This window comes from Pantherophis guttatus, chromosome 7 (genome assembly GCF_059756535.1).
Source record: "Pantherophis guttatus breed Tessera chromosome 7, ASM5975653v1, whole genome shotgun sequence".
Taxonomy (NCBI): domain Eukaryota; kingdom Metazoa; phylum Chordata; class Lepidosauria; order Squamata; family Colubridae; genus Pantherophis; species Pantherophis guttatus.
In genome coordinates, this window is record NC_142069.1 from 65,690,506 (window position 1) to 65,762,594 (window position 72,089).

At 38.4% G+C, this 72,089-nt stretch overlaps 1 protein-coding gene across 2 annotated transcripts; it reads left to right on the forward strand.

The window, feature by feature from the left end:
- The first annotated feature begins 2,464 nt into the window (after positions 1–2,464).
- TES (testin LIM domain protein) lies at positions 2,465–34,730 on the forward strand. 2 transcript variants are annotated; one of them, XM_034431020.3, is made up of 7 exons: positions 2,465–3,052; positions 18,811–18,896; positions 20,312–20,564; positions 21,695–22,027; positions 25,246–25,461; positions 27,467–27,625; positions 30,889–34,730. In XM_034431020.3, the coding sequence occupies exons 1-7, from the start codon at positions 3,026–3,028 to the stop codon at positions 31,078–31,080; spliced, it is 1,266 nt and encodes a 421-aa protein (XP_034286911.1). In that variant the 5' UTR covers positions 2,465–3,025; the 3' UTR covers positions 31,081–34,730. The 2 variants fall into 2 exon arrangements, with proteins under 2 accessions (XP_034286911.1, XP_034286912.1); XM_034431021.3 differs by lacking the exon at positions 2,465–3,052 and adding an exon at positions 11,685–12,170.
- Positions 34,731–72,089: the final 37,359 nt, after the last annotated feature.

The window sequence follows — 72,089 nt, forward strand, 5'->3', positions numbered from 1 at the left end:
CAGATCATTATTAATGGAAGTCTGACAACAGAGTTTAAAATTGAAAAAGGAACAAGACAGGGATGTCCGTTGTCCCCACTTTTATTTATTTTAACACTAGAAGTCTTGCTAAATACAATACGGGACTCTAATATCTTGAAAGGTATAAAGATTAGGCAAGAGGATTACAGAATAAAGGCATTTGCAGATGATCTGGTTGTTACCCTATCACAACCAATGGAATCAATAATCTTGATGAAGGACATTATACAAGACTATGGTAAAGTTTCAGGTTTTAGACTGAATCCAAAAAAGACTAAAATGATAGCTAAAAACATGACACAAGATCGTAAACATGAGCTTGAAAGGAGGGCAAGTTTTGAGACTGTACCTAAGGTAAAATATCTAGGAGTTCAGGTTGCAGAATCAAACATGAAATTGTTTCAAAATAACTATGAGGTGTTGTGGCGAGAGGTGCAGAAAGATATGGAGACTTGGAAAAAACTGCAGCTGTCTCTACTTGGAAGAATAGCAGCAGTTAAGATGAATATTTTGCCAAAATTTCTTTTTTTGTTTCAAATGATTCCGGTGCTTAAAAGTGATAAACAATTGAAAGTTTGGCAAACTAGAGTGAATAAGTTCGTCTGGAACGAGAAGAAGCCGAGAGTGAAATTGAAAATTATGCAAGATGTTCCAGAAAGAGGAGGTCTTAAACTTCCAAACCTACAGCTATATTATGATGCAGCAGCTTTAACTTTAACAAGTGATTGGTTTGGAAGTAAAAAGGTTGGAATATTGAATGCAGAAAGTTTTGATCTCGAATTTGGATGGCATGCTTACTTATTTTATGATGACAAAGTTGATAAAGTATTTAAAAGTCATATACTTAGAGACTCTTTGATGAGAGTTTGGAAGAAGCACCGACTCAAATGGGATTATAAAATACCGTTATGGCTGGATCTTGGTCATACTTTGTGGAATACAAATATAATGTCACTCGGGGGTTTTTTATACAAAGAGGTTCTTTTTACAGATGCGGGCAGATGGCAGCTGAAGACATTGCAGACACTGTTGGCCGAAGGGATTAATTTAACTTGGTTACAATATAATCAATTACAATTGAGATGGAAAGAGGACCAAAAAACTGGTATTATGTTGCACGAGGAAGAATTGGTTAGACATATAAGAGAGAAAGGTCCAATGCATATCAAGAGGCTTTATAATGTTTTGCTAGAAAGGGACTCAGAAACTGAATTAGTTAAAGATTGTATGATTAAGTGGGCACAAAATTTTGAAGAACCAGTGATGTTGGAAACATGGGAAAAAATTTGGGTTCAGAATGTTAAATTTACACAGTCGCAGAACCTGAGGGAAAATTTCTATAAAATGTTTTATAAATGGCATTTAGATCCCAAAAAGTTGTCATGCATGTACCCTAATGTTCAGCCAAAATGTTGGAGATGTGAATGTTTGGATGCTACGTATTATCATGTTTGGTGGACCTGTAGGAAAGTTAAGGCTTTTTGGATAAAAATTTGGTGGGTCATGCAGAATGTTTTGAAGAAAAAAATTCAATTCTCTCCACAATTGTTTTTATTGGGTATAGTTAAGGGTTTTACATTGGGTGAAACAAAATTGATATTGTATATGATAACAGCAGCAAGATTGTTGATAGGTAAATACTGGAAGAATGAAGCTTTGCCCACTATCGAGGAATGGACTTTGAAGATGGCCAGTTTTGCAGAGATGGCGAAGATTTCAGCATACTTAAAAGATTGTTCACAAGAGACTTATGAATGGGAATGGAAAAGGTGGATAGAATATGTTCAGAACAAATATCAAACTAGAAAGTATCAAATAGCTTTTATTTGAAAATAATGTATTAGAAATATTTTAATGTAATGAGGTAAAGAGAAAAATTATACAGGGGAGGGAGGGGTTCAAGTTTATATATAAGTGTTATATTAAGGGTTTTTTATGAGTATGAGTATATTATAGGGAAGTCTGGGGGGAGGGGAGGGTTAGGGAGGGTTAGGGAGGTTGGGAAGTCTGGGGGGGGAGGTGGGGGGAGAAAAGGGGTGAAAATGTAATTGTAAAACTTTTGCAATAAAAAAAAAAAACAAAACAAAAGTATAGGATATAAAATGAGAAGGAAAATATGTCCTTCAACGGAACTCTACTCCTGATGATGCCATATGCATGTCCATACATTTTTTCCATTGTCTTCTTTTGATATTTTTCATTTTCTACAGCCTTTGGAACTCTAATACTCTACTAACAGTGTACCATGCTTAGCTTTTGTAGATCTGGCAAGCAATGCCATCTAGCTAAGTCCAAAACTCAAGAGAGAGGGGAGAAAGATTCATTAATTACCCAAACGTGGGGAAGTAGTTTTTGAAAAGGAGGGATAACGAGATTATCTCGTTAAGAGCAGCCAGTCCCTCAATCCAATCCAATAATAAACGGTTCTTGCCTTTCCTTCGTCCCAGATGAGAAAGAAAACACAGGAAAATGCACCAGCAGCAATTGGCTGAGCTGGGCGGCTGCGTCAGCAAATACCTTTGCCATGACCTTTTCTGACACCCCATTCATTGACTGACTCAGAAACCCTGCAAAAAGTCCCGCTTTAAGCCTAGACGTCCCATTTTGTCGGCTCAAACCGCTGCCAAGGCTCCGACTTGCGTTCACTCAACGCCCGCAATTAAGCGCGAATTGCCCCCAAGCAAAAGCCAACCCGCCTGCAGAGCAAAGGTATTCGGAAGGCCCGCCATTGGCTACCAGACTTGCAAGCTGCTGGGCTTTGATTGGCTGCAGGGCTTCCTTTGTTCCTTTCCCCGTTGCCGCAGAAGACGGAAGTTTGACTCTACTCCGCAGCAGCTGGAGAGATGCAAAAAGAGTCCAGGAGTGAGCGGTGTGGAGCAATCTCGCGAAACACATTTCCTTTCTAACCACATCCTTCTGTCAGTAAGGGTGGAGGAGGAAGGAAAAAGGCGTCTCTGTTGCAGTTCGTCCCGGAATCTCGTGTTGTCTTGCTGAGGATCCCGACATGGATTTGGAGGGCAAAATCAAGAAGGTAAGAGAACAGTGAATCAGGAAACTGGGTAGTTGGTCAGAAGTTACCTGTCTGCGCTAGGCAATGTGGGAATCCCTCGAAATCTTGTCTTGCCCTTTGACGTAGTCTCAAATTTTGCAACCCACCATTTCAGTCCTTCTTCACCGAAGCCAGAAAATAGTGTTTTGGAAAGGGAAATTGATTGTTTTCTTTATTGTAGCGAATAATTATTTGGTTGGATGGTTGGTGGACTGGCTGTTGATTAGATTAAGGGTGAGAGACTATATGCAAATACTACAATAATACTACAAAAATAATATAATAATACTACAAAAATAATACAATACTATCGTAATTAAATTTACTCAGAAGTAAATCATGTTCACTCCTGTAAATAAAAGTTACATGGAATTATCTACTCCCTCCAACTGAATACAAAATATAAATGGTTGGGGGGGGAGGGCTTAATAATGTACAATGATTTCAGTTAGTAATGTTGAAATTAAGTACAGATAGTCTTCGACTTGCAACCACAATTAAGGCCAAAATTTATGTTGGAAAGCAAGACATTTTTAAAGTGAGTTTTGCCCCCTTTCTTGCCAGAGTTGTTAAGTGAATCACTGTAGTTATCAAGTTAGTAACGCTGTTAAATGAATCTGGCTTCCCCCTTAACTTTGCTCCTCAGAAGGTCACAAAAGGGGATCACATGACCCCGGGACATTGCAACTGTCATAAATATGAGTTAAGCCAAGCATTCATATGCTAAGCATCTGAATTTTGATACATGACCATGGAGATGCTGTAACAGTCATAAGTGTGACATTTTTCAGTGCCGTTGTAACTTTGAACAGTCACTAAATGAACTGTTATAAGTCGAGGACTGCCTGTATTTGGCATAAAATTGCATACTTACATATTATCCAAAATGCTATCTGAACAAAGTTGCTCAGGTAAACCCCCAACAAACATAAAAAGAAATCTATCTTCATTTCTTCTGCCTATCTATCCAGGAAGATTTCAGAAACATAAGTTCTTTGGGTGCAAAGACGTTAAGACATATGTTTCTATAATAAATAGACTAATAAATAGACTAGAAATCAACATTTTCTGTAATTTTTGCATTTGATTCTGGCTTTGGTGACTTTAGATGAGCTGTTCTTGTATACCTATTGTAGTTCCAAGACATTAGGTTAAAAACACTGAAATGGTTAAAACTTGTCATCCCTTATTCCAATTGATGACTTTAATTTTGGCTGTATCAGATTGTTACCTGGAGGTGAATCTTCCCAAAGCCAAGATCTTGGAGAATATTACAATTGAGTGAAACTTCTTCCTCTGATGGCAGATAAAAGCTTTGCTCTATTTAGATAGGCGGGGTGAGAAGAGATCGTATGTCCTGCAGAATTCTTTACAAACTATTGTTTACTGCTATTGTTTCTGTAGTGGTTGAAATTGTCAATGGTCCTCAATACAAAGTCTTTTGAAAGGCCTCAGTACTTGGGCCCTTCAACAGAAAAGAATATGAAACTAGGATATGATATGAAAAGATGATATATATAAATCTCAGGCATGTAAACAGCATAAACATTAGATCTATTATATGATTAGACGTCTGGAAAAGCATCTGAACAATGGACTTTGCTACATCAGTTTGCTGCATAAGCTTTTTTTTAATTATATACCTGTGAAATATGATTTTTTAAAAACAGAATTTTTTTATAGAGCACACTAAATGTTAAAAATTTGCAGAGAAAGCTGTTTATTATTATGGCTTGTCAGATATTCCATTTTTATCAACTGTTTCTGGTTATAATAACTAAAGAAAAGATGAGGAATACAATTCCTCATCTCTCTTGAAAATGGTGCAGAAGTCAAATTGAATGTAGAAGAATTAAGTCCTGGGACGATTGGAGTCTTTATATCTCCCCACCCACCCACCCGTTTTTCCTGAAAGAGAGTTTTAAAAAATAATGTATGGGAAACCTATATAGGACCAAAAGCTTGTGTCAGAGGTTAAGAACAGCTCTAATGCTGTTGAGCTATACATGTTAGTAATCTTATCAGCCCTGCTATAGTGGATGATGCTGGGAGTTGTAGTTCCAAAACATTTCGTCATTTATAGATAGTTCACATTAATTATGTAGCCTGTTCCCATATAGAAAAATTTGTAGCCCAAGAGCTGGACACCTATGCAGTAATATTCTCCCCACCATAAAATGGTGCTCAGCAACTGACTGAGATTCAGATACGATGCTAAGACATTATATTTAAAATCAGAGTTTGTTGAATAACTTTTTTAAATGCAAGACTAAGCAGCAATGGGTGGGCTTGCACTTAATTCAAGTGAGATCAAACCAGTTACATTATGATGTAATATTGCTTGTGAACCTCATCACTTTCTCCAATAGCCATCATAGTTAAAGGCATCTATAGTCTAATCCTCCATGAATTTAAAACTACCCAAGTTGTTTACCATTGTTTCATCTTGAGACAGTAGATTTTATTGTTTTAAAATGTGCTTTCTGGAGGAGTATTTTAATCTATCTTGGCTGGATTTCTGTATTCCTTTGAATGTTTTTATTTTTGGTCAGGTCATTCTATTTTGCCTTTTCTCTGTCCAAGTATCCAGAAATTAGATTCATCTTTGCTGTATAGAGCAGTGTTTCCCAGTCTTGCCTATGTTAAATCTCACCAATCTTCTATGAGAGTGAGTCCCGTCCAGCTAGAAACCACAGTTTGTATGCATAATGCATTCAAGGACATATTTTGTTATTAAATGTATCAATTATGGTAATTTTTAGCAATATAACAATACTGTGGAAAATATTTTTATCAAATAGCTGTAAAAATAATGAGTGAGGATTATTTGCTGTTTTAAAAGCTATTTTAAAAGCAGTCTTTCGCTTTTTTAAAAGCAGTCTTCTTTTGAGTGCTAATCAAATATATTTCAAATAATGAAAGAAAACTTATGCAATAACATTTTATTTTAGATGGCTATGGTGGGATTCAGCCAGTTCGCACCACTTCAGGAGAACAGGCTGTTAACTTTCTGAGCAGTTTGGCAAACTGGTTGTTGGAATAAATCATTAGGGCAGAGAACCGGTTGTTAAATTACTTGAATCCCACCATTGGCTATAATGTACTGGTAGGTTTGTAACTATACTGACCACTGCTATGTCAGAAAAATAAGCATAATCATACCTAGTTAATACTTGGGTGGAAAACCTCCAGAAGATTCCAAAGTTGTAGACTAGACTGTAAAATCAAAAATACATACTGCATTAAGGAAATGATAGATTGCCTCTGTTTTGTTATTGAAATGCCTACATTAATATGTCTGTAAAGTCATCAAGGTCAGGCTTAAAGAGACTTGCCTTTATTTATCATCTACCCAGAAAAGGGATGAAAGTAAGCTGAAGGACTGCAAAGAGCAGTGCAGAAAAAGGGGGCTGGTAGAAATCTCTATTTTTCATATAGTGATTTCCCCATGGCAGCCATTTTACAAGAGGAGCTACAATGTGTTCTCAAATCCTGAATGTTCCTATCATCTTCAACATACTTCTTAACCTTTCATCAGTAAATGTCATAGAGTTACATTGTTTAAAATGCCTTGCCTATTACCTGTGAAAAAAATCTATAGACTCACATTGTCGTATTTCATCTAATAGTATGTAATGCAGTGAAGTCATTTTAGATGTATGGAAAGTTTGACAAAAATAAGACATAAATATGACATCAATTTACTGATGTAATCTCAGGGAGATTGTTGATTTTCAACAATAAACTTGAATCATCCCACTCAGGAAAAAATGGGTGGGTCCTGAGCAATAGATGGTTTGGAAGAATAGAGACTAAATATCAATAAGTTTTAAAGGTCAGTAATTAATAAACCCAGTAATAAACCCATTTCTATGGATGTTTTAAAATGCCAGGAATGTCTTTAAAATTAGTCAGATCTATTCCACAAATAAAAGTTTATTTCCATTATCCCAGATTTTATCCCAGAGCTATAATTGAACTCAACAATGAACTAAAGGGCCACCATCAGTGACCTGTTGGACAGCATTATTTGGTCTATTGTGTGGATGTTTGTATGGTTTAGGGTTGGGGAATTTGTGGTGGGTGGGAGTGTTTTTGGGGATTGTTATGTGTGTTGGACCTGGTCTTTGGGTGTTAAGTGAATTTCGTTGTATGGGTATACTGTGTATACACGTACAATGACAATAAAGTTGTTGTTGTTGTTGTTGTTGTTGTTGTTATTATTATACAGTATATAATTAAAAAGCTGTGTCTGTGTTTGTATATAGTATGTTTATACAAATGTGTGAATTTGTGTGTGTATGCACATAGACATTTTATATATACCCAGCATATATTACATCACATTCATCATAAATCAGCCAAGATCAATCCAGTTCATCCTTTATTAAATGCTTCCTGGATCAGCTTTTGTTCCAGGCTGGAGTCTATGTTGCCATCTGTAACATTGGTGACTTCTGTAATATTTGCATGGGAAGCTTACGTAGTTTATATCAGGAAAGAAGAAACTGGCACAGTCATGCGTGTTCAATACATCTGTCCCCCTCTTTTTGGAAAATAAATATTTCTATTCAGATGATAAATCTTTTGACTTGAGGTATATTCTTGGATGTTTGAAAAATTAAAATAGAGTCAAAAATGCAAGCTGGTTTAATCATATAGTACAAGTGCTAGTTAACATATAAGAATAAAGTTGTGACTCCCATTTACTGCAAAGTGCTAGTTGTTCATTGTTTTCACAGAGCTATTCTTAATTCTTCTTGCTTTGTGGCTGCTACCATGGAAACAAGGAAACATGAAAAATCACTATTTTAATTACTCTGAAGTTGGGTTCAGTGCCATCATTGGGTTGAAGTTGAATTCAGTGCAGCTTGTCTGAAGTGAAGCCAAATGAAAACCTATTCTTCTTAACAGACTTACAATTGCTTTAGTACTTTTTCCAGGCAATTGTATAGAAGTGGCATTATCACAAGAAAACCTTGAATTTATTTCTATACTTGGACTTCTATCAGAGCAGAACTAAGCAAGAACTGTGTGGTGATGCTTACAGGCAAGGGATCTGTCTAATAAAATAACTTAAGAGCATAAAATAATAACATGAAAGGGTAAGTTTTAAAAAACCAAATGTTCATCCCCAAAACCAAGGTAATAAATTGTTTTCATCCATTTAAAACCTTATTGAACCAAAGAAGGGCTCTATAGTGTTTATATTCAAATAGCAAAATCTCTTTCAGTGTTTTTATATATGTTCGCTATGTACTTTCACTTCTGGACCTTGGCCACATTTAGCTGTCTGAGCACCAACTCTCTGAATTCTGAATAGTGGCTCAATAATGATCCTGGTGAAAAAGATGCCAGGATAGGATAGAGTTTGCATATAGAAATGCACTTTCCAGAGAGCCCGGCACATCTTCAGTTGGACAACCAAATTATTTCCTTTGCCTAGATTTAGAAATTAGCCTACATTTGTCTAGGTTCCCTCTCAAGTTTTCAAAAATGTGAAGAAGGCAATAACTTTTCTTGCATATATTGCAATAAGGAAAAGGGAATATATCCCATATGTGCATTATTTTTACAAATAATGGGCGTGCAGACACAAACACACAATGTATATGCATGTGTTTATATGAGTGTTGTGTGTATGTATGTGTGTGGGCATGTGTATATATCTATATACATAGTGTTTGTGTTTGTATATGTATATGGTGTATCTAGTTTGCAAATTGCATTTTAAACTACAAACTGTTGATTTTTTAAAATTATAACCTTGTTTCAAAAATACAAAATTTGAATGCAGACTAAACTCACTCTGGACTCCAAATGGCCAGGGTGTAGCTTGATATATGGAGAATTATCTAGGCATATTATCTGAGGAAATGATTTTCTGCAGATAATATCTAATTATAATATCTAATAATAACATCTGCAGGGTGACCTTGGCTATCTGTAGGCTATTTGTAAGCTGGTTCCTCAGCCCTGGTTCCTTTGGGTGGCGGGAGGAAGGGATTTCCTGCAACCAAGAAATTATTAACACTTGCCTATGAGAGAGGAAAATGCCTGTGGTTTTGAAAGAGGCCATGGTGCAATGGTGCATCCCCTCCTTAAGAGGCCTAGGTCCATCCATGTTAGATAACACCATTCAATCTCTAACCTTCTTTTGTTCGAACATAGACAGAATTCATAGATGGAATACATTGTTTGGATCCATTAATCAGGATTCAGGCCTGGGTATGAGACCAAGATTGCATTGTTCACTCTAATAAATGACCTTTTTTTATGACTGCCTGCAGGCCAGACACTCTTTAGCAGATTGTACCAATCATAGAAGAGAGATCTGCTCCCTATGGATTAATGCAGAGGTCCATCCTCTCCGCTCTGCTTTCTACGTGAAGCTGTTGGGAAAGCTCATCTGGCAGTTTGTAGTTTTAGTATCATATTTGCCAATGATGCCCAGCTTTATATCACAACCTCAGGCCATACTGAGGATGCTGCTGAAGTTCAATTAAGATTAAGAAGACCAAGTTGGAACTGAACCCAAGCAAGACAGAATTGCTCTTTGTGCACTGGGGTTCTCTCTCAGGCCCAGTGATTACTTTGGACAGGGAGGAACAGATCCGTGATTTGGGAGTCCTTTGGGATTCACACTAAAGCAGTAGATAGGAACTATCGGTGGGACTCATTGCAGTTTCAGTTGCAGATTTTCCTGGGATAAGAGGTCTGTGTGACAGTGACTCCTGCCCTCATCACCACACATCTAGATTAGTGCAATGCAGCCTATATTAGTCTGCCTTTAAAAACCATTGAAAAGCTTCTTATTTATTTTGGCATAGAAGGCCAACATGCTAGGCACAATGCAGTCTAACAGCCTAGATTACTAGTTCATTCTCTTCAGCATTTGTATGCCAATCCTTGGTGCATCATGGGGGGCAAACTAGCTTTACACCAATTAGTTAGCACCGTTTGGGTTGCTGGCTCTTTCAGGCTCCTCTGCCAATCTTTTGCAATGCCTTGTGTCTGGCCAGGTCCAGCAGTGGTTTCTTCTCTCCATACATGTGAACGCAGCTAGGTGTTTCCCACCACAGTGATACCCATTTATCTACTTGCAATATTGCATGCTTTCAGACTGCTGGGAGGCAGGTGCTAGAGATCAAGTGTAGGGAGCTCACAGAGCCAGGCTTGAACTGCCAGAGTGCAGATCATTTCTGGCCAACAGTTCCAGCATCATTAAGCCACTTCCCCATGTTCCCTCAAGAAGCTTCAGTAGATACAGAATACAGTCACCTAGGAGATGAAAACCAAGCTATTCCAGGCAGAATTTGATTGAAATGCCTCTCTTTGGCATTGCCTGTTTTCTGGTTTTTATAGTTCAGTATTCTTTCCATTTTTATTTTACTGTATGCGTAAACCATCAAGAGTCTGTTGAACTGCAGTGGGGTAACCATTGGATGATTCAGATCAATTAATTTTGCCCTCATTCCCATTTGATCCAAAGTATTCCTAGGATCAGAAAAAAATCCTTTCATTTTTCACAATATGGAAGATACAACAGAAAAAGAGAAAAATGAAATTTCATGCATTTCATTCTTAAATTGACAGCTTGATCCAGTTCTGCAAAAAACCTGAAAGAGTTTTTTCTCATCTTATATTCCATTATTGGAAATCATGCTCACTGGCTGACGGGGCTGGATACCGTGTTTCCTCCAAAATACGACCTACTCAGAAAGTAAGTCCTAGCTTGATTTTTACATGTGCACCCAATATAAGCCCTACCCCCCAGAAATAAGCCCTCATCAAAACCCTGCCCAATCCAGGATGCACAGGTAAAAATTAAGCTAGGGTAGGGATGATGGGTGGTGGAGCTGCCCTACTACTTACCTTTGGACAGTTGCAGCCAGGCCTCGCACACCGCGGCTCATTTCTTCTGCAGCCGGTAAGGCTTCCCTGAAGGCCTCTGTAGCCGATAACAGTGCTCTGGATTGATCCGGAGCGCTGTTATCGGCTGCAGAGGCCTTCAGGAAAGCCTTGTTAGCCTTGTCAGATAGAGAAGTTCCTGAAGGCCTCTAATAGTGAAAAAGAGGCCAAAGGTGATGCGCGCAAGTGAGGTGAGTCAATGGATGACATCCCTCCCCCCCCAAAAAAAATAAGACCTGGTGTCTTTTTTGGTGGCAAAAAAACATAGAGTCTTATTTTCAGGGAAACATGGTAGTATTTTCTTATTCTGCAGGGCAGAAGGAAATACAGGTAGTTCCTGGGTTACGAGCATCCCTTAGTGAACATTCGAAGTTATGCGATATGTGTCCCCTAATATTTATGAACAAGCCCCGAAATTATGAATATTGCAGCACTACAGCAATCATTCCCTCTTATGAATGACTGCGGAGGCTCTGCAACATTTGCCCCGCCTATTCCCCCCCCCCCCAAGCTGGGTCTTCACAGGCACTTTGCCTGTGGAGACTCACTTACCTTGCGAAGAACTCTGTTGCAGTTTCTTTGCCTACTTCTTTGCTTCAGGCTTTTGGTACATTCACAGAGAACAGAGGCCTAACATACCGTGAGATCATGTGAGATCAGTAGCGCGAGATCTCGGGCTACTGATCTCGCACTTTAGGCCTCTATTCTCTTATGAATTGAGGCCTGGAGGTTAGCAAACGGAGGGAAAGCCTCAGGCCTTCCCTCCGTTTGCCGTTTCCTTGCTGAAGCCTGCAGGGAGATTGCGTCCCTGTATGTTTTGGCAGCCCTTTGCAAAAAGCCTTTGTCAGCAACAGCAGAGCTTGGGAGGGGAGGACGCATCCCTCCAAAGCTCTGTTCCTATTGGCAAAGGCTTTTTGAAAAGGGCTGCCGAACCCTAAAGGGATGCAATCCTCAAGCACTTTGCTGATGAGAAAGGAGGCCCGGAAGGCCGCACACAGCCTTCCGGTCCTTCTTTCTTGCCGGAGAACCGCTTAATGAGGCCTCTGGTGATGAAAAAGGAGACCCAGAAGGCCATGCGCAGTCACCGGGCCCCCTTTTTTGTCACCGGAGGCCTCGTCAAGCTCTTTGCTGATGAGAAAGGAGGAAGCAGGCAAAGAAATAGGCTGGAGAAGAGATAGGTCTTCATAAGGTAAGTTACCCGGTGCGGCAGGATGGGGAGGAAGCAATTGTGGGGATCCCAGGGGAGGGAGAATGGGGTATCTGTGGGTCGGGGAAGGCCTTTGGTGGTTTGAAGTAGGTGGCCTGTTCCATCATTAGGCCTCCCCATGGCCTTCCCCACCTGATACACCTTATATGCACTTAACGAACTGCATGCGTGGGCGAAAGGGTGTGAGATTCACTCCCACGAATCCTTGGGTTACGAATGGAATGGGCAGTCTCCATTACATTCGTAACTCGAGGACTACCGGTAATGGGCATCAGCTTATATATTCCTAACTCTCTGAAGTTATGAGAGTCCTGCAGATGGTTTGCTCTAAGATGTTCAAATGGGATGTGTGGAGCTTTGATGTATCTATCATTTCTGTAGTCTTTCATGGCAGGATACTGGCTGTGATCTGGGATTTGCAACAAATTGACAATCCTGCCCTCCCTTGTGGAAAGGCTGGCAAGATTGAAGCTGTAAGGATAGGAAAATAAAGGAATGGACGGATTCAATTTCTTGTTAGTATGTAGACTGTAAAGCAGATGTGTAGTCTGGGCTTGTGCAAGTTACAGCCATCCAACTGAGGACAGGATGCCGGTTAGGATGCTTTTCCTCTTAAAGCACTTTAAGTTCCTCTTAGCACCTCCTGTTAAAACTAGCCTAGTCTAGAGTAACTGGGACCCCCAAATTCTATCTTCGCAGAGATCAAGGGTTGCTTCCTGACGAGACCATGCTTTCAGGATGTTACTCTAATTTCCTTGAGGCTCCCAGGAAGCAACATGTAGGGCAATCTGTTGGGAGGACTGATTTTGGGGCTGAGGTAAAACTAGCCATGTTAACTAGGAATACCTAGTTTAACATGGCAGCATATTTCCCATGCAAAAGTCAAGGTGAGAGTCATTTGAATGAGGCCAGATGCAGACTGAAGACAATGCAGTTTAATGTAGAAGTCAGCCAGTGCTGAAACACCCCCCCACCCCCCCCCTGAGCATTCCAAACTGATTAAAGCAAGCCCTTTGTTTCTTCAAACATTAGGCTGCCTGTAACCATTTACAACACTTGGCTCTGAAGTAATATTTTAGTCATGAAGACACTGTGAAGCAGATGATTTCAATCAGTCTGCTTATAATGCCTTTCATATGCCAATGGGTTTAAAATCGGAATAGACATGTTTAAAATGCCAGATGTTTTTAGAATTTTTAGCAACTGACATACAGAAATCTCTTCTGGCAACATTTCAAATGACCTATGTATCTTAGTTTCTTCCATGATTCCATTTATGGAGAAATTGATTCCATCCTCTGTTAGGCTGTTGTATGGGCCAATTTGTTATAATTTTGGATATGTTGGAAAGTTAGTTTTAGTGTTCAGAAATAATTCCATGTCAGTCCAATGTATAGTTTATAGCAATTATAACACATCTTCTGAGGTAAATAATCACAATGATGACAAATGTAGCCATGCTTGAGATCTGCTTTTTCTGAAGCTTTTTAAAAGGCATTAAAGTTCAATACAGTTAAGTTGGAATAAATCAATTTTCTGACTGTAGTAGCATATATTGTTTGTTTCCAGAAAAAAAGTCAATTTTTTGCCCCCCAAATCTGCTTGCTCAAGCACTGTTATAGAACATGAATTGTGCATAGGTTTTAAATTATATTAGTGTGTAAAAATATTTTACTCAAGCATTTGCACACATTTTATGCTGAGGAAGGATTAATCATTGCCACTGCAAAGGAAATTGGCTGAATTAAGGAAAATAGTAGACTGTAATCACTGCTGCTTTTCTGTTTTGGTTAAAATCTATTGACTAAAAACTAGTATATAAATATAGCAATTATTATAATAAATCAATTTAAAACAATATAGCATCTAAACAGTTCATTTTATATTATTATGCTATAATTTTTTATAACAATCTGTGCTATAAACTGTTTAATATACAGTTCAATTCACATTATTATGCTATAAATATATTGCTGAATAAATACCATATTTTCCGGCATATAAGATGACTTTTTAACACAGGAAAATCATCTCAAAAGTCGGGGGTCGCCTTATACGCCGGGTACCCGAATCTGAGTTGCTGGCACTGACCGATGACACTACGGGAGCGCCGACAACATTGAGGGGAAGTTGTACTCCGAATTAGTTCCAACCTACAAGAGGTGCCAGGCAGTGCGTGGCCCCCGAGAAAGGAACGCGTCCCCACTCTACCCCGGAATTCGGGTCACCTTCCTTCCTTTCCCAGCGGTCCACGGTGAAAGCGGCGCCGCGGTCGACCTGGGCCAGTGCCTTGCACACCTGGCTCTGCGTCTCCATGATGAGAAGCTCCATGCAACTTCGCATGTCTCCGCGCCGGTCGCGCAGCTCTCACAATCCGCTCACCGGAGGAGCCATGAAGCTCTCGCACAGCCTTGCCAGATCTTCCTCGTCCTCCTTTCCCCACGGCTTTTCTGGTTGTAATTGCTGCTGCTGCTGCTGCTGCCACCGAAGCTGCTCCTTCATCTCCGCCCGCCACACCAGACCCAGCCTGGCCAGCACCGCTGTGGCTCCCGCAGTCCAAGCGAGCGCCGATCGCTGCCACCCACCATCGCCCCAACGGGAAGAACAGCCCGGCAGCAATTCCAAGGAGCCCGAAGCGAACATCCTGGAGCAGTGCGGGCCAGCCCAGAGGCTTAAACCCCAGGCACCCAGATGCCGAACCCCGCACAGCAGAAAAGACATGACAGCCGGTGCCAGTTCCTTCTTCAGCCGTCCGGATCGGCGCCAAGCCAGGAAAGTGCGCTGCGCACTCCCACCCTTCGCCTGCGAGCCCAGAAGAGGTGGGGAAATGCAGAGCAATACCTTGTGGGGAAGGAGTACAGTTTCATTGGCAATCCTGCCCATCCCTAACATTGCATTTAGAGTACAACTCCCAGCAGCGCCTGTGGGAGAAAAGGGACGTAGAAGCAAGAAGGGGCACAACTTCCCCTCAATGTTGTCGGTGCTCCCGTCGCGTCATCAGTCAGCGCCAGCAACTCAGATTCGGGAAGCTGTGCCGATCTAGTCAAGGCTGCATGCTGCTGATGAACCCCCACTGATGGCGAGCCCCACCAGCATTCAGCAGCATGCAGCCTTGACTAGATCGGCACAGCTTCCTGTCAATGTTGTCGGCGCTCCCATAGCATCATCAGTCAGCGCCAGCAACTCAGATTCATGAAGCTGTGCCGATCTCAACAAGGCTGCATGGGTGAAGGAAAAAAACCTGGTACAAAATAGCCCTCTTGCCACTACACGTAGCGTAGCCCATTACCTTGACAGGCAGATGTACAGCCTGGCTCATAGGTATCTCTACAGTACAGCAACAATACATACAGTACAGCAACAGTACATACAGTACAGTATACAAATAGCTAACAGTCAAGACCCCATCATGGCTTCACCAGCAAGAAGAAAGAAATATGAAGCCAGTTTTAAACTTAAAGTTGTAAACTTTGCCATGGAACATAATAACTGTGCTGCTGCAAGACAATATGGAGTAAGAGAAAAGATGGTTTGGGACTGGAAAGCAAATGTAAAAGCATTAAAGAGTATGCCAAGGGGTAAGTGTGCATTAAGAAGTGGCACCCCACATTGGCCAGAACTCGAAAAACATGTAGCAGACATGGTGAATGAGCATTGCCAAAACGGTTATGTAGTGACATGAAATAAAATACATTTGTTTGCACTTCAGTGGGCCAAATCTAATCCAGATCACAGCAACAGATTTAAGGCCACTGTATCCTGGTGTACTAGATTCTTGGAAAGGCATAATTTGGTACTGAGGCAAAAGACAAAAATTGCCCAAAAATTACCTGCAGATCTTGATGCCAAAGTAAATAGTTTCCATCGATATGTAATAAAACAGCGCAATAAACATGGCTATGCGTTAAGTAGTATCGGAAATATGGATGAAACGCCAATGAATTTTGATATGATTGGAAATAAAACTGTCCATCCAAAAGGTGAAAAAACAACAGGACATGAGAAGTCCAGTTTTACAGTGGTACTAGCATGCACAGCTGATGGCTCCAAACTGAGACCAATGATTATTTTTAAAAGAAAAACAATGCCGAAACTAAAGTTCCCTGTTGGTTGTTTTGTACACGTGAATGAAAAAGGCTGGATGGATGAAGAAGGGGTAAAGCTATGGCTTGATAATGGCTTTGAGTAAGGTGGACTTACTCAAAAACGTAGTCTACTGGTGTGGGATATGTTCAGGGCTCATTTAACTCCCAGCACCAAGCAAAGGCTTGCAAGAATAAACACAGATGCGGCAGTTATTCCTGCAGGATTGACATCGTTGGTACAGCCACTGGATGTGTGCCTAAACAAGCCATTTAAAGATCACATTCGAGAACAGTGGAATGAGTGGATGGTTAGCGGTGAAAAGTCATTCACAAAAGGAGGAAACATGCGTGCTCCACAGTTGGATGTTTTGTGCAAATTTGTTATAAAAGCCTGGAATGATATTGATGCAGAAAGAGTAATCAAGTCTTTCAAGAAGTGTGGCATATCAAATTCATTAGATGGTATGGAGGACAACTACTTGTGGCAAGATGAAGAGGAAGCCGAAGCTGAGACCACACCATCTGATACGGAATTATAACCATATGATGACTGCCTTACAAATGTATCACAAGATGTCATTGTTGTACTTATGATATCAGATGACGAACAGGAGGATTTTGAAGGCTTTTAAAGGGAAACTGTCACGCCATCAAAACCTGTAAAAATAGCTTGCAGTTATGATGGGCGTTGCTGACTCGCCAGGGACTTGCCCGGCACTGGCTCTCTATTGTTTGTTTACATGTTTGATGTTTACATGTTTGATGACAAATAGCCTTATGTTTATAAGTGACAGTTTTCCTGCTAAGTACCTGCATGTCATAAGCATTTGAATTAAAATTACCATATTGAAATCAAATCTGATGTTTTTTAATTTTTATTTGGTGTGCATTGGAAGAGAGGTAGTCTTATATGGCGAGTATAGCCCAAACCCTATATTTTAACAGGAAAAGTAAGGGGTCGTCTTATACACCCGTCTTATACACCGGAAAATACGGTAACTGTGGTTTTTTGAAACCATGGCAGAGTGGTATCTCTGCTTTTTAGTATGCTGTCTAGATTTGCCATAGCTTTACTCCCAGGAGCAAGCATCTTTTAATTTCTTGGCTGTAGTCCCCATCTGCGGTGATTTTGGAGCCCAGGAAAATAAAATCTGTCACTACCTCCATTTCTTCCCCATCTACTTGCCAGGAATTGAGAGGGACAGATGCCATGATCTTAGTTTTCTTAATGTTGAGTTTCAAGCCAACTTTTGCATTCTCCTTCACCCGCATCAAGAGGCTCTTTAGTTCCTTTTCACTTTCTGCCATTAAAGTGTTTCATCTGCATATCTGAGGTTGTTGATATTTCTCCCAGCAATCTTAATTCCAATTTTTGATTCATCTAGCCCCGCCTTTCTAATGATGTGCTCTGCATATAAATTAAATAGGCAGGTCGAAAGAGGCAATGTGAGGCAGAGGGACATGCATGGAGAGTGCTGATCCATAGAGTGGCCGAGGGTGGGACACAGGGTGGATAAAAATCAATGTTTTTTTAAAAAAAAATCAAAAAAATCAGATTTTTTTTATTTAAATTGGATTTTTTTGATTTTTATCGAATTTATTTTAATAAAAAACTTTTGGGGTAAAAATCTATCATAAGATAGTTTTCTATTTAAGATACATAAATAATTTAGTTTATTCAGCATGAAATAGAGCTTAGTTATGTAGCATGAGGCTGTATATTCTGCAACACTGGGACTCTCAGTGAGTCAACAGCAGGTCAAAGGAGTAGCAGAGATGACAGTTGCCCTTTAAAAATTATGATTTAAATCGAGTTGATTTAAATCAAGCCTTTTTACTAGTGATTTAAATCATGATTTAAATTGTGATTTAAATCAACTTGATTTAAATTGTGATTTAAATCAACTCGATTTAAATTGTGATTTAAATCAACTCGATTTAAATTGTGATTTAAATCAACTCGATTTAAATCAAATCCACCCTGGTGGGACACAACTGAATGGCTGACATCAATGACTATGTAACAAGATATTGTTCAAAACTCTTTTACCACTATTTCAAGGATACATCGTTATATTCAAATTCCTATTTTTAATCCAGTTTGTACTACAGATTATACTCTGCTTTGACTCTTTCAGGTATTGAGTATCAGATTAGTTATACATTAAAAAAATTGAACATGGTATGCTTAAATGTGCAGGCAGACCATTAATAGATATTCATTCTTCTGAAATCTAGCCTTTAATGGAAAAGTGTCAGTTGCATATGTACATACCAGCATCCGCTATCAGAAAAATGTGTTGCATATTTTTTTCTCAATTTTAACTTCTTTATCATGATTATAATCTTTTACGCATACCCAAATAAAGCACCACAGCATGATTTATTTCATTGCAGTGCCAAAGTCGCAAGTTTTTTATTTTATTTTGGAAGTATGCCACTTTTTGCCCCATCAGTAAAAGCCTTACAATAATACCGCTATTATGCTAATATTATTCTAAAACTGTTTTTCCTTTTCCCTGCTTCTCTCACTGTAGATGGGCTTGGGACATGAAGAAGGATTTGGAGCCCAATGTTTAAAATGTAAAGATAAATGTGAAGGATTTGAACTACACTTCTGGAGGTAAAATTATATATAGAAACGTGGAGAGAGGGGGGGAGAGAGGGAGAAGGGAGGGAGAGGGGAGGACGGGGGGCGCAACACATATGCACAGACACACACACGCTTTAAAACCTACAGTTTAATATTTTTCCACTAGGTGGGAGTATAACACTTGTTACAGTAAAGAAATTTTCCTATGAATACCGAGAAAAACAGAATTCTCCATTTACTTATAAGGAAAATTCCTAACATACCAGTTGAGGAATTTAAATTACTGCTATGTGTCCAATAATGTAAAAGGTCTTAACTCTGCATAATTGTGATAATTAAATTTCTTTTAGGATAAGGTGTCCAATTTAGTATTCCAGGACCATATATGGCCTGGAATTATACTTCAGTGCTTTCAGATTTTGGGATCTTGGTTGTGGCTCACATCGTAGAAAGAAGAATGTGAATAAAACCTTTATATTCTTGAGCATTTTCAGAAATCTGGGGAGATTTGTGTTGTGCAGAAGAGACTCCAAATTGCTGTTAATAATAAAAACATAAAAATATAGCTGCTGGATCAGATTGGTTACATTGATCGAGCAGAACTTTGTGGAGTGACCAGAAGCAGAAAGTAGAGGCAGATCCATATTCCACTGTTGTGTGCCCATTGTTATTGAAAGGGATGTTGTTTAAATTAATGATAACAATCTAATCTCAGAATTAGTAGTTTTGAATAGTTCTGTTTGTCTTTGCCTTGGAAGGTACTGACCTAAATTAAAATTATTATCAACACAGTTCATTTTAAATTTTTCTGAAATGTAACCATTACTTTCCTAATGGTTTGGATGTAAATTGGGAAACAGTGTATATACTCTTGTATTTAGATATAATTTAGAAGGAAAACCTATAGTTTAAAAATTATAAATTGAGACAAAAATCAGTTAAGTATATTATAAAAACTAAAGATAGTGAAAATACAATAAAATTGGTAGTTTTAAATCATAGAACTACAAACATCAAATGCTGTTTCATTCATTATAACTTTATTTATTTAACAGGTTTATATAACCGTTCAATTCACAAATTTAAAATCCAGTTTAACTCCCTGACCCCCTCCTCTTTGCTATTTATTAACAACAGAACAAGTAAACTCATGCTACATCCCATAAAGGCAAGTTCTGAAATGTGGATGCTATTTAAAAGTCCTTCTCAAGACTCATTAGATGCCCATAGAAGAAAGATCTTTAATTCAGGGTTGAACTATGAAGTCCTGAGTGCTCTCTGAGCTTGATTGTTTTCTTGCAGACATTTCATTATCCAACTAGATAAAATCTTCAGTGTTAGAATTAAAGTAAATTGGGATTCTGCTGGGCTGAATAAGTTCTACAAAACCAATTCTATTTCCATGTATCTATGTTGCCTAAATTATGCTTCTCTTTTGAACCTAGAAAAATATGTCGAAATTGCAAGTGTGGGCAAGAGGAACATGATATTCCCACCAGTAATGAAGATGACCGCAAAGTGGGGAAGCTCTTTGAGGATACAAAGTATACAACTCTAATTGCAAAGCTGAAATCAGATGGTATCCCCATGTATAAGCGTAATGTAATGATACTGACTAATCCTGTGACAGCCAAGAAGAATGTGTCCATCAATACAGTAACTTACGAATGGGCACCTCCTGTTCAGAATCAAACCTTGGTGAGATATCAGTTTATGATCATAAAGACTCATATGTTAGTGAGGAATAATTATCCTTTCTGCTTATGGTAGAGTTGGGAGGAGACAAGCAAGTCAGGAATAGTCTCTTGGCGGGCAGCAAGTATATATAAGGAATGTAATATGCAAATGACATAATTGTCTCAGCTATAATTCATGATTGAATATGCAGATAAGACGAAATTGGTTTTCTGATTTTCCTGTGCAAGTTTCTCTTCAAGCAGCCAAATGCAATTGGTTTGCAGCATGGATATAAGAAAAATAATGGTGTTTGAATGAGACTAAGAAGGAAGGGGACACGAGTTTGTGTTCATAGTTAGGAGTATTACATTGAAGGCATCCCAGCCACTTAAGATGATTTATGAATCCCCCAAATGAACCATTTTAAAATGACATCCTGAAATGGGACACCACACTGGAAAAAAAAAACCCATGAACCTATGTCATCACTTAAAGGCTAAGGAATAGCACTCAAGCATGCACATTTCTGTTACTGTATATGGTCAGACTAAATTCAGTATTGTCAACCAAAAGAAAAAGCTCCCTCTGGTTTATTAAACTATTCTTCTAGATGAGGTAGTTGGATAGCCTTGTTGGGATTTTTCTTTTTTCCTTTTAGTGCTTCAATCCTAAGTTTATATAATGTCATGCTGGGTGATCTAAAACAGAAGCACTTGTAAACATTAAAGGGCTAGGTTTTAGGGATTATTTAAGAAACACTGTGAAGATATTTGTCAGATTTGTTATATTTTGCCATTAGGAAAAATAATCCCTTTTCTGTTGAGAGAAAATAATCCTTCTGTTGTCAGGAGACCAACAGCAAATCATAGTTAGGGTAAAAGCTAACTAATAGCTAAAAGTATTCAGTGTTAGCTGAATACTAGCGCTGAGTGGCAGTGGAGGAAAGCCACACTTTTATAACTTAAAATCTAAATTCTGGCTCCTTGTTCCAGGTGACTCAGCAGCTCCATCTCCCCCATGCACACCTTGCTATCCATTTCCCCTGAAGATGAGCAATTTCTACAGAGCACTTCTAATCTCCTTTCCTTTTTTGTTTAGAAAGCTGGAATCCCATGGACCATTAATTCTAGCCCTCTCTCCTCACTCTTTAGGCGAGGCACTATATGCAGATGCTTCCAAAGGAGAAACAGCCTGTAGCTGGCTCGGAAGGGGCTCAGTACCGCAAGAAACAGTTGGCCAAGCAGCTCCCTGCTCATGATCAGGACCCTTCCAAATGCCACGAGCTGACACCTAATGAGGTGAAGCAGATGGAGCAGTTTGTGAAGAAATACAAGACCGAAGCGCTGGGCGTGGGTGATGTCAAGCTCCCCAGTGAAGTGGAAGGGAAAGCCGGGGAGAAGGATATCCTGAGTAATGGCGAAAAGGGAACGTCCACTACCGTAGGAGCCATGGAAGACCAGGCTGGTCAGAAAGGAACTCAATATGTAAGTGGGTGATGCATGTGTAAGTGAGTGTGCGTGTTCAAACAGAAGATCAAAGAAAATAAATTAGTTGGAGGTTTATTCTCTCATAATGTGCTTCCTGTGTTTGCAACTTAATGTATTATAACTTTGTCTCTTTAAAAAAAAAGAAATGAGAGTTTTTGCTTGCATAAAATCTTATCCCTTTAGATGCTATTATTTTAAGGGGTTTTTCTGCAAACTAAAATTGGTAGAACAAAAATAAAAGCCTATGGTGACCAGTATTGGTGGTGGGAAAGGGATCCATAGAATCTGAAAATTTCTACTGCTGATTATACTAATGGAAAAATGACCTTGGAGATCATCTAGGCCAGCCCCATGCTCAGTGCAAGAATCTTTCTTTTAGCAAGTAACTGAGATGTAGCAGTGCAGGATTTGCTTAAATATTTTTAGGGGCTGTCACCATATATTAGACAGCCGCAATTAAAAAAAAATTCAAAAGCTGAGCCAAAATATCCACTTCATAATTAGAATATCTTCTGGGCAGCAACAGAAAGCAATTCAACCATGCAGAGCTCTTACAATATTAATTTAACATGCCTAACTGAAGATCTGCATAGAGATCAATATTTTATCTTTTGCTGGTGAGCGAACTATATTTAGATGACAGCCATTAGTTCCCCAAAGTAGTGTGCTGTATTATTTCTTTTTAAATGTTTTTCAAGAGGAAAAATAATAATCCTGCAGGAAAACAAATCTCCCTAGAGGTGGAGAGAGGAAACTGACCATTGAATGGGAACCAACAAAAGAAAGCCGATCTTATTTCCTCTTTTCCCACTTAATTTAAAAAGAAGGTGCTTTAGTTCCACTTTAAAATTGAATTTACAACTTCCTCATTGTTTCTTTCAATCAATGAGTCAGAAAAACAGATACTCTGGAAAGCCAGTGTGCTATACAGACACAGATGCAAGTCTCCCCTCTGTTTATCGATGCTCATGGGGAGACTTTCTGGCTGAGGTGGGAGAAAATATGACGAAACTTTGGTAACCTGAGATTTGGACACTTTTCTCTTTCTCCAGAGTGGCCACAAAAGGCAGACTTCAAATATCTGCTGCCTAACTTAAATATATTATCATTTTCTGAAATTCAGACTGAGTGGATTTAGTTAAAGTCACACTGTTAAAGTCATGAATGATTGACACACTCAGGAACAGAAATAACTATTTAACTCTGTACCCTTTTAAATAATTTGGGGTTATCACTATGATGCTTGTGGCCCCAGCTTATTTATTGACACCTTCTTTGCATGCCCTCCAAAGTTCTTATCCCATCTTTTTAAATGACACTGGTATGTTGCCTCCAAGCATTTTTATTTTCAATAATGCTTTAGGATCCCATGTAAATGTCATAAGCCTTCTTAAAAAATAAAAAATGGGAAATGGTTGTAGTCTAGTATAATGTTTCTCAGCCTTGGCAACTTTAAGATATGTGGACTTCAACTCCAGAATTCTCTAACCAGCAAAGGTTGAGAAAGACTGGTTTTAGGGCCTTTGTTTGAAAGTGTGCTCTACTTTAGGGGACAATAGGAAATTTCCTGGAAGGCAGTGAACAACCTCAACTGTTTCAGGGACATATTTCCATAATTTCCCAAAGGTAGGAAATTCATGAAACATACCAGTTTATGGTCCATAGTATGTTCTTGTCATATATAAAGAAAAACAGGACTTCCATTTTTTTAAAAATGGTTGTGTTCTAACTTTTTTTTGCAACCATACCAGGAAATATATTTCAATAATATTTTTGTCTGTTACTGGTAAATATTTTCTAATGTTTGAGAAACTGTTACAAACTGTAACAAAACTTGTAAATCTCAGGCTGATTCACAATTTTATTTAAAAGATCTGTTTAAATAAAATACAAGCTAGACTAGAGCATAGATTAAAAAGAATATTGCAGTTTCATTAGATTACATGTATTGTTTCTAGGGCATTTGGAAAGATTGCCCCTGCTACTAGTTCTTTGTGCTCCCACAATAACTGTGAGATATGTCAGTTGACTTTCTCACATGTTTCATTAATCTAATCTGATAAATACAATCTGAAAAAGAGGAATAGTAAAGAATTAATACTCCACACATATTCAGCTACGATTCCTAGATTGGTCTGTTAGAGGTTGGAATTTAGATCACAAGAATAGCATAACATTTCCATCCCATGCTAAATCATGAACTATTCAGTAACCTAAGGTTCATCACATAACCAGCCATTCACCTTTAAGGCTGATTGGAGACTAGCATATTTTCCAAATCTCTTACATAAACATCAACCAAAATACCAAGTAGTTCAAGAAGAAAAAACAGGAGTCATCTACAACATAGAGTGTAAAGACTCTAACAGCCACTGTGTAAGTCAGACAAGCAGAAGAGTGCATCCATGAATACTAAGTAGCAGTCAGAAAACACGATGAAAATTCCTTAATTTCACAACACATGAACAATCTCAAGCATAATTTCAACTGGAAAACTCAGAGATTCTAGACCAAACTAAATCTAAGAACATTAGGGAATTCTGGAAGCTTGGTCCTCAGACAAATCTGCCATCAATGGGCACATGGAGATAAATCACATTTATACATCATTCAAAAGAGTCTAAAAGAGACCCAAGAGTTTAAAAAGGGAACAAAAAAGACAAGCAATTAACACCCAGATAGGCAAGAGATTTACACCAGGATTAATACAAGACAAAAAAGCAGTAAGCAATACCCTAATCAAGAAACTATCAACTCAGATAAACAATCAAGCAATAAACAATAACCTAATCAAAGAACTGCCAAGGAGAAAAGAACTCCTTACTAACTCAGACAGAGCAAGCTATTGTATATAAACAAACCCCATTCTTTTCTAGCACAGAAGATGTTACTTTGCCAGTTAATGAAACATCTGCAAAAAAACAACCCAACTCAGAGAGCACAAACGACTCCATAGTTTATTTAGCTGTTACTATATCTATTATCTCCCAATTTGAACATCTTTTCCTTTTCATGTTTTGCTTGTTGTACTGACCTTTTGTGCTTTTAATCTACTTACCGCCCAAAGCTTTCTGAATGGGTTGCCTACAAAATTAATTAAAATATACATACATACATACATACATACATACATACATACATACATACATACATACATACTAGTTCAGTTCTCCAGTTAAGCAGATTCCAGTATGATTTTTGTGGTTTCCTTGCAGTTCTGTTTCCGGTGCAATCAAAATATGAAAGAAGGTGACCCAGCTGTGTATGCTGAGAGGGCTGGATATGACAAACTCTGGCATCCTGCTTGCTTTGTCTGCTGCACCTGCAGTGAACTCCTGGTAGATATGATTTATTTCTGGAAAAATGGAAAACTCTATTGTGGCCGACACTACTGTGACAGTGAAAAACCTCGCTGTGCTGGATGTGATGAGGTGAGCAAGAGTCTTCCTGGTTGTTCTTTAGTGCCTAGAAGAACTAATGACTGATGAGGCAAGAATCCCTTTTGCTCAGTTTTCTATCTGCCAAGATTGGCCACCGATGCCAAGCATTTGTAAAGAATACTCTGGTCAGAATCTGAGTGTGATGGATCTAATAGCAATTTTAGCTTTTAACCTTGTTAAATCTTTTTTTTGTACAGACAGAAAAAAGTTAAAGATCTCCATGCAACTTTGAATTCCAGTGGCAAATTATTTCCTTTAACTCCTGAAATAATTTAATTAGTTGACCTTAGCTGCCATGTGTGCACTCATGTTCCTGAGTTCAGAGGCATTCTTTCGGTACTACCAGTCAGTCACTACTGAATAAAGTAGAAGACGAGGCATAGAAGCCATCATACAGAAGCTTGGATTCACTTGAATTTTGGATAATGGGGGTGGACTATTTTGCGTAGGAGATGCTTTAGGGACATTATTAATAGAATAGTCCTCATGGATCAGGCCAAGGCTCATTTTATTGCAGCATTTTTGCTTTCACAGTGGTCAGAGTACACTGCCCCAGTTGTTCCATTGTGAGTGGTGTTTAAAAACAGATAAAGCCCTTCATATATCTATTCTCCATGAATTTATCCCCTCTCTTTTGAAAGACATCCAAATTAATGGCCATTATCATGTCCTCTGGTAATGAATTGCACAGGTTAATTATGCACTTTGTGAAAATGTGCTTTCTTTTATCTAAATCTTATTCCATTCAGCTTAACTGAAAAACCCTAGTCCTGCAGTTTGAAGAGAAGTACTTCTCTGTACTTTATATTATTTTATGCATCTCAATCAGATTCCGTTCAGTCAAAAAATCCCAAATAATCAATCCATTTCTCATAAGAAAATGTTAAAATCCCAATAGTGTTGCTAGTCATCATCTGCATTTTTGCTATTTCTATTATGTCCTTTTTTAAAAAATGGGACCAGAAATTGCATGATATTTCAGTTGCAAATATGTAATAACTTTCTTTATTGCCATTACAACATTCTCATTTTTATTTTTGCCTGCTTTTCCAAAGGATCCTAGTATGGAATTATATTTTTCTCCAGATTGCTATATTTTGAGTTGACATTTTTCTTTAAATATCCCAAGAAATATTGGGATATTGGTTCTGAGTGTGAAGTTATGATTTTTGCCCTAATGTGCATTCCTTTGTGCTTACTTAAACTGAACCAATGGATAAATTGTCAACATGTCTATTATAATATAATGGTTTAAACCAATGTTATATAAAGTTAACTATGAATTCTTATCATCTTATCCAAAATAAAAGTAAACAGTTTTCTAAGACTATTTACTTAGACATATTAGGCTTCATAGATAAATTCCACAACTATGATGCATTCATTGTGAACAGTGGCCTTAAAAAGTCCCTGGATTCCTTTTCTGAGCTTATCTCCATATAATACTATTTTTAATTGAGAACTACTTGAAGTTGTAGTCAATCAGAAAACTATTAAATAGATTTTGTCCTAGTTATAACACTTAGTCCAGGTGTTTGTCAGTTCAGACTGATGTGTGCCTCTCTCTTACTTCTGTTACATACTGTTTTGCCATATAGATGGTATGGCTCATGAATTAATTATCCTAGCATACCAGTTCAGTGAGAATTCTGTAAAATCAATTCAATGCATTAGTTGCACATGACAATTCAATTGCCACATAACAATTCCCAGAAATCTTTAGCATTAATCACAGTTATAGTTTTGTACAGCTCTATAAAAATAATTTTTTGTTAACTGAAATTGAAATGAGGAGGGTGGCAGTTCTTCATTTTCACTGTTTTTTTTTTAAAAGGAACCCTAGAAAGTTTTATTTAAAAATCCTGTCTATTAAATAGAACAAACTAATAACACACCAAGGCATGCAAGAGGCATGTCTTAGTTCATGTGCTGTGGTAGAAGAAAACAATTGTGCAACTAGATTAATGTGAGCCTGGTAACTTTGTCTTTCCTGTAGCTTATTTTCAACAATGAGTACACACAAGCTGAAGGTCAAAACTGGCATCTGAAGCATTTCTGCTGCTTTGATTGTGACTGTGTCTTGGCTGGAGAAATCTACGTCATGGTTAATGAAAAGCCCATCTGCAAACCCTGTTATGTGAAGAATCATGCTGTGGTAAGAAAGTCTAGCTTTGCCTGGAATATATAATTACTGTGTAAAGTTGCATACTTAAGTGGACTTTCACAAACCTTGTTTCATGAGTAGTTCCTTGAAAGACCATTCTCCAGGAGAAAAATAAGAGACAATACAATCTTACACATCATAAATCTTTATGGCATACTGTAAGTAAGATGATACAATAATACAGTATGTAACAATTACTAGCTGATTCCCAATCTTCCTTTTTAGATTTTTGAGAAAGTGATGGTGCTTGTAAAAGTTATCAGGGTCCTTTTCATTCAGGATTCAGAATGGGAATTCTGGGCATGGAGCAGAAATTGCACTGATCACTCTAATGGTTTGTCTATATCAAGTGTTTGATATAGGAGGGCTCTCCTTCTGGTCCTTTTAGATCTTTTGATAGCCTTGAGTACTGTCATTCATCCAAGATTGCCTGCAGCTATTGAGAGTCAGCATCTGCAAGGTTTGATGAAAGGCATTCTTTTAAAATATTTCAATTCCTTCCTATTCAACTCTATATGAAGATGTTGGATAAATTCATATTTCAATTCAGCTTACAGGATCTTCTCTAATGACACTCAATTATACATCACCATTCTAGGTTAGGTAGGAATTCAGTGGAAATGCTGGCATAATGCCCAGACACTGTAAGGGTGTGGATGAGAAAAAAACAAGACTTAGTCCTGCAGCATACAAGATTGGACTATTATAAAATGGAGTACGTGCTCTAACACCAGCAATATGATTATTAATTTCTGTCTGTCCTTGTATGGTGTTCTGAGCACAACTTTGAAATCAGGAGGGCTATGGTTCAGTAGTAAGGCATGTGTTTTGCACTTGTATAGTCCCAATTTCAATTTCAAGTTCTAGGTAGAGTTGGAAAAACTCCTGCCTGAAATCCATGAGAGCTGTTAATTGACAAATATTGATGATTTTGGACCATTGGTCTGACACAGCATGAGTTGTTGCATCGTAGTTAAGGGATTGGTCTAGGATCAGGAAGACTGGATCCTAAGGTGGCCTTCAGCTATGAAAGCACCTTGGAGAGTTTATTTTCTTAGTACAGCCTACTCTCACAGACTTGCCATTATGAAAATAAAAATGAAGTAAGACCCCCACGTAAGACCCCATAAATTCCTGGAGGAAAGATGGCATATAAATCAAGAGAACCTCTTGTATTCTATATGGGAACAAATGCCTATAAATAAATATTACAAAAATGCAAAACAGGATAAACAAGTTGAACTCCAAAGGTCTTGTGTGACCACTAAAACTCTCTCTGAATACAGTTCCTGAAAATCAGCAACACAGTTTTTCAGATAGGAAATGAGAGAAAATTGTAGCATAATCCTTCAAATGAGATTAATATAAAGTGGGAAGCCAAATCTCCAGCCCCAAGCCAAGAAACCCCCATGCTCTTAACACACTGTTGCTCACTTTACATCATTATTGCATATCCTTTTGCACAAGCAAAAATTTCTTTGAAGAACTGAGCAAAGCAGCTATTTCAATAAGCAAAAAATCTGCTCTATATACAAAGTAATCTTGAATAGAATTTATCTCAGTGAGACAAATCAAGCTATTGCTACATTTAGAATTGCTTTAAAGCAAATTCAGAGCACGAACTAGTGAGCATGTGAAAGAAACATGAAGGTCAGAGAATAATACTGTCTAGCACATAAATGTTCATGTTTGAAGGATAGTTGATCACAAAAATATAAGATATGATAAATTGCTTTGTTTGAACTTTGAATTTGCAGGATGACTTCAGAACTTTGCCTTTTAGTCTGCTATCTAAGCTTGATGAGTATACAATTATTGTGATATTTATTTTTATATTACAGTTTTGTGGATTGTATTTTGACTTTAGTGAACTGCTTTGAGTCAACTATGCTACAACATCCTAAAAGCCCCAGCACTGAATGAATCCCAAACAAAGCACAAACTAAACACCGTATATGCAGGATTAGAAAAGGGTGTGTGCATATGCATAGAGAAACAGTCCAATCCTCTGCTGCCTGCATAGAATTCTTAGCTCTGCCTATTATTGGCTTACAGAATTCCTGTATTATAAAATAAGTTGGAGGCAAAGAGATCAAAATTAATACAGACTACGGGAGTGAAAATTTGAAAAGGGAAATAACCATTCTAACCTCAAAATTATTTCATTCCTCAAAGACTTTTGGAAACAGCCAGTCATGAATAAGTTTCCTACATACATATCTTCAGAGAAGGGGCCAATTTCATCTCCATGAGCAATCTGTTCCTTCAGAAAATTTATGGCATACCTTCTTTGTCTTCATACATTATAGACAAGTTCTGCTTAGAGTGAATGCTGTAGTCTCAAAGATAATTGGGTCCTAAGATATACAGGGCTTTAAAGATCATATCCAGCACCTTGAATTGGCTGTCAGTGCAACTCCTACACAGTAGTAACAGATTAATGTGGCAGAATTAGGTTTGAGTTGTTGATGGGCAGCTGCATTCTACATCCAGAGAGTCTTCAAGCATCTGTAAAGCCCAATGCAGTATTTTGAATCAAGTTTTAACAAGGGTATGAGTGCCACGACTAGCATCTATTCCAGGAAAAGCTGAAATTGGTACATCCACTGAAATTGAGCAAAGGACTTCTTAGCCATGGCCTGCTCCACAGGCAATATCCATTAATTCAAGCTAATGCAAACTTGTCCTTTCATAGGGAGCAGCCAGGTTCTGAATTAATAGGTACTCTATCTGTTTGCTTGATTCTAAGCTGATATTACCTATCTTCTTCTTGTGCCATATCCATCATCGGATGTTGGCGATCATGTTGGCGATCCTATTTTTATCAACAGACGCACAAAAAAGTGTTGTTGAGTTTTATCCAAACCAGTCCCTTAGATTTTGAAGCCATGATGTTCTTCTTCTGCCTGGACCTTGTTTGCCTTCAATCTTTCCTTGGATGATTAAGTGAAGTATGCCGTATTTTTCTGGTTGTTGCATCACGTCCAAAATATTCTAACTTTCGTCTTTTTATGGTTTTGATTATTTCCCTTGGCTTTCCCATGGTATGAGGGGGGTATCGTTGCAAGGGGAAAGAACCGATATGCATATGCATTTAAGTACACTACAAGTTATAAGATTATTGGCATTTTTGTGTCATAGATCTAGAAAAGTTGACTAATTTCAACTAGTCAGTTATATTGTGTTGAATATTCTGGTCTTTGTTACCTTCCAAACTTTGAAAGAAATGAATGTTGATTTCCATTACTCCCCAGGTCTGCCAAGGCTGCCACAATGCTATTGATCCTGAAGTTCAACGTGTGAGTTACAACAACTTCAACTGGCATGCTACCACAGAGTGCTTTCTGTGCTCCTGTTGCAGCAAGTGTCTGATTGGCCAGAAGTTCATGCCAGTAGAAGGAATGGTTTTCTGCTCAGTGGAGTGCAAGAAAAAGATGATGTCCTAATGGGAAGGAAACGAAACTGGGAACCAAGTTTTGCCTTATTTGCCTAAATCCTCTTCATGTCTACTGTATTGGGGGATTTTTTTTTAACAAAATCAAAAATATTAAATGGCAGAATCCAAAGATTTTTATATTACTAACTTGATTGCTTATGATTTAAATTCTTAGGCACTTCTCAGTGCTCTTGGTTTCTTGTTGCAGGATGTTTCTCAAGATAGGGACTTCAACATATTCATACACTTCAAAAATGTCCTATAGAGGGATATGGTACCTCAGGCCATTAAATTGGACTGCATTTTCCATTATGAATAGTTGTTGGACATTAGAGTGAATCCTGATGAGAGTTGTGATGAGATATTGTGGAATCCCACAATATCTGGAAGACCATTGGCTTTGTATCTTGTCCTGTAGTCCTCAGATTTTTCTTCTATATTTGACATTATACAGATTCCTCAGTAACAAAATATTGATTGGATATGTTGTAAACCTTATGCCTTATACTGACATTTTCCAACCTAATGCATTCAAATGTGCTTTGTTAAAATTCTCACACTTGCCAGTTAATAAAATACACCAATAGTGTCCCTATAGTGTGAGTCTCATACTGAATTGTACTGTTTTAGACTCCATGAATATATGCACACATGAGCTTAGTACTCCATTTATTGCAACTCCCTGCATTTGCCATTATAGCATAGCATAGGAATTAACACTTTTGATATTTTTATATCAAGGAGTTTTTAAAGGGTAACATAACATTCCAACAACTGAACTCTTTGCCTTTAGAGCAGGGATCCTCAAACTATGGCCCGCCGAAGCCATTAATCTGGCCCACATGTGACAATGAGGCTGCCCCACCCACATCACCCCACTTACCGCCGGCCCCCACCTGCCTTCTGGAGGCCAAGGCCAAAACGTGATGCGTGGAGGCCTCAGGAGGCCAAAAACGGGCCCATTTTGGGCAGCAGAGTAGTACTGGAGTGGTACTGTTACCCTCCCCAGCCTTCAGAGAGGGAAGGAGGGAGGGAGACACACACACACAGAGACAGAAGTCCCTCACCTGCCGTCAAGGCAGCCACATCTCTTTGCTAACCTGCTTTCCACCCCCAGGAGCATAACAAATTAAAGTTTAATTTGTGTGTATTTAATGAACTGCTAAATCGGCCACACCCACCCAGTCAATGACCACCTAGCCACACCCACCCAGCTGTTCCAGCCCCCCCAACAGTCTGAGGGACCATGAATTGGCCCCCTGTTTAAAAAGTTTGAGGACCCCTGCTTTAGAGTATTATAGTAGAGTAAGGTATGTGATAGTGGCAAATATCTGTAGCTTGTGTGTAGGATGACAGTGGACATTCGTTCTCCGAGCTTGTGGATTGGTTTCCAAATGTTTTATTACCAGGCTAGGTAGCTTCTTTAGGGGATAGTTTTTGTGTGGTAGTTGACTGTGTGGTGCGTTGTGGTTTGGGAGATGTGTGTTGGAATACAAATTTTTTTTGTGAAGAAAGACTGAAGATGTTACTTAGCCTGGTAATGAAACATTCGGAAACCACCCACAAGCTAGGAGAACGAACCTCCACACTCGCAGTAAGGTAATAGTAGGCAGCAGCCTTCAAGCATAATTCAGATGATTCTTTTGAAAGCTTTTTAGCTCTCATTACAACAACAGATTGTAGCATTTACTAATTCTGGCTGATGCTTAAAAACATTAAGCAGCACTAAATATAATTAGTATTTATGTTAGAGATGATGAAGTTCCAGGACTGTAGGCTGGACATGGACATAGAAAAAAAAAATATCCTGGAAAAAGGAAGAGGCCAGCTATGGTTTTGCCAAAGTGTCTTAATTTAGTTTTTAATGGGCTTTGGAGACAAAACACTTGACATTTGTCATTATTTTTCAGTATTTACTTAAGTACACATTTTGCTCTTTAAGCTTAGAATGTGAACCTGTGGAGCCGGATGTAAATATGCACTAGTCTTTTCATCCTGTTTTTTTCAGGAGATTGAATTTATTGTTGAATGTGGCCAGTTTGCCTTGAGCAACGTAAAACCTTTGATATTAGGGACATTTTGCAATTGCCTTTTGTTCCCCAGATTATTGATTTAATTTTTTGTAATCAACATATCAGCAAAACCAGGATTTTGAAATCTTCATTAGCACAAGCTCTTTTTTGTTTTTTTTGTTCTTTACTGCAACATTCTTAAAATATCAAGAGATCTAATTAATTCCCTGAGCAATGAGGACACGGGCTGCAATTCCAATGGACTTTTGAAAGTACAAAAAACCAAACTGCTCTGTCATGCTTTGCAATAGCTCTGGGTTTGTTACTTCCCCTTATACTGTGTTGCTGAATCAAGTTAGGTCAAAAAAGCCATTTGAAGGACCTTCATTCATGTAGAGTGTAAATTGCCCCTGAAGCTGGTATAGAGGCTATGTTTGCTGGGCATCCCGTAATTCCCAGATCCTTTTTTCTCTTCATGTATTGTAAGGGGTATCTTTTCAATGTGATGTTTATTGTATGCACGCTGGTTCTCTTCTGATTTAGAATTCTTAAACAAATCCACTTGAGTGAAGGCGGCTTCCAGTTGCTAACATTTGCTCAGTCAAGAGTCCCAGAGATAAGCATACATCTGTCCTCCCCTCATATATTCTAGAATGTATCCAATCAAATATTAATTAAAACAATAATATGCATAAATCGGAAGCTAGTCTTTTGCCAAACAAAGGGCCAATGTCCTACATACTTTGTTTCTAGAGATGCCCCTGGACTTGATCTGCAAATACAGACTACAGGGGTTTTTTTGGCATATGCCTATCTGCCAAGAACAAACCTTGGGAACTTTTAAGACATATGCATTTCCAGCCCCAGAATTCCCAAGCCAGCATGGGGAATTCTGGAAGTGGAACTCCACACAACTTACATTTGCCAGTTCTGGGAAAACCTAACCTAAAATAAAGCCTATGCATGTGTGTATATAGTCACAGAGAGGAACGTTGCCAGGTTGTAGGGAGCATTTAAGGGGGTAGAAGAAAGAGTGAGGAATAACTTCACCAGTTTGCATTCTAGTCAATTATATCTTCATCATGGCAATTATTTTGTATATGGATATGGTTTCTCAAGAATTTGAATTGGTAATAGCTGTGATATATTCTAAGATGTTCAAATCTGATATAGAAAAATCAAACAATCCTGAACTTATTTTTGATGAATTCACCAGAAATTGAAGTGAGTAAACCAAGAAATTACCTCATTTCATATCTGCTCAGCCAGTGTCTCATTTGACATTCTTTTGAGCTGTGGAAGCTTAATGACAACTTGGAATGTACTGAGAATGAACTTAATAGCTGAACTTCTGTTTTCCATGAAAAAAAATAAATTCAGGTTTAGTATCCTGGTAGGACTGGTCAGTTCCTTTATGTGAAATCCTGTAGAGTAGCTGTCAGTTTGTACAGGAAATATGATTCAGTTTGATCACTGGGCTGACTCAGAGTTATATACCAAGCTTTGGTTATGTATGATGTAATAAGCAGCACAGGTAGAAGGTTGGCTTTGTAAACCTTATAAACTTATATATCCCAGCTCTTCTGACTAGTAACTGTATGCATATAAGAAATGCTCACAAATAAAATATGTTGCCAGAATTAAAAAATTTTAGCTTTAGATTGTGTGTTTTATTTTCTGTCTTGGCCACTGTAATGAGCATGCTATTCCAGCAGAGGGTGATGTGTTCAAACGTTAAAAAAAGAGTTTGTTAAGTAAGTTAAAATTTATACTTTACTTTGATGTTAAAAAAAAAACACCAGCCCCTTTCCTTTTTCATAATTCTAGACCCTTAATAATAGTTGCCTGAATAAGCCCTCCCACAGACTTATAGCATATTTGTTGAAGTTTTATAATAATTATATTATATTACTTAATTGATTGTAAATCAGATGTCTTTAAAATTCAGTGATCGTAGTATGTACTGTATATAATCCAAGCTTTGATTTCAGTCTGAGATTTCAGTTTGAGGTTCAGTTTAAATAATTTTCATAGGTTATAATAGAAAATTACCAAAATCTCTATGGCTAATTTCTTTTCACAGATTGGGAGAGAAAGTAGCAGATACAACAGTCTCTTTATATGTATTAGTGCTGGTTATCTTCAACAGTTTCACCAGAATACTTTTTGGTATTATTGCCTTGCATCTCTTAATGTGATTTTGCATATTAGCTAAAAAAAACCTAAATGTCTCTTATACCTCAAGTTATAGTAGATGACAAAAATGAATACTAATTGCTTAGTTTTGTATTTACTCTCTGCAATAAATAAATATATGTACAAACAGATGTTTTTGCAAATACAGATAATCAGAATGTGTCTAAATCAGTGTTTGTCAACCTTGGCAATTTTAAGATGCATGGACTTCAAATTCTCAATTCTCAGCCAGCAATGCTCCCCTGCCAAGGTTGAGAAACAGTAGACTAAATCTGGCTGCAGAAACAGAATCTCTAGGAATCCCTTAGTGTAGTGCCAAAGCTTTCCAGAAGCTGCCCCCAATTGTAATTTGTAATATACTTAAACAGTGATTAGTGAATTCATGGAAAGTAAGCCTATTAATTTCAACCTAATTTTGTCCTGAATACATTTTTTAAGAGTCTAGCCTCCAAAGGCCAAATGTGAGTCCTCCTCTTAAAATAGATTTATTCCTGATCTAGATGCATTTATTTTCTGTAAAATAAATGCATCTAGATCATTTCTGATGTATTTCCTGACTAAAAGCAAGACTCAGATGCTAAAATTAAAATGACTGCTAATCATAATAATGCAAAATCTGAAAAGTACACTCCAGTGCTGATGGGTGCATGCATTGAACACCTTCCAGCACAGCCAGGTACTGTATTTGGAAGCTTTTACAAAGCCATGAGCTTCTAGAATGCTACGAGCAGGTGCCATCCTCACCTTTGGGACATGGGGAGAAGCTGTTCCAAAGAATATCAGAAACTCCTGATATTGTGAAAGGAAAGAACCTTCAGCAAATGTTCTGCAGCTGTCCCAATTGGCCTGAAAGAATCCATCTGGGAAAGGTAGTCAATTAGTGTAGCTACACAAACCTTGAGCCTTTCAGGGCTTTCTAAGAAGTGACCAGCACCTTGAAATGAACTATCAACCAATGTATCTCTCCCAATCGGGCTTGTATATTTCTGGTCATTGGTGGATATTTTCATAGAGCTAAAAAACCTAGGTCAGAATTTAGCACAGGTCAGGTTTGCGTAGAAATCAACAGTTTCTCATCTTTCATTCATTTCAAATAAATAGATCTTAGGCTCAGTAGTTAACTAACTCATTTCTTAGTTGCATCTTGGTCAAAAATGTCAAAGTAATACATGTGACTCTTATTTAAAAAATGGATAATGTTTCAATTATGCAGTCTTGTTAAGGATATTGTTGTGTCACCACCAGAGTCATGGTTCATAAAACAGAGTACCATCAGAAGTTTTTACGTACGGAAACAGTATTGAGAGTAATTGTGAATAACATGCAGACAAACTGGTTTTATATTACTTTAATATAATTTGCTTAGAGGGTAAAGCAAAATCAGTCATTTAACAATCCAAGTCTTAGCCATATAAAGTGCAATATAAGATCAATCCAGGGATATAAAATCTTCTTACCAGTTTGTACAAAAATACAAGGAACATTCAGGAACAATATAAAAACAGTTCAATAAATATCAGGAAACAGTAATAAATAAACCATGATCAAACATTGACCATTTAGAGAGATCAAAAATAGTTACAGCATAGCAGCAGGTAAAAATATGGTGTAGAGATTACACTAACCATAATTAAGCTCTTCTTAAATACATTGGCTACAGAGCTCATCCAATCAGCATGCAGAATGACTCAGCAATGTTCTTAAAGATACATAATACATTTACACAATACAAACATATAATGTTGGCTTATATATTTCCTGGCCAACTAGTTAGGCAATGACCATTTCCTAACAAGTCTCAGCTGCCATCTTGATTTTTTTGGGGACATCTTCTCTCCCCAACCCATCCTGCCCTGTCAAAATTCCTCTTTGCTTTAATAATCTGTGACCTCCTCTCCAGCCAGTCTGACAAGATATTTCTATCTTCCTTAATACAAATTGAGTGTTGCAAAAAGGATAAAGCAAGCTGTATCCTGCATGATGTTACTTAATTGTATTTGTACAAATTATGTTGCAATTTAAATCCAATCCTTTACTGAATTTTCATTCATATTGCATTCTACTACTCAAAACATTTTAAGAGTTTTATCCCACTCATCACTTGTTTAATGCTCTAACTAATAAAGTAATCATATGAGAAGTAATTTGCCAGAATTGCTCATGAGTTATGGAACTTGAGTATGATTTAAACCAGGCCGCCCCTAATCTGCATCTGAAATTCTAACCATCCTCTATAACTCAGGATTACATCCCTTACGCCTGCCAAAGCCTTGGCTATGATCAAAAGCCTAGGTAACAAATGCTAACCTACATAGAGAAGAAACTTGTACATTAATTAATCCAGATAAAATCTACCCATATCTAGCTTCTCTTCTTTTCCTTCCCAACCCTTATTTGGAATTTGCTCCCAACTTTTCTTTACAAAGTTCTCCTGCTCCTAACATTTGTTTGGGATAATTAGGCTATCTAGTCCTCAACAATTTTCTCTGCTTTATTTTTTTTAATAACTGAAATATTGTTATGACAAAAACTTTCTAACTACCCCAAATGTGTTTTTTTGCAGAGCTTTATTTTTTCAAAGGTTTTCTGATGTCACTATTTCTTTCTGAATTCTTTAATTGCACATCCATTGAAAAAAATTAACATAATTAACATTTTCACTGAGGAAATATTTATTTTATGATGTTTTTACTTTCAAATGCTGATATGTTGTTAGGAAAATTTGTTTTCTGATCATTTTTGTTGTTTACATGTTTGTAAATATTAGATGGTCTGATTTCTTTTGGCCACATTATCTTTAACAAGCTTTCTGAATCCCTTTCTTTCAATCTTTTTAGGAATATTCTCCACTTTATTCATTTCTTCATTTGTCAGAATATGAATATCTATGTTCTAAGTATTATGAATATCTGAGTTATGATTTATATTATGCAATGTATGTGTTTGCATTTATTTGTTTCATACTTGAGGTGGGATGGGGGCAATACATTATACAATTCTTGCTTAAATGATTTGCTTTTTTGACATATTTGTTGTTTTTCAGAAGGCTGTTTAATACATGATTTATAAATGGCTTAGAGAATTATTAAGTTTGACTGATTCAAGCTACTTCACTACCTGAGGTAAAGCAAAGTTTGCACAGCCAATAAATCAAGATCTGTAGCAACCAAAATTACTTCAGCATATGACATATAACATTAAATATTTTTTTTCTTCCATGCCTGGCAGTAAAAGTAAATAAACAATTGTCTGCCTTTTATCATATCTAAAATCTGCTTTAGCAATTACCTCACTCTTACTCATGGTAGGGTTGGTGGTGTTCCTTACCATCAAACTGTGAATGAGACTAATTGAAACTGCACTTTCATTATTATTATTATTATTATTAATGTTATAGTTAATATCAAAAGGGCTTTAAACTAAAATTGAGGGGGGGGGCATCTTCATGACCTTTAGAACCTAATTCCAAACAAATACCACTAGATAACCAACCTCATAAGGAGGTAGGGTAGGAGGTAGGGAGTTTAGGGAACAAACAGGGTGAATTTGAAGCATTAGTACATGAAGGCAGATACGATTTAGTTGCCATTACTGAATCATGGTGGGATGAAACTCATGACTGGAATGTATTGATAGAAGAATACAAACTATTCAAAAGAAGCAGACCTAACAAAAGAGGAGGTGGGGTTGTATTATATATAAAAATCACTATATCTCTACAGAAATACACAAAACTAAAGATGAAAACCTTCTAGAATCCATACGGGTCAATATAAAAAGAAAAAAATGACATTGCCATAGGCATATATCACAGGCCACCCAAACAAGCAGAAGAAATAGATGAACTCTTTGCTAATCAATTAACACATGTATGTGGGAAACATACCACAGTAATAATGGGAGACTTTAATTACCCTGACATCAACTGGGAGACAAACCCTCTGCAGCAACTGGCAGATCAACTGGCAGATCAAACAAATTCCTAACCAACTTAGCTGACAACTTTGTCATCCAAAAGGTAGAGCAGGGAACTAGAGGAAAAGCTATACTAATTTAACCCTAATTCTTACTAATAGAGAAGAAGTGATAGAAGAAGTTAAAGTCGGTACCTTCAGCAAGAGTGACCATGTCATATTGGAGTTCAGTCAGGGGTGAAATGCTACCAGTTCGCTCCAGTTTGGGGCTAACCGGTAGTGATAAAAATTACCAGTTAGCCAGAACCGGTAGTAAAAAAATGCTTTAAAAAGTAAAAAAAAAAAGTTCTGACGATCACTGATCATTGTCAATCAGCTGTGCCGCGCGATTGTGGGAACCTTTTTAAAAACTTTTTTAAAGCACTTTTTACTACCGGTTTGGGCGAATAGGTAGTAAAAATTGCTTTAAAAAGTAAAAAACTAAAGTTGGCCATGCCCGCCCAGTCACATGACACCCCACCACCACCACCAATTCACACCCACAAAACCGGTAGCAAAAAAAAAATCATTTCACCACTGAATTCAATATAATGCAAACACAAAAAATAAAATAGAATCCAACCAGTGTTTTAAACTTTAAAAAACCTGATCTTAACAAATACAGGGAAAGCCTAAGAAAAATTCCATAGATAAAAATCCCAAAGGAGAAAACAACTCAAGAAGCATGGGAAACACTGAAAAATATGATCATAAAAGCCCAGTCCAATTGTAAGGACCTGCCCCAGCTGGTCCCTCCGGAAAGCAAGACTCTTGAATGCATTAAGTTGAATCAAAAGAACATTTACTGAGAGAAAAGTGATTGCAGGAAAACAAGGTGGAATCTGAAAAATCCTGCACAAAGCACACAGCAATTCTTTTGTTTCCCCAAGCCCCCTGACCAGTTCACCAGCAGCCAATGTGATGCCATAAGATTGTTATGGGAACTCCAAGGTACTAGGCAGATAACAGTTCACCCTCAGATCATGACGGCCTGAAACCAGGCTGGAAACCAGCTGGGAGGGAGTCCACTTGATCTCCAAAGACAATCCCCTCCCCTAATTCCCAAGCAGTTACAACAAAAGCAAAAGTATGTGAAAAATGCCAGCAGCCTTCCCCCACCCCCAACAGAATGGCAGGAATGGCAGGACATGATGACCAGAAAAAATAAACTACCAATAACAATAAGCAAATTACAATCCAGAAAAAAATCTCTTTGGTGAAAAAACAAAACAAACTACGTAGCTAACTTCAAAAACCGCTACAAAAACTTTTGCCAATAAAGATTGAATGCACCAATTATCACATCAAGCAAAAATGCTTGATGTGATAATTCTATGCACAAAATCCACCTGTGCCTTCTATAATTTTGTAAACCATCCCACCCCTAAAAGGACCAAACAATGAAGACTGTATTGACAAAACTGTTAAAGCCAATGTCTTTATCATGTTCTTTGGCTCAGTCTTTGTAAACAGCAACAACACATACCCAATATTTCCCAGTCATACTACAATTACAACAATTACGGTGATCTTATACATATTGATTTTACAGAAGACAATGTTGAAAGGCACTACGCAATCTAAAACCATCTCTATCTATTGGACCTGATGGACTATGTGCATATTTCTTTAAAAAAGCTGTCCACTGCAATTGCAGAACCTCTAAGCATAATTTTTGAAAAATCTTTCAGTACCAGCACCTTGCCCTACCAATGGTCACAAGCCAGGGTCATCCCTATCTTCAAAAAGGGTCTAGTCTAGTTGAAAATTACAGACCAATCTCTTTATGTTGCATCACCTGCAAAGTCATGGAATCAATCATTAACCAATCTATTACCCTACACCTAGAGACAAACAACCTACTTTCTAACAAACAATTCGGTTTCAGAAAAAAAATTATCCCGTAACCTACAACTACTACATTGCAAAAACATATGGACTACACATCTCAATCAGGGCAAAGCAATAGACACAGTTTACATAGACTTCTGTAAAGCTTTTGATTCAGTGGTACACAACAAATTATGTCTAAAACTAAAATCCTATGCCATTTCTGGACTCCTACATAAATGGATAGCTGCCTTCCTGTCAAACAGACAACAAGTGGTCAAAATAGGAAGCGCTCTATCAAATCCTGTACATGTTAATAGCGGTGTTCCCCAAGGCAGTGTCTTAGGTCCAACACTCTTCATACTTTACATAAATGACCTTTGTGATTATATTAAAAGCAACTGTGTTCTCTTCGCTGATGATGTTAAATTATTCAACACCACCGACAATGCAACTACCCTTCAAAAAGACCTTGACTATGTGTCAGATTGGTCTAACAAGTGCCAACTTCAAATCTCAACCAACAAATGCTCTGTCTTACACATTGGCAAAAAAAATCAAAACATAAAATACTAATTAGATGGAGATGACCTTGTAGATGACCCTCACTCTGTCAAGGACCTTGGAGTACTCATTTCTAAAGATCTAAGTGCTCGAGCCCACTGTAACAACATTGCCAAAAAGGCATTAAGAGTTGTTAACCTAATCTTGCATAGCTTCTTCTCTGGTAATGTTGTACTACTAACTAGAGCATACAAAACATTTGCTAGACCAATTCTTGAATACAGCTCATCTGTCTGGAACTTGTACTGCATATCGGACATAAATACAATTGAGAGAGTCCAGAGATATTTTACGAGAAGAGTCCTCCATTCCTCTAACCGCAATAAAATACCTTATGCCACCAGACTCCAAATTTTGGTTTTAGACAACTTAGAACTATGCCAACTTCAGTCTGACCTAAGCATAGTACATAAAATTATCTGCCACAATGTCCTTCCTGTCAATGACTACTTCAGCTTCAACCACAACAATACATGAACAGATAATAGATACAAACTCAAGGTAAACCGTTCCAAACTTGATTGCAGAAAATATGACTTCAGTAACAGAGTGATCAATGCCTGGAATGCACTACTTGACTGTAGTTTCTTTTCCAAACTCCCAAAACTTTAAACTGTCTACCGTTGACCTTACCCCATTCCTAAGAGGTCTGTAAGGGGCATGCATAAGTGCACCAGCGTGCCTACCGTCCCTGTCCGAATATTCCTTCATACTTACTCTTTTCATGTATTCAAATTATGTTTATACTTTTACCTGTTATCTTATATATGCTTGACAAATAAACTTATGATTATGATTATGATGGACCTGACATCAACACAATACCATTGAAAAAGAGAAGCAAGAAATCCAAGAAGAAACCAGCATGGTTGCACAAAAATATCTGATAAACTGAAAGACAAAAAGGATAAGTACAAAAAATGTAAAGAGGGAGACATAACTAAGGCAGAATATCAGCAGATTGCCTGACTGCAAAGATGAAGTCAGGAAAGCAAAGGCTCAGAATGAACAAAGACTTGCAGCAAAAGTCAAGGAAACAGTTGGGCCACTAAAGAGAGCAAGGTAAGGAAGTAACAGGAAGTAAAGAGAAAGCAGAGTTGCTTAACTCATTCTTTGCATCAGTCTTCACGCAAAAAGAAACTATAGCCCAACCTACCAAAAATGTAACTGTAAAAGACAGACTAGAAATAAAAATTAAAATAAGCAAGAAAATGGTAAGAGAATACCTATCTGACCTTGATGAATATAAATCACCAGGACCTGATGGATTAAATCCCAGAGTTCTGAAAGAACTGGCAGACATTATCTCAGAACCATTGTACCATATATTTCAAAAATTCTAGAGCCCCTGGGAAATAACAGAAAATTGTAAAAGAGCTGATATGGTTCCCATCTTCAAAAAAAGAAAAAAAAAGGGGGGGGGAGTGGGACAGACCCAGGAAACTACAGATCAATCAGCCTAACATCAATACCTGGGAAGATACTGGAAAAATAATAATAAAAAAAACAGATCTGTTAACATCTAGAAACAAATAAAGTCATAACTAAAAGCCAGCATGGGTTGTTAAAAACTGATCATGCCAAACCAATCTTATTTCATTATTTGACAAAGTGACTAAAAATTAGTAGACCAGCGAAATGCTGTGGACATAGTATATTTAGACTTCAGCAAGGCATTTGACAAAGTAGACCATAAAGTACTTCTTGATAAACTAGAAAAATGTGAGATAGATAGCATTATCACCAGATGGATTTGTAATTGGCTGACAAACCGTACTCAATGAGTAGTCCTTAATGGTACTACATCTACATGGAAGAAAGTAAGCAGTGGGGTACCACAAGGTTCCCTCTTAGGCCCAGTACTTTTCAATATCTTCCTAAATGACTTAGATGAGGGCCTAGAAGGGGAACCCATCAAATTTGCAGATGACACTAAGCTGATAAGAATAGCCAACACCTCAGAAGACAAGCTCAGGATCCAAAAAGATCTTGACAGACTTGAACAATGGGCCCTATCCAACAACATGAAATTTAATGTGAAGAAAAGCAAGGTTTTACACCTAGGCAGGAAAAACCAAAGGTAAAAGTATAGATCAGGTGAAACATAGGTCAAAAACAGTAACTGTGAGAGAGACCTTGGAGTCTTAGTGGATGATAATTTAGCAGTCAAAAAAGCTAATACAATCCTTGGTTGTATAACCAGAGGCATAGAATCAAAATCACATGAAGTATTAGTACCACTTTATAAAGCCTTAGTAAGGCCACACCTGGAATACTGTATCCAGTTTTGGTCACCACATTACAAAAAAGATGTTGAGACTTTGGAAAAAGTGCAAAGAAGAGCAACTAAGATGATTAATGGCCTGGAAACAAAAATATATGAAGAACAGTTGCAGGAATTGGATATGGCCAGTCTAGAGGAAAGAAAGACTAGGGGTGACATGATAGCAGTATTCCAGTATTTTAGGGGCTTCCACAAAGAAGAGGGGGTCAACTTACTTTCCAAAGCACCAGAAGGCAAGACAAGAAACAATGGATGATCAAAGAGAGAAGCAACTTATAATTAAGGAGAAACTTCCTAATAATTAACCAGTGAAAAAGCTTGACTTCAGAAGTTGTAGGTGCTTCATTGCTGGAAGTTTTTAAGAAGAGACTGGACAACTACCTACCTGAAAAGAAATAGGGTCTCCTGCATGAGCAGGGGGTTGGACCAGAAGACCTCCAAGGTCCCTTCCAGCTCTATTCTGATTGATTGATTAATATATTAGAATTCAAGTAGCTATAACTAAACTAAACACTATACTGAATACAGGATATGGAAAATATGTGTAAATTATAATGAAACTGCAGGGACCAATCCAGACACTAACTAAGAGTCGACAATGACTTGAAGCAACAACAACAACAACAACAAAATTTATAAATTGTAATGAGATTTGGTAAAACAAATAATGAAACTTTGTCATGACACTGAGATGTAAACTCTGCCTCTTTTGCCCCTCGTGATATCATATGTAGGTAAAGGGCAGAGTCAGTGGTGGGTTTCAAAATTTTTACTACCGGTTCTGTGGATGTGGTTTGGTGGGCATGGCCTGGTGGGCGTGGCAGGGGAAGGATACTGTAAAAACTCCATTCCCACCACCCTCCAGGGGAAAATTACTGCAAAATTCCCATTCCTCTCAATCAGCTGGGATTTAGGAGGCAGAGAATAGATGGGGGCGGGGCCAGTCAGAATTTTTACTACCGGTTCTCCGAACTAATCAAAATTTCCACTACCGGTTCTCCAGAACTGGTCAGAACCTGCTGCAACCCACCTCTGGGTGGAGTGCATGTTGAATACCTGTTTCATCATTTTAATGAGTCTGAATAATACTTTTAAAGGACCAGGAGTATAACTTTTGAAGCATCCTGTCCCCTCAAAGTCAATGTTTTTATAGCTAAAAGTCTCTGGTTATATAAATTAGATATTGTATATTAGATATTGTATAAACAGAGCCAATTTGGTCTAGTAATTAAAGTAAATTTTAGTTCAAGTCTGGCATTAGCCATGAAAACCACTTGGGTGACCTTGGACAGTCACTTTCTTTCAGCTCAGCTCACCTCAAAGGATGGTTGTTGTGGGCAAAATAGAAGGAAAAAGAAGCATTAGATATATTCACTGTCCTGAGTTGTTTATAAAAAATAATACAGGTGGGATATAAATTAAATAAATAGTACAACTAAAATAAAAATAATAAAATGTGCTGTGTGTTTATGACCTTCAAAATTAAAGCTACCAGAAACATACAACTGACCACTAGATGTCAACAAAGAGTTGTTTTTTGTGGGTGGGTGGGTGTGCAATCCAATCATGATAGCCCCCAAGTAAAAATAAGTTTTTGCATCATTTTAACTAAACATATAAATATATCACAGAGAGAGAGAATGAGAACTATATTATTTTAAAAAAAATCTGTAAACATTCTTACTGCCAGGTAAAGAATGATTTACAATGAAAATTGTTCATTGAAAAATAAAGCAAGATGCAATTCTATTTCAGAATGCCATAAAAATATTGCATTCCTTTATGCTTGCAGAAGATTCCTATGAAAACCTATTTAATTATAAACTAAGAATAAGAATTTATTCTTTCATTTTTAAACATTTGGAAGAAATGAAAAAAACTATCTTAGAGTTCAGTGTGGGATAAGAAGTTGGTGTGTCTTACTTATCCCAGCAATAAATAAGTCTCACCAGCTTTTAAATCGAGTCCTAGGACACACCTCTGAGGGATCTGAACTGCAAAAATCCAACAGACCACTAGATGACAGTAATAAGCACAGGGAACTCTAACTCTAGGTTACCATCTTGCAGTGTTTTGGATTGTTGGTGTTGCAATATTTTCAGGATCAGACTCAATAAAGATAATAGAAGTTAAAGCTTTAAATATATTTCTTTTTAATTATGATAGGCATTCTATATTCACTGAATATTCAAGGTAGAAGCAACGAGAATGGTGAGGGTGGCTCCTTATATATACAAGGGGTGGAGCTAGGAATGGGAGTGGTAAGTTATGAATACATTAAAGTCCAAAGAATAAGTTAACCTCTGATGTTCCATATATACATTATTTACACATTGGAGAATAAGGCATTTACATCTGACAAATCCCCCTCTAAATGCCGGTTCGTTACACAACACCAATTACATTCTGATTCAGGACAATATAATACATATAATTTAGAAGTTAAATATTTGTGTTGTTTAGAAGGTAAGGGTTTTGTTAATATGTCAGCTAATTGTTCAGAAGTATCGCAATGTATTGCTTTAATGAATCCGTCTTGAGACAGTTGTCTCACATGCTTAAACTTTATATCAATATGCCTGGACCTTTGTCCAATTGCATCGGATCTGGATATTTCAATGGCCGCTTTATTGTCTTCATGCATAATAAATGGTAAGGTGGGTTTCTTCCAAACATCAGTGATCAGATCATTGAACCATACAAGGTTATTTGCAGCTTTGGACAAACAAACATATTCCGCTTCTGTAGTAGAAGTGGCTACTAGTTCTTGTTTACCAGTATACCAGTAAACTGGACAATCATTCAATAGAAAAACATAACCAGAAGTACTCTTTCTGCATGATGTATCACCAGCCCAATCTGCATCAGCATAACAAGTAATTTTTGGTTCTCTGTCATTATTGGGTTCCAACATTAAACAAAAATCTAATGTACCCTTCAGATATCTTAGAATTCTTTTGACAGCTTCCCAATGATACAAGGTTGGTTTACTAACATATCTTGACAATAGATTGAGAGGTAATGCAATATCTGGCCTAGTCCAATTAGATATATAAAGGAGTGAACCTATAACTGATCTGTAAAATGTGTTGTCTTTAAACTCAGGGGAAGATTCATCAGTGTTTCTAAGAAAATCAGTTTGCATAGGGGTGTCACAGGTTTTAGCATTATTTAAGTTACATTTGTTTAGGAGTTCGATGATTTTATCTTTCTGTGTAAGTTTGAATCCCCTTTTAGTTTTGTTAATTTGCACACCAAGGTATTTATTCACTTTACCCAGAGATTTCAGTGAGAAGTGTTCATTTAACTTATTTACAAAGATTTCCCTGCTCTCTTTATGCTTTCCAATGTATAAAATATCGTCCACGTAAATTAATACAAATTCAATATGATCATTACTCTTTTTTACAAAGAAACAGTTATCAGCAGTGGTGGCGTTGAAATCCATGGTCTTAAGTACTTTTACCAAGCAATCGTACCATCTTTTGCCGGATTGCTTTAATCCGTACAGACTCTTATTTAATAACCAAATTTCGTTCTTATTAGTGTATTGACTGTGTGGTGCTCTTACATATATTTCCTTATCTAATTTTGCATGTAAGTATGCGGTCTGTATGTCATATTGGAATACGTCCAGATTGAGTGCAGATGCTACTACAAGGGCTGTTTTGACACTCTCTGTTCTCACTGTGGGTGAATATGTATCAGTATAGTCTTCTGGATATTTTTGTGCATAGCCTTGTGCAACTAGTCTAGCCTTGTATAAGGTATTGCCTCCTTCTAAGTTCTTAATTTTATAAATCCACCTGGTACCTATAATTGTTTTATCCTTAGGTGCGATCGCAGGTGTGAATACATTTAATCCTTGTAAACTTTCCATCTCTTTTTCCATAGCTAGTTCCCATTTTTCTCTTTCTTCATGTGGAAGTTTCAATACTTCTTCATATGTATTAGGTGTTATTTGTTCTCCATTCATATGCATTATGTAATCTTTGTATTTATTTGGTATTTGGTTTCTATTGTTTCTAATAGTTCTTTCAGGCTTGCTATGGTTATCATGCAAATATCTAGCTTCCTTTTTTGTTAATGTGTCTGTCTTTATTTTATGCTGACTATTAGTCCAAGTTTTGGTTTTGTTCTTACTTTTGTTAATATTTTGATTTTCTGTTGTTCCTTCCTCGCAAGATATCGTATCTTTACATTTATTAGGAAATATTTCATTAAGGTGCAATTTTGACCAATTGGCCTGTTCATGGAACACAGCTGTTCTGGATACTATAAATTTGTTATTACTATCAATAAATCTGTACCCTTTGGTTCCAGTTTCGTATCCCATGAATCTTAATCTCCTGGATACGTTTTCTCCCTTTCTCCTCAATTGTTTAGGTATGTGTACGTCTGCAGTGACTCCAAATATGTGCATGTGTGATAATTTGGGTTTTCTATTGTACATCACCTCATATGGTGTCTTATTCACAATACTGGACCAGGTTCTATTTTGAGTGTAATTCGAATAATGTAATGCCTCTGACCAAAATTGTTTGCCTAAACCAGCATCCTCTAATGTGCACCTAATCATGGTTTGTAGTGTGGAATTTTTCCTCTCTGCAACTCCATTTTGAAATGCAGAAAAAGGATTGGACGTGAAATGTAACATTCCTCTATCCTTTAACCATTGGGAGAATTCTTTAGACATGAACTCACATCCCCTATCTGTCATAATTTGCTTTATTCTGATATTATGTTGTGTTTCTATACGTTTGTAGAATTCCTTAAATTTCTGAAATGTTTCATCCTTGTGCTTTAATGTGTAAACAAAACCATATCGGCTGTAGTCATCCACTATTGTTAGGAAGTAACGTTTTCTATAGGTAATTGAGGGACTTAATGGACCAACTAAGTCCATATGTACCAAATCAAAAATATTGTTAGTTGATCTGTTAGATTTTTTTGGTCTGGGACTGGTTTTTAGTTTGGTGGACTTACATACTGAGCATTCCAAATAATTTTCACAATTTTTTATTTTGACACCTTCTGCGTGTTCAGTCATTTTTTGTACTACAGGAAAGCTTGCATGTCCTAACTTCCTGTGTAAGATGTGAGCACACTCATCATGAATTGGTTTACCTATTTTTGGTTTCTTTTCCTTGTATGTGTTTTTGTGATCATGAGTTATTCTACACTCATCATTGTCACTGTTACTGACATTTTCATCATCTGCTTCAATATAATCTTCCATATTTGAATCAATGTTATGTAAACATCTTTCTTTAGTTATCAGATAGGGTAGACCTCCTTTTATCATTATAGTACCTACATTTGTTTTGTTCTTTTCTATAGTTGCTTTCCCCTTTGAGAAAAATATATTGATATCAGATTCTCTGCTTAATTTTATGGCACTTAGTATGTTGTGAGGTATTTCTGGGATTAATAATACCCCCTCTATTTTCCCTAGACCAGGCAAGGTCACATTTCCTTTGCCTAGTACTTGAACCTTTTCTTGATTAGCTACCTTTATCACAAACTTATCTTCTATAAATGAAGATAATATACTTTTGTTGTTGGTGGTGTGATTTGTTGCACCAGAATCAATAAGCCAATTGTTATTCTCATCCTGCTGTGTTCTGGTGCTGTCTTGTTTATTTAGCCCATTCAGTGACCCAGATTTCCTCTCTTTTGAATTTTCTCTACCCCCTCTACCTTCTTTGTAATTTGGTGGGCTTCTATATTTGTGTCTATCTGTGGAAGATTGTCTGTAATTATATTTGCTCCTATATTCTGGTCTATGTCTCTCTCTTGAGACTTTGGGGCAGTCTCTTCTACTATGTTCCCTGGATCCACAATTGTAGCATCTAAAGGCCTCATTATGTTTATCTTGAAAGACTACTTTCCTAAAAGGTTTGTGATCTGTTTGGTTACTGGATCGGTTTTTTCTTGAATTGTCTTCTGCTATCAATTTGTTAGATAGACTTTCTATGGATAAATATCCCAAATTAATGGTATCTAAGTGTGACATAAAGCTATCCCATGATGGATCAAGTGAATTGATAATAACACTTTTCATTGTTTGATCTGAAATCACTTCCCCCCTCAATTGTAGCTCAGCTCTTATTTTGTTTAGATTTATCAAATGCTCACTTATAGAAACCCCTGGTTTTACTCTAGAGGAAAAGAAATCCTTAGACATTCTTGTGGTTGTAGCTACGCTATCGCTGTGAAATAGATTAAACATGCATTGAATTATTTCTGATACAGTTAGGTTTGGTTTGATGCTATGATACATTGCAGGAGACACGCTAGATATTATTATGAAAAATGCTCTATGATGTAAACAATCTATTTTTAAAGTCCAAGGTCTTCTTGGAGGGCTAGTTATAAAGAATAGTAAATTTTCTTTCATGAAAATAACCTGAAGCTGTTGATACCACTCTTGTAAATTAATGCCATCAATTCTAAGTTTTGGGAAGTCACTGGGTAAGTTACCTACATTATTCTGTCCATTACTTACAACCTGGGGCAGTCCGTGATCTCTCAAGTGCAGGAAATTACAGAACGGCATTGGGATGCTTGCAATGAGTCTGCGCGGTTCTCTGGCCAGTTCAAGTCCTTCTGGGTCGTCTACGTAGTTTCGCACATGCGCGTTGTTCATTTCTTCTTTGGTGGCGTCGTGGAAGGTTCTCTCCCTTTCAGCTCTCTCGATCCGCTCCTCCTCAGATGAGTCGGTCTCTGGCTCGGTTTTTGGGGTTCTGGTGGTGGTGACGGTTCTTTTCTTCTTTTTGTGTGCGTTGGTATTCGATTTTGTCTGTGGTGTAGGGCGAAATCGGCATGGCTCTCTGGGCTCGGGCGTCGTCGCTTTCGAAGTCAGGATGGGAGCGTGCAGGTCTTGAGTCGCCGGTTTGATTTCTTGCTTCTTCGTAGATGTCTTGGTAATTTTCAGTCTTGGCCCAAAAGCAGCAAAAAGCGTTTTCATTGCTGATTTTACTTGAGATTTTGTTAAATCGTCTTCACTTTCTGATTTTGGATCATCTGAAGAGTTTGAGACTTCTTTCTCACTTTCTTCGTCTGATAGTGTTTTTCGCGCCAGAAATTTTGAACTGAGCGTTTTGATTGGCTCTGCTCCATTCTCTTTTGAAGTTCGTTGAAACCAAGATGGCTGCCATTCAAAATTTCGCGCGGGATCACATCTTTTCTTTTTAACAACTATTTTCTCAGTAGTCATCTCACTTACGATTTTTTGATCTTTGGGTTTTTCTTTAATGACGTTTTTCTCTCTCGCTGCTCCGCTGTTCTTCAGCATCTCCTGGAGGTCCGCGATGAGACTTTCATCATTCTTTTGGCTTTTTAGTATCTTTAATATCTCTGACCTGAGTTCGTTATTTTCTATTTCGATTTCTTTCTGGTCATTATTTTCACTCATTAGTTCTTCTTCTTCAGTGGTGTATTCTTCGGATTCTCTCGAAATCGCATTGGTGGATTCGTTGATCATCTCTTGATCAGTTTCTATTTCTTTGCTGTAGGCCCTGGTGTTGGGCCTATCTTTCTTGGACATTTTTAATTACTTATTGAGTCAATTAACCATCCTCTGCTACCAGCTTGTTGCAATATTTTCAGGATCAGACTCAATAAAGATAATAGAAGTTAAAGCTTTAAATATATTTCTTTTTAATTATGATAGGCATTCTATATTCACTGAATATTCAAGGTAGAAGCAACGAGAATGGTGAGGGTGGCTCCTTATATATACAAGGGGTGGAGCTAGGAATGGGAGTGGTAAGTTATGAATACATTAAAGTCCAAAGAATAAGTTAACCTCTGATGTTCCATATATACATTATTTACACATTGGAGAATAAGGCATTTACATCTGACAGTTGGCACCCAGATCTTGCAGCCATATCTCATTTCCCTCCTAAAGTTTTATATGTGGCCCACAGTTGTTATCAAGTAATAATTTAATATAACTAAGAGAAAATTTATTATACTTAATTTTCATTGTCTTGGAAGCCCAGAAAGCTCTTTTGTTACTGGAGAATGTAGCCTCTAGTAACATTGGCTTAACTGCTATTGTTGTTGGCTGTATAAATTGAAATAATGTACAAATTGATGGTACTTAGAACATCTGCGCATTGACAAAATTTCCAAGTGTCAATTACAAAAGGCTACATTGCTTAGATCCACACACTATCATGATATGCCAGGTTCTTGGGAAGAACTCAGTGAATATGAAGAGCAATGCTAGCTAAAGAACTGGCAGTTGTGATTTCACATTATTGTATATATAACAATAATACCTTAACTGGGCCCTAAACATCTAGATGACCATAGGATGGCAGCAGAGTTAGGATTTTCTGTGTATCATTCCCATAGTCTCAAGACTTTTGCAGCCCAAATTTGGAAGCTCTGCTTAGTGGCATCAGATTTTCCTGTTTGCATCAGATTGAAGAAAATAATATTATAGAATACATTTTGTCCCTTTGGGGAACATGTGCAATGTTGGAAAATATATAGAAAGAGAGCAGGGCTTACATTGAAATTACAACTAATTTGTAAAAGAAATACTGCTTTTATCACTCTGAATCTCTTAGTTCCCATACCACTCCCACCCTCCATCCTGCTGATGATGCTGGTCCTACCCTTTCAAAGCATATTTTTACCATAATGCATCTCCAAAATGAAGCATTTTATACCAGTTGCATTAAAAAGCACTACCCCCCATTTTTGGATTGATAGTGTAAAAGAACAGCATTGAAAGAAAAGGACATGAAAGAAATGTACAAGTTAGGAATCTAAAGCAAGAAGGGTTTTCTTTCCCCAACTTTATTAAACAGTTGTTGGAAGGAATATGTGCAGATATTAAAAGGCTGCGAACAACAAAAATCAAAGGCATTTTTTTTAAAAAAAAATGTGACTCGAGTATTGTTACCATAGTTGAAAGACTAACAAAACCATTAAATAGCCTAAGCCAATAGCAAGCAGAATCTGAAACTTGTATTTACAAAGCTTTGTAATCATTCTGTGAAGTTCAAGATGTTTGAATCGTTCTAAAAAACTTAGGAGGTAATAAAAGATTACAAGTAAGAATGTAAGTAGCCTTGTATGGTAATAGTGATCTCTACTGCATATTTGAATAACGGAGTGCCTCTTGTATCACGGGTTGGGCCTCAGTTGTATAGTTTTCCCTCTTTGGGAGGAACCAGAGTGTAAATATTCTTTTAATATCAAAAAGTCACAAAGGGAAGCAGTGAAGCCTAAAAGAATAAATGGACTTTTGAACTTGCTGTATCATGCTTTAGTGTACTGTATGTTACAGCATACATTTCCTGGAACTAAAAACTTTTGAACATAATGGTCTTTGATTCTGAGTACATACAAAAGATTATAAAGCAAGATATGAACTTTAGAAAAGAGAATTCCAATTTGTTTCCCATGTTCACACTCACACAAAAATATCACTAGATTTGTTTGGTAGTATTACTACTTTAATTCTATTTTACAGGTAGTCCTTGACTTACAAACATTTATTCAGTTATAACAAAGTTATAACTGAATTCAAGTATTCAAAGTTATAACAGTGCTGAATGAAGGGATTTATGACCCTGCCTGACATTATGGACATTGCAATACCCCTGCAGTCATGTGATCAAAATTCCTATGCTTGGCAGCCCACCTGCACTTATGAACACAAGTGCAACTCCTGCAGTTTCCCTCACCACCCACCTTCAATATATGCCCTTTTAGTCCCCTGATACCCAATGGTCTAATTCAATTTCATTATCTTTTGCTGATGAGGTGTGCCAAGCCTGGCTGCAAGGCTGGGCTGAGACTGGCTTTGTGCTTGTGCTGCTCCATTCCCCCCCTCAGACACATATGGCAAGATTTCTACAGGTGTTTCTTCAACATACACAACAGATCCTCAGAAAGCACCCCTGTTGCGCAGGTCCAGATTCCAAGTTCAGTAGGGCAAGAGTCACTGTGTAACCAAGTCCAATGAGCACACATGAAGGATGCTATGCAGCCCTTCATGAGAGGCAAAGTTGCCTCCTCGCAAATACTCTAGCTGACTGGCATTGTGCCTGCCTCCTCTCTGCTTTAAATGTCCTTGGATCAGGAAGAGGTGTGGACTCCACCTCCTCCTCATTCTAATGGGCAGCAGCTGCTCCAGGTCCTCACCTGGAGCCTCCTGACTAATTTTCTGCAGCTGTGGCTCACCTCACTCAGCCTCAGCCTATCGCTCATCTGATCAACCCAGCTGAGGCTTCTCCACTAGGCTAGCACTCTCCGAGCCCCAATTCTAACCAACACTTGGCTCTGTGCTTTCTTCCACCGACTCAAACTCACCCTTCTCCTTTGAACTCGCATCTGGAGATGGGTCCAGGGGTGGATCCATGACAGTGCTGCAAAAAAGGAAAACGAAAACTGAAAGCAGACTCCCTTTTTCACAGTGCAAAGTTAGTTCCAGCTGAGCAGTGGCCTTCTTTAGAAAGGAGCATTTTGGTGTGCTACTGCTCAGAGGCTTTTTCCTTCCCCTCTTTTTTGCAGTATCCTGATATAAGAATTAAAGTACCTGTCATAATTAAATAATTAATTAATTGTAATAATTAATAATTAATCAATTGGACATTTGTCAGGCACAAAAGACCCAGGTCCACACGTGCAGGTTCAGTTAAACTGATTTATTGCTAAGGCATATGCACAGAAATCTTCTCAACTAATGGATGACACCTGATTAGAATTAGATAATGGATACAGGCAGTGGTGGGTTTCAAAAAATTTTATTACCGGTTCTGTGGGTTGGCTTGGTGGGCATGGCATGGCTTGGTGGGTGTGGCTTGGTGAGCATGGCAGGGGAAGGATACTGTAAAATCTCCATTCCCTCCCCAATCCAGGGGAAAGTTACTGAAAAATCCCCATTTCCTCCCAATCAGCTGGGACTTGGCAGGCAGAGAATAGATGGGGGCGGGGCCAGTCGGAATTTTTACTACTGGTTCTCCAAACTACTCAAAATTTCTGCTACCAGTTCTCCAGAACTGGTCAGAACCTGCTGAAACCCACCTCTGGATACAGGGGTAGGAAATGACCAGGCAGAACCTGAAGGAAGGGTCAAATGTATCATAAATCATAAGTCCCTATGCACTCACAACAGATCTAAGTCCAGCCCACCTTGAATGCCCTTCTTCTCTCCCACTGATTTTCCTTGTCCATTAGTTGGCCAGATTGTTGTAGAAAGCTTAAGCTTACAATAAATCTTGATCGTCATTTGAACTGCCTGAATCTTTTGATTTCACCAGCGTTTGACAGTTTGATTTAGTTAGCTTGTGGCTACATAATGATTCTAGGCTGATCCCCTTTTTCACTCTTCCCCAGATTCTGCCATTTGCTCTCCAAGTAGGATTTAGGATTTTGCCTTTTTCCAAAAAAAAATTCTTAGTCTCCTTTTAATTCAGTTCAACAAGTTAAATGTATAATATGGTGAACTGGGATATGGTTAAGGAGTGTAAATGGCAGCAAAGACTGCAACAAACTGGTTCTATGGAACTTCTCTGGATAAGGAGACAATAGTACGTTACCCATATTTGCTCTGGACAGCTGCTGTCACAAGACCACAATGCCAGAAACCAAAGGATTAGCCATTATACTCTGGTTTCACTAACCTCAATTTCTAATCACTTTCAGAAATTGCCTATTGAACTATCTTAAGGCTATTAGAGATCTTCAGAGTGACAAACATGAAAAGCCACCTGGTGAGTTTACTTTCATTCTTAAATAAAAGAAAAATTAACCATAGGTTTAGAATTTAAAGAATTGGAAATAAACAGCAAAAAGCTAAATAAGACATTAAGAAGGTTATAAACAAATATAAATGAAAGGGCATTTGGACAAATTTGGAATATTGAGACTTTTACTAAAAGGGTTTGGGAAAAAATATATCAACAGTTTTTTCACCGGAAGAAAATTGTCTATGTTAAGTTTTTGTCTCTGTTAAATCATAACAGAGATTTGAGACTTTATGATTTCAGAAATTGAACACCAGAGGGGACTAAATATTCTAGGCAGAAAAGGAAAAAGAGAAAATGAAAACTTTTTGTTTAGTGCAGGGATTTATAAAATGACACAAACTATTCTATCCATAGAAGCATGATGAATTATACTACAGACAAGGCTGCTAAAATAGAAACATAACTTACGAGCCAAGAAAATGACCTGGATAAGGACTTTCTACTGGCCATATAAAAGAAATTGATTAACTCTTTCAAAATTAAATTGGAAATACAAATGAAAAACCAAGTGTATGATCTGGATAAGCACTTTTAATTGGATTTACTAAAAAAGGTTTATTAAAGCCTAGAAGAAGTCTTTGGGATGGAAAAAAGAAAAATTGAAGCGAGACTAAATCCTATGACAACATGTGAATGAAGTAAAAAATCAAGATTGTTAGAAGTAAAAGAAAGTAATAAAAAGTTGGTTTGTTTGACCAAGATTAAAATAAGACATGTTTTCTATAAAAGCTCTGGCAACCCTTTATGGGATTTTTGCTGACGACAGAACTGAAAGCTAATTACTTATGGATTTGCATATAGATAAAGGACTGATCATTGGAAAGAGAGCTATTTGTTTATAAGAGATAAATATGCATCCACAAATGCAAAAGTGGAATTATCAGATATTCAAGCAACAACTGAAATTTCAATTTTTACAAACATCCGAAGAACCAATAGAAAGATTTAAGATTTATTTATTTATTTGAATTCATTACCTTCTCAACTCCAATTGACTCAGTTAATTGAATATCCTAATAAATTATCAAAGTGCTGCAAAAAGCTTGTAAGAAAAATATCCACTAATTGCAATCTTATGTGGGCTGGCGGATAGGGTGAGATTTCATAGATTGCTAGAACAAAGGATTTAAACCATTGTCAGAGGATGATCTATAGGGTGACTAGAGGCTTATAGTGTCTCCTGCTTTGCTGGAAAGTTCCAGTCTTTGTATAGATTAGGCCATCTAGCCTACTCATGAACAATGTGTGAATTATCTGTCTCTTGTGCTTGCTTTTACTTGTTCCCTTTGTCTGTCTATCTTTCTATGTTGAATTTCTCATTTATTCTTCTTTCTCTTGCCCTTTCTCTATTTTTCTTCTGCTCTCTCACACACTCATTCCATTCCATTCAGAGGTAGGATTCACTTACCTTCCCTACCGGTTCACAAATGTGAGCACACGCGCTTGTGCTTTGCTTGCATGTGCCACCTCTGCACATGTGCACAGCCTTCTGCGCATGCATAGTAGTTTTGCATTACATCCGGGCGGTTGGGTGGAGCCTCCTGCAGTCAACGCTACCAGTTCGCATTATCCAGATAGAACCAGCTGAATCCCACCATTGATTCCATTCCTTCTCTCTCTCTTCCTCTCTCTCTCCCCCCCTCTCTCTTGTTCTCTAGACCTCTCACTCACTGTTTCTTCTTAGTCTATAAAGAACTGATTGGAAGCGATTGACAGGCATGTCCTTTATTTCTCCAGCCCACCCACCCATCCTTCTCCAGCCCTAAGATTGGAAATAGTCCTTTCCATCACTCTCACTGCTGCTGGAACAACAAATAACAATCAGAAGTTCCAGCACTATTCCCCTTCTAGAACAAAGGACGGATTACATTTCTACAGATGTAATCTGTAGAATATGAATTCTACAGATTCATATATACAGCCTATAAATGGTGCTCTTTTAATGAATGTGTGAGTGTGTACACTGCAGCTGAAAATGATCAACAGGAGTTTGGCAGATTCCACCCCTAACCACATCATCACCATGGCCACTGAAAAGAGCCAGAAGTTCTCCATACAGCAACAGTTGGAAAATCTCATATTAATGAACCAGCAAATATATGGAAAACTCTTAAAAATATAACTGGTTACAGCAAACCTCCTTTCCATGCTGAAGGAAATTGACAACTGGCAGAATGTGTTTTATTGTAGGTTTGAGAGGAAATCAGTGTCCCCTATCTCCACCATCTCCATCTCAGATACACCAACAACAGTCAAGCCTCCTTCAACTGACCACAACTCTTTGGGCCCCCCACCTCTGGTGATCGCAGAAAAAGATGTGCAAGATCTATTTCACAAAGAAAAGCCAGGAAAAGTACCAGGCCCAGACAAAATAACTCCTTCTTGCTTGAAAGCTTGTGCTGACCAACTGGCCCCTATTTTTACCCACATCGTTAATAAATCAGTAGAGATGTGCTATGTTCCTTCTCTATTTCAAATGCTCTACTATCATCCCAGTGGTGAAGAAACCCTCCATCAAGGAACTGAATGACTTCAGACTGGTTGCTCTAACATCTGTAGTTATGAAGACCTTTGAAAGGCTAGTGCTGGCCCACCTGAAAACCATCACGGATCCGCTATTAGGCCCCTTGCAATTTGCCTACTGAGCAAATAGATCATCAGATTATGCTGTTAATATGGCTCTGCACTACATCCTACAATATCTTGAATCTCCAAAGACCTATGCAAGAGTCATCTTGACTGCATCTCAAAAGATCCCTCTGTTAAAGTACTGACATTTGCAGATGATGCAACAATTATTTTTTTTGAATTTTTTTTATTTTTTAAACAAAACAAAACATAAAACAACAGTCATCCATTACAATTACAGAAAGTGTATCGATCGGGTACAATTCTTTTATGCTTAATCCCATATCCAAAATTATTTAATTTCTCTTATTTGACAATTTATTATATCCCTTTGTATTATTATTCTCATTTACCAATTATTTAACAGTGGCTTATCTCCCGTAAAAAACCACTTCATTTATTTTATTATTACATTTATTTCATATTTCATATTTCATTTCCATGCTTTATTATCTAGACATTGATAAAATAAGTCCCATATCAAATAGTATTGTTTGTCTTCCTGTTCTCTAATTTTAAATGTCAATTTACTCATTTCAGCACATTCCATAACTTTCTTAATAATTTCATCTTCTCTAAGTATTTTCTCCTTTTTCCAGTTTTTAGCAAATACAATTCTAGCCGCTGTTAAAACATTCACAATTAAATATCTCAGTTCTCTATTATATGTTTCTGGTAAAATCCCTAATAAAAATATCTCTGGTTTAAAGTCAATGTGTTTCTTTGTCATTTTTTCCAACCATGTGTGGATTTTAGTCCAATATCTTTTAGCTTCTGATGATGCAACAATTATTGATCTCATTCAAGACAATGACAAATCTGCATACAGATGGGAGGTTGAACAACTAGCCTTGTGGTGCATCCAGAACAATCTTGAACTGAACACACTCAAAACTGTAAAAATGATAGTAGATTTTAGGAGAAACCCTCCTATACTACCACCTCTTACAATACTAGATAACACACTATCAACAGTAGAGACTTTCAAGTTTCTAGGTTCTATAATATCTAAAGACTTAAAATGGGCACCTAACATCAAAAAGTCATTTAAAAAAGCAGAACAAAGAATGTTCCTTCTGTGCCAACTCAGAAAGCTCAGACTGTCCAAGGAGCTGCTGATACAGTTCTATAGAGGAATTATTGAGTCTGTCATCTGCACCTCTATAACTGTCTGATTTGGCACTGCAACCAAACAGAACAGACACAGACTTCAATAGATAATTAGGACTGCAGAAAAAACAATTGCTACCAACCCTCCTTCCATTGAGGAGCTGTATAATGCACGAGTCAAAAAGAGGGCTGTGAAAATATCTACAGATCCCTCACATCCTGGAGATAAACTGTTTCTGTTGCAATATTTTCAGGATCAGACTCAATAATATTAGTAAGAGTTAAAGGTTTAAATATATTTCCTTTTATTTACAATAGGCATTCTATATTCACTGAATATTCACAGATAGAAGGGAGGAAAAGGGTGTAGGTGGCTCCTTATATATACAATGGGTGGAGCTATAAGTGGGAGTGGTGAATTATGAATACATTAAGAAGTGAAGAATAAGTTAACCCCTGATACCCCGTTCATATATTATTTACACATTAGAGAATAAGGCATTTACATCTGACAAATCCCCCTCTAAATGCCGATTCGTTATACAACACCAATTACACTCAGATTCAGGACAATACAATACATACAACTTAGAAGTTAAATATTTGTGTTGCTTAGAAGGTAAAGGCTTTGTCAATATGTCAGCTAATTGTTCTGAGGTATCACAATGCACTGCTTTAATAAATCCATCCTGAGATAATTGTCTCACATGTTTAAATTTTATATCTATATGTCTGGACCTTTGTCCAATGGCATCAGATCTAGATATTTCAATGGCTGCTTTATTATCTTCATGCATAACAAAAGGCAAAACAGGTTTTTTCCAAACATCTGAAATTAAATCATTAAACCATACAAGGTTATTTGCAGCTTTGGATAAACAAACATATTCCGCTTCTGTCGTTGAAGTGGCCACTAGTTCTTGTTTACCAGTGTACCAGTAAACTGGACAGTCATTTAAGAGAAATATATAACCAGATGTACTTTTTCTACATGAGGTGTCTCCAGCCCAATCTGCATCTGCATAACATGTAAGCTTTGGTTCTTTATTGTCTTTAGGTTCTAATATTAAGCAAAAGTCTAGTGTACTTTTCAGATATCTTAAAATTCTTTTAACAGCTTCCCAGTGATACATTGTTGGTTTGCTGACATGTCTGGATAATAGATTGAGTGGTAAGGCGATATCTGGTCTAGTCCAATTAGATATATAAAGAAGTGAACCTATGATTGATCTATAAAATGTGTTATCCTTGAATTCGGGGGAAGATTCATCAGTATTTCTTAGAAAATCAGTTTGCATAGGAGTATCACAAGGTTTGGCATTGTTTAAATTGCATTTATTTAAAAGTTCTACAATCTTATCTCTCTGAGTAAGTTTGAATCCCCTTCTAGTCTTATTAATTTGGACACCAAGATATTTGTTTACTTTACCTAGAGATTTTAACGAGAAATGTTCATTTAGTTTGGTTACAAAGGTTTCTCTTCTCTCTTTATGTTTTCCTATGTATAAAATGTCATCCACATAAATCAATACAAATTCAATGTAATCATCATCCTTTTTGACAAAAAAGCAGTTATCAGCAGTAGTAGCGTTGAAGTCCATGGTTCTAAGTACTTTCACTAAACAATCATACCATCGTTTACCAGATTGTTTTAACCCGTATAAACTCTTGTTTAACAACCAAATTTCATTTTTGTTTGTGTATTGACTGTGAGGTGCTCTTACGTATATTTCTTTATCTAGTTTAGCGTGTAGATACGCAGTCTGTATGTCGTATTGAAATACATCAAGGTTGAGTGCTGATGCTACCACTAGAGCTGTTTTGACACTCTCTGTTCTTACTGTGGGGGAATACGTGTCAGTATAGTCCTCCGGATATTTCTGTGCATAACCTTGTGCAACTAGTCTAGCTTTGTATAGAGTATTGCCTCCCTCTAAGTTCTTAATTTTATATATCCACCTGGTACCAATAATTGTTTTATCCTTAGGTGCAATTGCAGGTGTAAATACATTTAATCCTTGTAAACTTTCCATCTCTTTTTTCATCGCTAATTCCCATTTTTCCTTTTCTTCACGAGGGAGTTTTAACACTTCCTCATATGTATTGGGTGTTGTTGGCTCACCATCCATATGCATTATGTAATCCTTGTATTTATTTGGCATTTGATTTCTGGTGTTTCTAATGGTGTTTTCAGGTTTACTATCGTTATCATGCAAATATCTTGCTTCCTTTTTTGTTAATGTGTCTGTCTTAATTTTGTGTTGGCTATTTGTCCAAATTTTGGTTTTGTTCTTATTTTTGTTGATATTTTGCTTTTCTATGATCCCTTCTTCATGAGATTTTGTACCTTTATATTTATTTGGAAATATTTCATTAAGATGTAATTTAGACCAGTTAGCCTGTTCATGGAACACATCTGTTCTGGAGACTATAAATTTGTTATTGTTATCAATGAATCTGTACCCTTTAGTACCAGTTTCATATCCCATAAATCTGAGTCTTCTGGATACGTTTTCTCCCTTTCTTCTTAATTGTTTAGGTATGTGTACGTCTGCAGTGACTCCAAATATATGCATGTGTGCTAATTTTGGTTTTCTATTATACATCACTTCATATGGTGTCTTATTTACAATGCTGGACCATGTTCTATTTTGTGTGTAATTTGAATAATGTAAGGCTTCTGACCAGAATTGTTTGCTTAAGCCAGCATCTTCCAATGTGCATCTAATCATGGTTTGTAATGTGGAATTTTTCCTCTCTACAATCCCGTTCTGGAACGCAGAAAATGGACTAGATGTGTAATGTAACATTCCTTTGTCTTTTAACCATTGGGAGAATTCTTTAGACATGAATTCGCATCCCCTATCTGTCATAATTTGTTTTATTTTGATGTTGTGTTGTGTTTCTATGCGTTTGTAAAATTCTTTAAATTTTTGAAATGTTTCATCTTTGTGTTTTAATGTATAAACAAACCCATAGCGGCTATAATCGTCCACTATTGTCAGGAAGTAACGTTTTCTATAAGTGATTGATGGAGTTAATGGACCAACTAAGTCCATGTGTACTAAATCAAAAATTTTGTTAGTTGATCTAGTAGATTTTCTTGGCCTGGGGCTAGTTTTTAGTTTTGTAGATTTACATACTGAGCATTCCAAATAGTTTTCACAATTTTTTATTTTAACACCTTCTGCGTGTTCAGTCATTTTTTGTACTACAGGAAAACTGGCATGTCCTAACTTCCTATGTAAGATGTGAGCACACTCATCATGAATTGGCTTACCTATTTTTGGTTTTTTTTTATTGTGTGCATCTTTGTGATCATGAGATGTTTTACACTCATCATTGTCACTATTGCTAATATTTTCATCATCTACTTCAATACAATCTTCCATATTTGAGTCAATGTTATGCAACCATTTTTCCTTAGTTATCAGATAAGGTAGGCCTCCTTTAATCATCACTGTGCCTATATTTATTTTATTCTTCTCCAAAATCGCTTTTCCTTTTGAAAAAACAATGTTAATGTCAGAATCTCTACTTAGTTTTATAGCACTTAGTATGTTATGAGGTATCTCAGGTATTAGCAATACCCCCTCTATTTTTCCTAGACCAGGCAAGGTTACATTCCCTCTACCTAATACTTGCACCTTTTCTTGGTTAGCTACCTTTATTACAAATTTATCTTCTGCAAATGAAGACAATATATTTTTGTTATTAGTGGTGTGATTAGTTGCTCCAGAATCAATAAGCCAATTATTGTTCTCATTTTGCTGTATGTTAGTGTTGTCTTGTTTATTTAGCCCATTCAGTGAGCCAGATTTTCTATCCTTTGAATTATCTCTGCCCCCTCTATTCTCTTTGTAATTTGGTGGGCTCCTATATCTATGTCTATCTATGGAAGACTGTCTATAATTGTATTTGTTTCTATATTCTGACCTATGCCTTTCTCTTGAAATTTTGGGACAGTCTCTTCTATTGTGTTCCCTGGATCCACAATTGTGGCATTTAAATGTTTCATTATATTTTTCTTGGAAAGCTACTTTCCTATATGGTTTGTGTTCTGTGTGATTGCTAGAACGATTCCTTCTTGAATTGTCTTCTGCTATCAATTTATTGGATAGACTTTCTATGGATAAATATCCTAGATTGATAGTGTCTAAATGTGACATAAAATTGTCCCATGATGAATCAAGTGAGTTGATAATAACACTTTTCATTGTTTGGTCTGAAATCACCTCCCCCCTCAAATGCAGCTCAGCTCTTATTTTGTTTAAATATATTAAATGCTCACTTATGGAAACCCCTGGTTTTACCCTAGATGAAAAGAAATCTTTAGACATCCTTGTGGTGGTAGCTACACTGTCACTGTGAAACAAATTAAACATGCATTGAATGATTTCTGAAACAGTCAGATTTGGCTTAATGCTGTGATACATTGCAGGAGACACACTAGATATTATTAAGAAAAATGCTCTATGGTGTAAACAATCTATTTTTAGAGTCCAAGGTCTTTTTGGGGGACTAGTGATAAAAAATAATAAGTTTTCCTTCATAAAGACAACCTGGAGCTGTTGATACCATTCTTGCAAATTAACGCCATCAACCCTTAGCTTTGGGAAGTCACTGGGTAAATTTCCGACATTATTGTGTCCATTACTTACAACCTGAGGTAGTCCGTGGTCTCGCAAGTGTAGAAAATTGCAAAACGGCATGGGGATGCTCGCAACGAGTCTGCATGGTCTCCTCGCCAGTTCATGTCTTCCCGGACCGTCTGCGTAGTTTTGCGCATGCGCGTTGTCCATTTCTTCTTTGGAGTCGTCGTGGAAGGTTCTCTCCATTGTGGCTCGCTTGTTCTGCTCCTCTTCAGATGAATCGGTCTCTGGTTCGATTTTGGGAGTCTTGACGACGGCGGCTGCTCTTCCTCTTCCCCTGAGGGCTTTGGTGCTTGCTTCGGTCTGTGGCGTAGGGCGGTACCGGCAGGGCTCTCTGGGTTCGGGCGTCGGCGTTCTCGTAGTCAGGATGGAGCGGGCAGGTCTTGAGGCATCGGCTTGCTCGCTCGCTTCTTCGGTAGCTGTTTGTTAATTTTTAGTTTTGGCCCAAATGCAGCAAAAAGCGTTTTCATTGCTGATTTTATTTGGGAGTTTGTTGAATCATCTTCACTTTCTGATTCTGATTCTTCTGAGGAGTTTGAATCTTCTTTTTCATTTTCGTTGTTTGATAACGTTTTTCGCGCCAGAAATTTTGAATTGAGCATTTTGATTGGCTCTGCTTCGCTCACCCTGGAGGCCTGTTGAAACCAAGATGGCTGCCATTCAAAATTTCGCGCAGGATCACCGTTTTTCTTCTTCGTAATGACTTTCTCTGCAGTCATATCACTCACTATTTTTGGGTCTTTAGACTTTTCATTAGTGATGTTTTTCTCTCTCGCTGCTCCGCTGTTCTTCAGCATATCTTGGAGTTTCGCGATGAGGCTTTCATCATTCTTCTGGCTCTTTAATAGTTTTAATATCTCTGACCTGAGTTCGTTATTCTCTATTTCGATTTCCTTCTGGTCATCAATTTCATCTATTATTTCTTCGTCTTCAGTGGTGTATTCTTCGGATTCTCTCGAAATTGCGTTTGTGGATTCGTTGATTATTTCTTGTTCTGTTTCCATTTCTTTGCTGTAGGCCCTGGTGTTGGGCCTATCTTTCTTAGACATTTTTAAGTTTTTTATTGAGTCAATTAACCATCCTCTGCTACCAGCTTGTTGCAATATTTTCAGGATCAGACTCAATAATATTAGTAAGAGTTAAAGGTTTAAATATATTTCCTTTTATTTACAATAGGCATTCTATATTCACTGAATATTCACAGATAGAAGCGAGGAAAAGGGTGTAGGTGGCTCCTTATATATACAATGGGTGGAGCTATAAGTGGGAGTGGTGAATTATGAATACATTAAGAAGTGAAGAATAAGTTAACCCCTGATACCCCGTTCATATATTATTTACACATTAGAGAATAAGGCATTTACATCTGACAGTTTCAACTTCTATCCTCAAAACAATGCTATAGGACCGTGATAGCTGTTATGTCTAGCAGGGTTTAGTTATAGTTGTAGTGTTGTTATTGGATGAAACCGATGACGTCATGCAGTGGAAGATTCTTGTTAGCCATTGGCTGGAGCGATTGAGCTGTTCATGTATAAGAGATGTCAACTGCCATTTTAGAGCAGAGCAGTTACAGTTACAGTTACATTGAGAAGCAATAAAGAGTTACAGTTACAATCGTGAGTCGCCTCAGTAAATATTGCAACAATTTAACACTGACGACGAAGGTTGGATCTTCCTGAGGCGAATTGAGAGCAGAATCAACATTCAGAGAGTGTGAGTCACCCAATACACAAACCGCTGATCCACGAAATGGCTCCTCCAACTTTCGCCCCATACAATGCTGCCGCTGAGACGTGGGATGCGTACGAAGAGCGGTTTGAATGTTTTTTAGAAGCCAATGATTTTACTAACCTCTCAAGCAGTAAGAAAAGGGCTCATTTTTTAAATGCTTGTGGGCCTGAGGTATTTGCTACTGCCCGAGCGTTACTCGCTCCCCAGCCTGTGCATACTACTTCCTGGGAAGTTTTGAGGCAGAAACTGAGGGCTCACTATGCTCCAACTCCGTCTCGTATAGCCCGTAGGTTTAATTTAAGGCAAATACTGCAAGACGAAGGGGAGCCTGTCAACAGTTATGTCACCCGTCTGCGTACAGCCGCCCTCGACTGCGAGTTCCGGGATTTAGATGATGCTTTGGTTGAACAGTTGGTTTGTGGGGTACGTGACATAAACTTACAGAGGCGTTTGTTAACGAAAAAAACCTCTAGATTTTCAAACGGCTATGGAAGAGGCCCAGGCAGCGGAGATGTCAGATAAATCCACCGCAGACATCCGTAAGTGCCATCCCTCTGCTAATCAAGCCACGGCTGTCCATAGTGAGGAGGTTGTTTCCAAAGACGATGAAGAAGAGCCGGAGGTCAGTCGTATTAAGACGTTTACTGAAAAAGGTGGGCGGCCAACTGGAAAAAAACCTCCTCCATCCTCCTGCCTCAGCTGCGGCGATCAGCACCCCCGAGCAACTTGCCGGTTCCGTTCAGTGACATGTCGACATTGCGGCAAACTTGGCCACCTCGCACGTGTCTGCTGCTCGGGTCGCCAGAGGCAATCTACGTTTCGACCAAAAGGTGCTGCAGTTAACAGTGAAGACTGTTTTGCGATATTCCGCGGCCGGTGGGTCACTGAAATAACGACCCACTGTGACTCCACTACATGTTCAAACAAGCTTTTCCTGACTGTGAAGATCGAAGGTGTTCCTTGCAGGATGGAAGTCGACACCGGCTCATCTAAATCCATTGTCTCCTGGACCACCATCAAAGAAATGATGCCTAGCCTGCAGAAAAATCAGCTTCACCCCAGACCTGTTAAACTTAGAGATTATCAGGGAAACCGGATTCCAATTATTGGGCACGGTCGTTTTCTAGTTGAATATGATAGTTTCACTGGCCGCCTCCCCTTAATCGTGGTGGATGGCTTCCTTCCCAGTCTGTTAGGCTTAGATTGGTTTGGATCCCTTGGCCTTGCCATCACAGGCATCCACTCAACAACCTCAGAGAGCGATTTCAATATGTTGGCTAGCGAATTCAAAGATGTGTTCAATGATGCTCTGGGTAAATATGTGGGTTTCCCAATTTCACTGAATTTAGACTCGAACGTTGCCCCTATTAGGCTCAAACCCCGGAGAGTATCTTTGGCCCTCCATCCAAAAGTTGAAGCCAAGTTAGATAAGTTGATTGCCCAGGGAGTTTTAGAACCCACTGACCATTCCCGGTGGGAGACCCCAATAGTCATTCCTATTAAGCCGGATGGTTCAGTCCGCATCTGCACGGATTTTAAAAGTACGTTGAACCGGGCATTACAAGCCAACCCCTATCCTGTTCCGGTAGTCCAACACTTGCTCCACTCCCTGGGTTCAGGCTCCATTTTTGCTAAGCTTGATCTAGCTCAAGCGTATCAGCAGCTTCCGGTGGATGAGGCCTCAGCTGAGGCCCAAATGATTGTAACCCACCGGGGAGCTTTTAAGTGCAAACGTCTTCAATTCGGTATTAGCATAGCCCCGGGGTTATTTCAAAATTTAATGGAGCGCCTCCTACAAGGACTTCCCGGGGTAGTTCCATATTTTGATGACGTACTCATCTCCGCTTCTTCGCGGGATGAGCTCGTTGGCTGTGTTAGGGCCGTCCTTCTACGCTTCAGGAAGGCCGGCCTAAAATTGAAGAAATCTAAATGTTTTATTGGTGTGCCACAGGTTGAATTTTTGGGGTTTTTAATTGACGCCACAGGTATCCACCCTACTCCCTCAAAGGTGGCAGCTATAAAAAACACTGCCGTTCCAACGTGCAAAGCTGACCTGCAAGCATTTCTGGGGCTCCTCAATTTTTATAGCATATTTTTACCCCATAAAGCCACATTGGCGGAGCCTCTTATTGGACAAAAATACGCCATGGTCCTGGGGCGAGGCTGAAAACCGTTCTTTCCGGGCTGTCCAAGACCTACTAACATCCTCTGCTGTCCTGGTACAATATAGTTCTCACATTCCTCTGGTAATAACAGCGGATGCATCCCCTTTTGGCATCGGTGCTGTCCTTAGCCATAGGTTTCCAAATGGAATAGAAGCACCTATTGCCTATTATTCCCATATTCTTTCCTCCACGGAACGCAAGTATAGTCAATTAGACAGGGAGACCCTAGCCGCAGTGGCTTCTGTAAAGAAGTTCCACGATTATATTTATGGCTGCCATTTTGATTTGGTCAGTGACCATAAGCCTCTTCTGGGGCTCTTAGCTGGGGACCGTCAGACTCCTTTGATACTTTCTCCCAGGATGTCCTGTTGGACTGAGTTTTTAGCGGCTTATAATTACACCTTAAGATACCACCCGGGTAAGGAGATCGCGCATGCTGATGCGTTGAGCCGTTGTCCGTTGCCCTTGCCCGTGGAGGATCCTGCACCGACCTCTTCTGTCCTCCTTGTAGAGGAGCTGCCCATTCCCTTATCTGCAACCGACGTTGCCGCCCACTCAGCAGTTGACCCTTTGTTAGTGCAGGTGCTCGACTGGGTGGCAAGGGGGTGACCATTGGGACAAGTGGCCGAGCAGTTTAAGCCGTTCTGGCTCAGGCAACACGAACTTTCTGTCCTCCGGGGTTGCCTTTTGTGGGGTCATAGAGTCGTTATTCCCCCAAAATTGTGTAACTCTATTTTGGAGTGTTTGCACGAAGCCCACCCTGGTATCATCAGGATGAAGGGGCTTAGCCAAAGTTATGTGTGGTGGCCAGGGATCGACCAGGATATAACAGTGGGAATTTCCGAGGGCTCCATGGTCGTGGGTCCATCTGGATTTTGCTGGCCCCTTTATGGGCCGCCAGTTCCTTATTGTGCTGGATGCGTATTCAAGGTGGGTCGAGGTGGAAATAATGCCATCCATCACATCAGAGGCCGTCATACGTGTTTTAAATAAATTATTTGCTACACATGGCCTTCCGGATGTTCTGGTGTCCGATAATGGCCCACAACTGACATCTGCCCCATTCCAAATGTTCCTGGCCAGTTTAGGAATCCGCCATGCCCAGATTGCCCCCTATTGTCCCTCCAGTAATGGTTTGGCAGAAAGGGCTGTGAGGTCAACTAAAGAAGCGCTGGCAAGACTAGGACCACGGAGGTGGCAAGAAAGGGTTTCCACATATTTGCTTTCTCAGCACACAACACCGTTTTCAAGCACTAATCGAAGTCCTGCTGAGATGCTGATGGGCCGCCGATTATGAACAACACTTGACCGTCTGCATCCTTTATACAACTCAGACCGGCCTACAACAGGCTATTTGCCACCTAGGGTGTTTAAAGAGGGGGACCAGGTTTTTGCATGAAACTATGGGGGCGACCCCCGTTGGTTGCCGGGACAGATTATACAAGTAACGGGTCCCTGTTCTTACAGGGTCCTGCTCATTGATGGCAGAACCTGGCAGAGACATGTGGACCAGGTACGGAAACGTGTGTTAGAAAAAACCCCGGCAGAGGTTGTGAGTCCGTCACCTACAACAACGCTAAGTTCACAAGCAAATGAAAACTTAACGCGGGGCGCCGCGAGAAGCCAGCAGTTGCCCAACTTACCTGAGGTTGAGTCCGAGGTTGGGAAGTCTGTTCCAGGGAACACTCCATCAATTGTACCGTTATCTTCTCCATCCATGCCGGAATCAGCTGCACCTGTTATCGAACCTGAACTACGACGGTCTGGACGAACACGCAGGCACCCGGCGTACCTTAACGATTACACTTGCGTGATCCAGGAGGGGAGGGGTGTTATGTCTAGCAGGGTTTAGTTATAGTTGTAGTGTTGTTATTGGATGAAACCGATGACATCATTCGCGCGGAAGATTCTTGTTAGCCATTGGCTGGAGCGATTGAGCTGTTCATATATAAGAGCTGTCAACTACCATTTTAGAGCAGAGCAGTTACAGTTACAGTTACATTGAGAAGCAATAAAGAGTTACAGTTACAATCGTGAGTCGCCTCAGTAAATATTGCAACAATTTAACAATGGCAAACCTATGGCACACGTGCCACAGGTGGCATGCGGAGCCATATCTTCGGGTACGCGAACCATTGCCCTAGCTCAGCTCCAGTGTGCATGCACATGCTGGCCAGCTGATTTTCAGATGGCCCCGCCCACACCTCCCCTCTTAGAAGTCTCCACGTGGCCTGTTTAGGATGCCAGGTAAGTACAGGGCTCGTGTGGAGGCTCTGGGAGGGCATTTTCGGCCTCCGAATGGTCTCCGGGTGGGGACCGTTTTCATCCTCCCCAGGCTCCAGGAAAGCTTCTGGAACCCGGGGAGGGTGAAAAATGGGCCTACCGGGCCCATCGGAAGTTAGGAAACCAGCCATTTCTGGCCTCTGGAGGGCCTCCGGGAGGGTGGGGGAGGCCGTTTTCGCCCTCTGGAGGCTTCAAGTAGGCCTGCTAGGCCCAAAACAGGCACAGGAGGGTGGTGTGTGCATGCGCGGGGGAGTTTGGGGGGGTTATGTGCGCATGTGCAGGGGAACACGTGAGTTCATATGCTCATGTGGGGAGGCGGGCATGGGGGGCATTGAATTATGGGTGTGGGCACACACGCAGGTGACCCCCCCATGCTTCCCCCCACTTTTGGTACGCGATGGCAAAAAGGTTAGCCATCACTGCTATAGGACATTGTACCTAGACACAAGTATAGTTTTTTTTCCCCATGCCATCTTTCTGCTAAACAACTAATTCCCGCAACACTGTCAAACTATCTAGTAAGGCTGTATTCTATTATTCTTCTCATCTTTCCTATTACCTATATCCTTATTTTCTTTTGACTATAACTTTGTTGCTTATATCTTATTATTTATATTGTTTACTTAGTATCCTAGTGTGATTTATGTTGATTACTTATTTAGTATCCTATGACTATCACTAAGTGTTGTATCTTATGATTTATGATGTATTTTTACAATGATTATGATCATGATTTATCACTCATTGCTTGTATGTACACTGAGAGCTTATGCACCGGAGACAAATTCCTTGTGTGTCCAATCACCCTTGGCCAATAAAGAATTCTATTCTATTCTAATGTTGGATTAGAGGAATATGACACTGTCAACACCTGAGGTTTAGTTAACAGGACCTATGGGTGAGCTCTGAAATAAACAGAGTATCCCCTTCTCTATTTATCATTGGCTTGTATGACTTAAACCTTACATGTGCAATTCCTCAATTCTTGGAAGGATTTAAAACTTGGTTTTCTGCAATTGCCTTTTTCTTTTAGAGGGCCAGTATGTTCCTTTATAGCCTCACAGGGTATAGTTGTGGGGAAAATATGAGAGGGAAGGAATATTATGTATGATTACCACCTTCAGTTGCTTATTAATAAAGGTGACCAAAAAATCAAATAAATAAAAAATAAGCATGAACTTACCATGACATACTGAGAAGTCACAGACAATGTTTCATAAAAAGCTTGTGTGTTTCATTTTCCAGATAACCGAGTTTCATTATTTTATTTATTTATATTTCACATTTCTAGAATGCCCATCTCCCTCAAAGAGGAAGATGACCAGTATACAATACAATATCAGCAAATAAACCATATATAAAATTAAAGTTAAAATATGAAAGTTAATTTAGGATTAAAATTTCAAAAAACAAAACATCTCCAAGAAGGCAACTTAGCCAAGACTAAATCAGTTAATAAAGGCAGTGGGAGGGCGCTCAGGGCAGCAACCAACCCTATAAGGGCATAAAGCTTTGTTGTCCCCTCTGCAAGGCCACAAAGCCATGCTTTGCCTCCTTTTCAAAAGGCCAGGAGAGTGGGGACTCGCCCCACCTGTGGGAGATATTCCATAGGATGGAGGCAATTCCATAGGATGGAGGATAGGATATTCCATAGGATGGAGGCAATGGCCGAGAAGGTTTTTCCTAAACCCCACCAGTCGGAATTCTTTAACTGACAGGGTCTGCAACATACCTTCTCTACCTCACTGTATGGATGGGCTGATGTGATGAGGCGAAGCCGATTCCATAGGTACCTGGCCCCTGCCATGTAAGGCTTTATAGGTCACGACCA

What these genes read in the sequence shown, in the direction of transcription:
- TES (XM_034431020.3), top strand. Translation starts at nt 3,026, where the DNA reads ATGGATTTGGAGGGCAAAATCAAGAAG. An exon ending in CTGTTCAGAATCAAACCTTG is followed by an intron (nt 20,565 to 21,694) that starts GTGAGATATCAG and finishes CTCACTCTTTAG; the next exon opens with GCGAGGCACTATATGCAGAT. An exon ending in GCTGTGCTGGATGTGATGAG is followed by an intron (nt 25,462 to 27,466) that starts GTGAGCAAGAGT and finishes TCTTTCCTGTAG; the next exon opens with CTTATTTTCAACAATGAGTA.